Here is a 72,089-nt window from a genome sequence, read left to right as displayed (position 1 = left end):
GTCATGCTGGGGGTAGTGTTTTAGGGTTTAGGGTAGTGTTGTAGTGTTTGCGTAGTGTAGGGTCATGCTGGGGTGTAGTGTTTTAGGGTTTTGGGTAGTGTTGTAGTGTTTGCGTAGTGTAGGGTCATGCTGGGGGTAGTGTTTTAGGGTTTAGGGTAGTGTTGTAGTGTTTGCGTAGTGTAGGGTCATGCTGGGGTGTAGTGTTTTAGGGTTTTGGGTAGTGTTGTAGTGTTTGCGTAGTGTAGGGTCATGCTGGGGGTAGTGTTTTAGGGTTTAGGGTAGTGTTGTAGTGTTTGCGTAGTGTAGGGTCATGCTAGGGGTAGTGTTTTAGGGTTTAGGGTTGTGTTGTAGTGTTTGTGTAGTGTAGGGTCATGCTGGGGGTAGTGTTTGAGGGTTTAGGGTAGTGTTGTAGTGTTTGCGTAGTGTAGGGTCATGCTGGGGTGTAGTGTTTTAGTGTTTTGGGTAGTGTTGTAGTGTTTGCGTAGTGTAGGGTCATGCTGGGGGTAGTGTTTTAGGGTTTAGGGTAGTGTTGTAGTGTTTGTGTAGTGTAGGGTCATGCTGGGGGTAGTGTTTTAGGGTTTAGGGTAGTGTTGTACTGTTTGTGTAGTGTAGGGTCATGCTGGGGGTAGTGTTTTAGGGTTTAGGGTAGTTTAGTTGTTTAGTGTATGCTAAAGGCATATTCGTTCTAAAAGTTTTCGTTATTTTAATTTGCGGCCTAATAGTACATGCGGGATTTTTTTTGCGGACTGATGGTATGCGGGATTTCGTCATATATTCGCTAATCATACTTTCTATGGCAAAATGAACCCCCTCATTTTGTTCCTTTTTAAATTAAATGTTTTAAGAGTTACCACTTTATTCCAATCAAGATGGCTTCAGGTGTGCCATACCTTTGTAATAAGCAGGACTGTTAGCACTTTAGATGTTCTTTAAAACACTCTGGGACATTCTGTCATTGGGCTATAGTTGGGCTACATCTGGCTGATATTTGGGCTACATTTGTTTTTTTTTGTCTCTGGTGGCCATCTTTGGGCTACATTGGGCTACATTGGGCTACATTTGGGCTCCAACATATATATAGCCCAATGTAGCCCAATATATATTTTTCAAAGTTAATTTTCGTAAAAACCACTGGAGCCTATATCTTGAGACATAGCAAAGGCACATCGGGCTACCAGTCCCTACAATTTTGCCAAGTTTGGTGTAAATCCATTCAGCCGTTCAGGCTAAAAGTGAGGCCAACCGCCCTATAGAAAATTGCATGGGAAAAACGTTTTGGGACCCCCCTTTTTTCTCGGCCCCCCCTTGACGAAACCCCCCCAAATTTTCAGGGGCTGCTCAGAAACAAAATGTTCCATTTTCCTGAAAATTTCAGCCAATTCTGTCCTCAAACGCCAAAGTTATTCGACATAGAATTTTCAAAAATCCCATAGGAAAAAAATCCTAACTATATATACCTACTGGCTATCGCCAGTAGGTAATATATATATATATATATATATACATATATATATATATTTCGCACAACGTCTCCTTCCAAGAAAGAGTAAGGCCACAACTGAGGAACGTTCAGGAAGCGCTTTAATAGGCTGCACAAACAAAGAGGAGTTCAATCTCCTTCTATGGCGGATGCATTTCGGCGTTCTCTGCCTCTTCAGCGCCAAGTGCGTGTGCTTGTGTGAAACGGATGTGAGTAAGGTTTATATGTCCTGCCTTCTCATTGACAGACCGCGACTCCTCCCACATCGTTGGTATCACGGTGCATACACCTCTTGTAGTCCGCTTGATGGTCAGCGCCTACAAGATCCAGCATGCAACAGCAGGGCTCTGGGGGTATCGCAGGAGTGAAATGGGGAGGGAGAAATGTACTGCACAGTCTGAAAATCGCTCCAATGTTCAAAAGCATACTTGCGCAGCGGCCCTTCCTCCGGTCCCCATACCGCTTAAACCTCCACAGCTCAGGAATCCTTTTTGGCGGGGGCAAGTCGTGAAAATCCAGCCTGCCCGACGTGGTGCTCTGTGGCATCATCACCGTCATACTTCTTCCTTTGCTGGGCGGTGGACTCTGTAGGTTCCGGTACCCCGGAGAAGAGAAAAACTGCAAGCAGTGTTCCAGCGTAAACAGAGTCTCTTGCAAAAGCGGGAGCCTTAGAAACGCGACACTGGAAATTGCGCTGGAATATATCGCACAACGTCTCCTTCCAAGAAAGAGTAAGGCCACAACTGAGGAACGTTCAGGAAGTGCTTTAATAGGCTGCACAAACAAAGAGGAGTTCAATCTCCTTCTATGGCGGATGCATTTCGGCGTTCTCTGCCTCTTCAGAGCCAAGTGCGTGTGCTTGTGTGAAACGGATGTGAGTAAGGTTTATATGTCCTGCCTTCTCATTGACAGACCGCGACTCCTCCCACATCGTTGGTATCACGGTGCATACACCTCTTGTAGTCCGCTTGATGGTCAGCGCCTACAAGATCCAGCATGCAACAGCAGGGCTCTGGGGGTATCGCAGGAGTGAAATGGGGAGGGAGAAATGTACTGCACAGTCTGAAAATCGCTCCAATGTTCAAAAGCATACTTGCGCAGCGGCGCTTCCTCCGGTCCCCATACCGCTTAAACCTCCACAGCTCAGGAATCCTTTTTGGCGGGGGCAAGTCGTGGAAATCCAGCCTGCCCGACGTGGTGCTCTGTGGCATCATCACCGTCATACTTCTTCCTTTGCTGGGCGGTGGACTCTGTAGGTTCCGGTACCCCGGAGAAGAGAAAAACTGCAAGCAGTGTTCCAGCGTAAACAGAGTCTCTTGCAAAAGCGGGAGCCTTAGAAACGCGACACTGGAAATCGCGCTGGAATATATCGCAAAATGTCTCCTTCAAAGAAAGAGTAAGGCCACAACTGAGGAACGTTCAGGAAGCGCTTTAATAGGCTGCACAAACAAAGAGGAGTTCAATCTCCTTCTATGGCGGATGCATTTCGGCGTTCTCTGCCTCTTCAGCGCCAAGTGCGTGTGCTTGTGTGAAACGGATGTGAGTAAGGTTTATATGTCCTGCCTTCTCATTGAAAGACCGCAGTACGGGGAGCGGAGGAGATGACAGCCACGAACTTCACAGGTGAAAATGGCCCGCTTAATTTCATCCACCCCCATCTGATTGTGAGACCAGCCCACAGCATTCTGGACATTGTAGTATTGACGCACTAAGGCGTCCTACAGGGAGAACTAACCAGCAATTAACAGCACATGCTGCTTGGGGGGCGGAGCTACCTTTTCACCAGTCAGGAGGGGGAGAGGTATTTAAACCGATCAGATTGCCTGCCTCCTGAAAAACCATCTGGCGCTGACGAAGGCAAACCCATGCCGAAATGCATTCGGCCTGATATTTGGTTTTAACTTTGGCATTAAAAGAACTCCCTCCGCAGACTCCCCTGTGTGGTCTCTCCCTTTTTGCTTCAGAAAGGACTTTGTTTACATATTTGGCGCGAGCTCCAGTAACGCGCTTGAGGGACCCCTGCATTACAAGTGGACCGGACCGAGCTGGCTTTCCGCTTCTGTGGAAACATTTTCGTTCCCAGGCTACTGGGATGGTCTGGCCCCACCCATGGATCCGGCAATGAAAACGGCAGTGCTGAGAGCCACTGTGCCCCACGTTGGGTGAGCTGGATTGCCAGTCTTACCCCTGCCTAAGAAACTGCCGGGACTTTGTGGTTTGTGCAGTACGGGGAGCGGAGGAGATGACAGCCACGAACTTCACAGGTGAAAATGGCCCGCTTAATTTCATCCACCCCCATCTGATTGTGAGACCAGCCCACAGCATTCTGGACATTGTAGTATTGACGCACTAAGGCGTCCTACAGGGAGAACTAACCAGCAATTAACAGCACATGCTGCTTGGGGGGCAGAGCTACCTTTTCACCAGTCAGGAGGGGGAGAGGTATTTAAACCGATCAGATTGCCTGCCTCCTGAAAAACCATCTGGCGCTGACGAAGGCAAACCCATGCCGAAATGCATTCGCCCTGATATTTGGTTTTAACTTTGGCATTAAAAGAACTCCCTCCGCAGACTCCCCTGTGTGGTCTCTCCCTTTTTGCTTCAGAAAGGACTTTGTTCATATATATATATGTATATATATATATATATATATATATATATATATATATATATATATATATATATATATATATATATATATATATATATATATATATATATTTATATATATATATATATATATATATTCATTCCAACACCCCCTCCAACGGTGAGAGTGCAGAGACCAACAACGGAGAACCTGTGGAAACAGCATTTATTCCACAACAACAGATAGGAGGCTTCCTTATCACCCGCTTACAAGCGAATGCATTTCGGCTTAAAAATCAGCCTTCTTCAGCGCCGCGAATGAATTGTTACAGGTGGTGGCACATTTCCCTGATTCAAATACCACGCCCCACCTCATTTGTCCTGCATTGCTCCGCCCCTTCGGTCCAAATACCAATCGCAAATGTCCATTGGTAGGTCGCATCATGTACCGCGACTACCAGTCCCAGAATGCATTGCATATGTCCATTTCTGGTAATGGTTGCGTGGGGATAGGAAAAATTGCTGTGATGGTATGGAGTGGACTCCCCTCTCTGCCGCCACAGAACAGACTGCTCCCTCCTGTCTCCTACCGTCTCAACCTCCGCGTCTGGTGTCATCTGAAAACGGGGACAGGATGAAATGCTATCCTGCCCTGTGCGAAGCCATTTCTTCCTCGACTCCTTACTCCGCTACAGTATCATCCAGACGAGGTGGTGGGCTCTGATATATCCCGGTACCCCAGGCAAATCCAAGCACCGCCACGGCGGCAACCAGCGAGTCAGAGCCAACTTTAAAAGACGGGGGTCTCTTTGCACGGCGCTGGAGCCCGCGCTTAAATTCATTCCAACACCCCCTCCAACGGTGAGAGTGCAGAGACCAACAACGGAGAACCTGTGGAAACAGCATTTATTCCACAACAACAGATAGGAGGCTTCCTTATCACCCGCTTACAAGCGAATGCATTTCGGCTTAAAAATTAGCCTTCTTCAGCGCCGCGAGTGAATTGTTAAAGGTGGTGGCACATTTCCCTGATTCAAATACCACGCCCCACCTCATTTGTCCTGCATTGCTCCGCCCCTTCGGTCCAAATACCAATCGCAAATGTCCATTGGTAGGTCGCATCATGTACCGCGACTACCAGTCCCAGAATGCATTGCATATGTCCATTTCTGGTAATGGTTGCGTGGGGATAGAAAAAATTGCTGTGATGGTATGGAGTGGACTCCCCTCTCTGCCGCCACAGAACAGACTGCTCCCTCCTGTCTCCTACCGTCTCAACCTCCGCGTCTGGTGTCATCTGAAAACGGGGACAGGATGAAATGCTATCCTGCCCTGCGCGAAGCCATTTCTTCCTCGACTCCTTACTCCGCTACAGTATCATCCAGACGAGGTGGTGGGCTCTGATATATCCCGGTACTCCAGGCAAATCCAAGCACCGCCACGGCGGCAACCAGCGAGTCAGAGCCAACTTTAAAAGACGGGGGTCTCTTTGCACGGCGCTGGAGCCCGTGCTTAAATTCATTCCAACACCCCCTCCAACGGTGAGAGTGCAGAGACCAACAACGGAGAACCTGTGGAATCAGCATTTATTCCACAACAACAGATAGGAGGCTTCCTTATCACCCGCTTACAAGCGAATGCATTTCGGCTTAAAAATCAGCCTTCTTCTTTGAGATGTCATCAGTGATGTCATCAGTGATGTCACTGACCATGTCATGAATGATGTAATATGTGACATCATCAGCAGTGGATTGCGGGTGCGCGATATATAGTTAGTGCAACTAACTATATATGGAATTTCAATGGTTTTGTGTGAGTAAAATAAGGTTTTCTAAATGCTAATTCCTAACTATATATGGTCTATAACCTATGGTTTTTTCAGTGAATTTTCAAGGTTTTGTAAATGCTAATTCCTAACTATATATGGTCTATAACCTATGGTTTTTTCTGTGAATTTCATTGATTTTTTAACAGCTAATATCTGTAGCTGTAAAATGTATTCTTCTTTAAATCCAAAAATATATTTAATATGTTTATGAATAAATTTTTTTTTTAATATTTTTTTTTCTACGTTCCCGCTTCGCGAATCGGGAAGCTTCCCGTTAGCTGACCTTGATGCCGCGAAATAGACCGCGAGCCGGTAAACGTTTCTTTACCGCAAGTGCCGCGTTAGAAAACAACATCGTGACGCCTCCCGTCCGCATGACGTTCCACGTTGTCGCGTGATACGTCATATGACGTGCTACGTTAGCGAACTGGTACGCGAAGCGAGTCGCAAAGCGCAGGTTTCTGGAAGCAAACCGTGAGGCCCTGCAAAGCGCTTAACGTAAACACAGCAAGTCATGTGACTTGGTAATAACACTTTTCATTGGTTCATTTCACTTTTGGTTTCCTAATGATGTAAGACTAGGTCATATAATCTAAAATGAACACTTTTGATTGGTTGAGAACTCTTGTTTTTCCCAAATGATGAAAATCCCTCCTTCTTTCCTCACTCTGACTTTCATCATTGTGAGAGAAAGACCCTTTGTGATCACTGAGCAATGGCTTCTTTAGTAGCTTCAGCTGGTGCTTCCCCACCACCTCCACCACATCCAAGGAAGAGTAAACCACCTGCTCAAGTTATAATTCAACAAGAAGAGGAAGAAGAGGAACAGGACGACGAGCACGAAGAGAGGCAGTTTTTGCCTGAGCAGCCCAAGACGTCTCACCGGAAAGAAAACTTCATTTGGCAATTTTTTTAAATTCCCAAAGGTCAGACAAAAGTAAATGCAAGATAAGTAACTTGCCTTATATGTCAAGATAGACTGTCCAGAGGAACCGAGAAAAAATACAGTTTCGGAAACTACACAATGCATCGCCATATGACTAGGTGACATCCTAACAACTACAGTGCTGCACAGTTTCGGAACGACCTAGATAATCTCCCTATTATGGCCAGAAGATCTGTTGTACCGGAAGTAACGGGACCAGAGGGCAGGGAGATGGTGCCAAATATACAAATGAAATTTGGTGAAGTAAAACACACCTGCGTATTTTGCGATGGATTCATTTCCTACGGAGAAAAAAGCATCACTCTGATCAACAGAGCTATTGACTATCATATGCAAGTTTGTACGAAACGCCCAAAATAATAAATACTTCTTTTTTTGTTTTGTTGCTCCTGTTGAGCCCTTTACAATGAATCGTTTTCATTGCCCCCTCCAAGAAAAACCCCAAAAAATATAAAACCTCAGAAAAATTCAAAAAAAGTAAAAAAATGTTCCGAAAAATAATAAAAAAAATATAAAACAACAAAAACAATAAAAAAAAAGTTCTTTTCAGAACTACCTCCCCGTTATTAAAAAATTGGTACAATATTTGGAACTGTGCCAACCTCTATTTCTCTTAGTTCGCTTCCCAGTTCGCTCGCCGGTACGCGAACTAGAAGCGAACCAAAAACAGTAAGTATAAGGGAAGGAAACAGACACTTATGTTAAAAGAAAGACAGCTATAGGGGAGTAAACTAGAGATACTATTACCCGTAATCCACTGCTGATGATGTCACATATTACATCATTCATGACATGCTCAGTGACATCATCAGCAGAGGATTGCGGGTTTTTTGGCAACGTGCCTTATCCACGGTTTAATAACGCTGCCTTTTGCTTTATATAAGTTTTCAAATTGTATGAAATATATACCAATAGGTCGTTATGAACCTTTAGGTAGTGCTTTTCTTCATGAGGTCTGGTCGCTTCCATACACATACAGATGTTTCAAAGATGATCAAGAAGTTTATCTGAATGGAGAGGAATGCACTGAGACGCCAGATCATTCACTAATGTGTAGGCACATACAGTTACACGGTTCATGCAACAAACACCGACCAAATATGGCTTGCGTGTTGCAAGGCACGCCAGTTCCTGCTATCATCCCCACGTTCAAGTTGTTGGAAAATGGTAGTTATTTGATGCTCAATAATGAAGATTGTTCTGAGTTAATTGAAAAGGGTCTGCACCTCTGTACGGGTGTTCGCTATGTGAAGCACGAAAGTTTCACGGGCCGAACTCAAGGCCACCTCTCTCTGAGACAAAAGAGCTCTTATTCTTGCCATGCCGTTGAAATCTGTCCCAAGGTTGGTATTTGTGGCCAGATTGAAAACTCCCTATGTTCATGTGTGGGAGGAAATAGAACATTTCTGCAGCAAATAACCCGTTCACTTACTGTTACGATAAAAGGAATACTTTTAATTCAGATTTGCCTTTCAATTTCAGCAAGATGGTTCCGACTATCTTTAACGCATCCTCCACAAAGACCCTGGCGCACTTTTTTAAAGTTGTTACCAGTGGTCTCGTGACTTCATTTGAGAAAATCTTTGGAGTCATCCCTGCTTCCTTTCATTCTATTTTCTCCACTCTGGTTCGTGGATTGGCATTTTTACTTGCATTACCAGCGGACGCTCTTGTGCTTTTTTACATTTTTAAATATGGATGTCCCTCCTATGCAACCTCCCACCCTGCAGCTGCTGACACTGTTCCGCAATCGCATGCTAGAATATTATGGCACAATGCCGTTGGCGATATTAAGCACGGCATATGGATTATCTTTTCGATTCTCCTACTTCACCTGTGTCCAGCCTGTATTTCACTGCCTGACCTGTGATTTCGATTGGGCCATTGATTTGTGTCTCTGCGGACCGGTTTCTCCTGACGTCGACTTTAATCAGCTGATGACTCCTATCATTACTCACGAGTTGGTTTGTCCTGGCGAAAGGATTATGGCTGTGGCATTGATGCATGGACTACTTGGTCCCTGGAATTTACTGGCGGCAGCACAGTCTTTCTTGGAACAGAGCTTTCTTGAAAACCCACCGAGCTGTCCTCTGATGGTGATAGAGGATCCGGTGCTGGGAGAGCACGTATGTTCTTTTCCGCTTTTAAATTGGATGGCTGAACTGTTTTCGGATGAAGACGGTGACTTCCTATTGGAGGCTGTTGCAGCTTATTTTGCATACACAGTTATGTCATAGACCTTTTTCATGTTTGATATGCTGAGTACTAGCATTTCATTGACAATTCATTGACTTATTTGTCAAGTTTTTATTATTTACCTTGCCTATTGGCTTAAGACTCGATAAAGTACTTGGCTGTTTTATTTTTCTTTAGCATTAAATTTTCCTAGTTTTTAATGCTTTACCTTGCGGACCGTCCACATTAAGCATGGGCGTAAAATCCGCTCCGCTCGCGGATTTTTCGGATTTTCGGCAAATTCGCAATCCGCGAACGCTCGCGAATTTGTCGAAAATCCGTGAATCCGCTCGCGGCGGATTTTTTGCTTGGTTGCGGCGCGCGGCGTGGTGCACGGCGTTCACTTTCCGTCATTTTAGCGTTTGCCGAGTTGTTTTTCTTTGCGAGTGACGCGCCATTTTAGATCTTGCTGCGTGTTCCCGCGGGAGTTTGTCGCCCGCGAATACGTACTCGCGGCTTGCCACCTTGCACAGCACACCTCGCGAGAGTTCGCAATTGCGAACACGTAGTTGCGGCGGAAAGGAACAATCTCGCACTTGCGAAATAGAGATTTTGCAATTTCGCACAAGAAAATCACCAGCAAACAGGATAAACCTTCAGAAAATTATGATTTTTATCAGAATCACTCCTCAGGTTGACATTTGCATGGCCTTTTTTTTGCAAGGAGTCCATTTTGGGGGGGGGGAGGAAGGAAGTGCCCCACAGTCTCCAACTTCCTGTTCCTGTCCAGCAGGCTCCTCCCAGTGCTTTGTCCATCTCCTGGTCACTTTCATTTGGATCTGGAGCTGGAAGGATTACTTTTTGTGGGTGCTGCTGGATATTTGGATTTGAGGCCTTTTTGACTGTCTTTGGATCACTTTTGGATTAGAAATCAACTTTCACAAGTAAGTTTGTTTGGGGCATTACAGTTGCTGCAAGTACAATTTTTGAACTTTTTCAGAAAATTAAATAAATTATATTGTGGGTAGCCACAGTATCCAGTAGGACCAGGGTTGGTTATGGGTGCATGATACAACTGTTTTGTTGAATTTAAACACCATTGAGGCCATGGATGGGCTGGGATTGTGCAGATTTTATTGTTTTTTGTCGTTTTTTTGGGCCTGCTGGTGTGGCCCTTTGCCCAGGGGTGGTGAGTGTTGCATGGGCCTAGTCTTTCTGTGGGGTGTCTTCTTGAATTTAAACATAATTGAGGCCATGGATGGGCTGGGATTGTGCTTATTTTATTGTTTTTTGTCGTTTTTGGGGGGCTGCTGGTGTGGCCTTTTGCTTGCCATGGGGTGGTGGTGGTGCATGGACTGAGTGTGCCTGTGGTGTGGTCTCACTCTCTTTGATGTAAACATCATGGATGGCATTGGATTGTGGTGATTTCTGGCTGTTTTTCTGTTTTTTGTGGGTGTACTGTTGATGTGGACTGGCCATGTGGGTGGTGGTGGTGGCCATCTTGAGTGCTGGCTGGTACAGGAAACATGTGCTTGGGGTGTAAGGGGGCCATTTTGAGGAGAGGCAGTGTCTGAGGCCTGCACTTATTTTGCCTACTTTTCATCCCTTATGCCCAGGGGTAGTGAGTGTTGCATGGGCCTAGTGTTTCTGAGGGGTGTCTTCTTGAATTTAAACACCATTGAGGCCATGGATGGGCTGGGATTGTGCAGATTTTATTGTTTTTTTGTCGTTTTTTTGGGCCTGCTGGTGTGGCCCTTTGCCCAGGGGTGGTGAGTGTTGCATGGGCCTAGTCTTTCTGTGGGGTGTCTTCTTGAATTTAAACATAATTGAGGCCATGGATGGGCTGGGATTGTGCTTATTTTATTGTTTTTTGTCGTTTTTGGGGGGCTGCTGGTGTGGCCTTTTGCTTGCCCAGGGGTGGTGGTGGTGCATGGACTGAGTGTGCCTGTGGTGTGGTCTCACTCTCTTTGATGTAAATATCATGGATGGCATTGGATTGTGGTGATTTCTGGCTGTTTTTCTGTTTTTTGGGGGTGTACTGTTGATGTGGACTGGCCACGTGGGTGGTGGTGGTGGCCATCTTGAGTGCTGGCTGGTACAGGCAACATGTGCTTGGGGTGTAAGGGGGCCATTTTGAGGAGAGGCAGTGTCTGAGGCCTGCACTTATTTTGCCTACTTTTCATCCCTTATGCCCAGGGGTAGTGAGTGTTGCATGGGCCTAGTGTTTCTGAGGGGTGTCTTCTTGAATTTAAACACCATTGAGGCCATGGATGGGCTGGGATTGTGCAGATTTTATTGTTTTTTGTCGTTTTTTTGGGCCTGCTGGTGTGGCCCTTTGCCCAGGGGTGGTGAGTGTTGCACGGGCCTAGTCTTTCTGTGGGGTGTCTTCTTGAATTTAAACATAATTGAGGCCATGGATGGGCTGGGATTGTGCTTATTTTATTGTTTTTGTCGTTTTTGGGGGGCTGCTGGTGTGGCCTTTTGCTTGCCCAGGGGTGGTGGTGGTGCATGGACTGAGTGTGCCTGTGGTGTGGTCTCACTCTCTTTAATGTAAACATCATGGATGGCATTGGATTGTGGTGATTTCTGGCTGTTTTTCTGTTTTTTGTGGGTGTACTGTTGATGTGGACTGGCCATGTGGGTGGTGGTGGTGGCCATCTTGAGTGCTGGCTGGTACAGGCAACATGTGCTTGGGGTGTAAGGGGGCCATTTTGAGGAGAGGCAGTGTCTGAGGCCTGCACTTATTTTGCCTACTTTTCATCCATTATGCCCAGGGGTAGTGAGTGTTGCATGGGCCTAGTGTTTCTGAGGGGTGTCTTCTTGAATTTAAACACCATTGAGGCCATGGATGGCCTGGGATTGTGCTGATTTTATTGTTTTTTGTCGTTTTTTTGGGCCTGCTGGTGGGGCCCTTTGCCCAGGGGTGGTGAGTGTTGCATGGGCCTAGTCTTTCTGTGGGGTGTCTTCTTGAATTTAAACATAATTGAGGCCATGGATGGGCTGGGATTGTGCTTATTGTATTGTTTTTTGTCGTTTTTGGGGGGCTGCTGGTGTGGCCTTTTGCCCAGGGGTGGTGGTGCATGGACTGAGTGTGCCTGTGGTGTGGTCTCACTCTCTTTAATGTAAACATCATGGATGGCATTGGATTGTGGTGATTTCTGGCTGTTTTTCTGTTTTTTGGGGGTGTACTGTTGATGTGGACTGGCCATGTGGGTGGTGGTGGTGGCCATCTTGAGTGCTGGCTGGTACAGGCAACATGTGCTTGGGGTGTAAGTGGGCCATTTTGAGGAGAGGCAGTGTCTGAGGCCTGCACTTATTTTGCCTACTTTTCATCCATTATGCCCAGGGGTAGTGAGTGTTGCATACTTGCATGTCCGTAGTCTTTCTGTGGGGTGTCTTCAATGTAAACATCAAGGAGGGCATGGGATTGTGCTCATTTTTCTGTGTTTTGTCGATTTTTTGGGGTGTATAACTGAACTGATGTTCCTCTGTCTTCCATTGCTTTTAGGTGCACAAGAAGACTCAAGAGAACCACCAGTGCCAGGAAGAAGTCCTGCAGCGGTGTGTGCACCATAACGTCACGCGACGTCACGTCTGGACACAGAACCCTCTGCAACTCGTGCAACTGCTGCCTGCTGACCTGCTCTGAAGAGGATGGCCCCAAAAAAAGTAACCCGTAGCTCCTCTAGCAAGAAAGGTGCCAGTAAGGAGCAGAAGAAGCAAGTTACCAAGGAGACTGGTGTGCCGCCCGCCCCTTTTTTTGGGAGTAAAAAAAAAAGTATGCCTGCAGCAGCAGCAGCGGGATCTGCTGGGGACCAAGCTGGCAGCAGCACCCCCGCTCCATTGGGCTCAGTGCCACCACCACCACCACGCCAACTTAAGTCCAAGCCCTTGAGTGCTGCAGAGGCAGCCAGTATAGTTGTTCAATCACCATCGACCAGTGATGTTGGCTCATCGCAAGAAAGCAGCAGCAATGTCCCTCAATCAACACAGGTTGTTGTAGCTCATCTGACGAGTGTTGAACAACCACAGCCGCAACAACAATCACATGTGCAAGTACAAGCCCAAGTACATGTGGAAGGAGAGGCAGCGCAAGGAGATGCGCAAGCAGAGGTGCATGGAGGGTCACAAGTGCCCACAATAGTTGTTCCTCCCGAAGTAGGGGCACATCAGGAAATCGACAATCAAGGCGAGGTATCATTTGAGGAAGCCACTCCTCCTGCTGATCCTTCATTGTCTTCCACAACCCGAGCAAGGAAGAGATCAAGGGTGGTGTCTACATCCTCTTCAAGCACACCTCCTTCTGATGATACGGATCAAACTTGGGAACCAGCACCACAGCCGTCTGAGAGTGAGGCACACCATGATCCAACAAAGGTACTTAAGCGTAAAAGGAAGCTCGTCCAAAGTCTCAGACTTATGGAGTGTGATGAGGCTCAACAAGAAGTGGCGGATACTGCTGCTGATGAAGACTCTGCCAACGACGACCCAGTCATCATAAAGGTCACTGCAGCCCCAGCGGGCATGCAGCAAACAGACATTTTGACCCTAGCCCGAAGAGCTGCTGCGCGTGATGATGATGATGATGATGTTGTCGATGAGGAGGCAGTGGAAACACCACAATCATTGGAGTTAAGTAGTACACCAACTCGTCCCGCTTCCATATTTCTTTCTGGCAAGAAGAGACCTGCGTCAACCTCGACCTTAATTAGTGGCGGTGAAAGTGGAAAACGTACAAAAGTTGGGCAATCCAGATCCTCCACTTCATCTGGCATTAGCTTCATGACCACCACCACCAGTATCGCCGCCTCCTCCAGGTCCCACAGACACTTCAAGTCCCCAGTTTGGGACTTCTTTACTGTTTGTCCCAAAAATCCAAAGTTTGCCATTTGTACCCTTTGTAAGCTTGCAGTTAGTCGTGGTAAGTCAGGTACCAACTATGGTACCGGCGGCCAGAGTGGTCATCTTGAGAGAAAGCACGCTGTCCAATGGTTTGCGCACCTAGCTGCGATCAAGAAAGGCCAAAATCAAGGAAACGTTGATGTTTCATCTGATGTTGACGAGCAGGAAGAAGACGTGTCAAACACTTCCCTTACACCCAGTACCCCTGTCAGCAGCACACCCAATGTGAGGCACACTAAGAGTGTTGGAGCGAGTGAGACACCAACGCACAAAAGTTCACCAGCGAGCAAAATTGGGTCAACGAAGTCATTATCAGCCCGTAAATGCTTGGTCCAGGCCAACATTAGAACAATGCTTACTTCAGACGTGCCATATGAACGCAACCACCCACTGACGCGTCTGTATAACACTAAGCTGGCTAAAATGCTAGCTGTGGACCTTCTACCTTTTTCTTTTGTAGAAGCGGTAGGTTTTCTTGAATTAGTTGCAACGCTCTGCCCTAAATGGAAGGTTCCGAGCCGGTTCTATTTTGCCAGAGTTGCGGTTCCAGCACTACATGAAGATGTGCTGCAGGCGATTGGGGCAGCTTTGCAGAAGAGTGCTGTTCACACAATACATCTGACAACAGACATGTGGACCAGTGGCCCAGGCGATGATTACATGTGCATCACTGCACACTGGGTCTCTTTTTCAGGTGTTATAGCAAAGCTAAACGCAGGTGTTGACCCGGACCAAGTTTTCAAAGCTGCTCGGAAACATGCAACACTAGCCATGTTTGCCTTGGAGAAAAGTCACACAGCAGAAAACCTTTTGGAAGAGTTTAACAAAAAGGTCTTGACAATGCTATCCCCCCTAAAACGCAAGATTGGTTATGTTTCCACGGATAATGGCGCCAATGTAGTTAAGGCCATGTTCATGGGTGACCATGTTAGAGTGCCGTGTTTGGCGCACTGTATCAACCTGGTAGTTCAAAAATTCTTGAGTGATAAAGAGAGTCCAGCGTTCGAGGTAATGGCCACCTGCCGCAAAATGTGCAACCATTTCAGCCATTCTTTTAAGGCCCGGAAGCATCTGCGGAGACTGCTACTTCAACGTGGAATGCCAGTGAAAGCACTCATCCAGGAGGTGGCAACACGTTGGAACTCAACCTTCTACATGCTTGAGCGTCTGCATGAGCAGTATACGGTACTCGATCACTATTTCTTGACAGAGGCTACATCTCAGAAGGAGGACCTGCGGATGAGTAAGGCGCAATGGGCCATAGTTAAAAGCCTGACAGACATGCTTCGTCCTTTTGAGTTCTTCACGCGTGCAGTCAGCCAGGAGGACTGTAATTTGGGAAAAGCTATCCCATTGTTGTGCATACTGGAGCACCAACTGATGGCGGTTTCTTCTGAGTTTGAAAAAGATGAAAAAAAAAAAAACCATTTCATTTTGTCTGAGAAATTATTACATCGCCTACGTGGTGATGAACGTCTTAAAAACATCAACTCAGATCAGCATTACATTTGTGCTACTATTCTGGATCCACGCTACAAAAAGGCGCTGGCAGACAACGCATTCTTTCCTTTCGCTGATGCAGATGTTCAAAAGTACAAACATTGGTTAGCCTGGTCAGCCAAGAGGTTTGAAAAAGAACGGCAGGTTATTGAAGGAGAAGCCAGTACATCAGCATCAGCATCAGCAGGCCATCCGCAGTCACAAGAATCCACTTCTGCACCTGTGGCTGGGGCACAAGTGACCTCTCAGCCGTTAAAGACACCGGCAACTGGATCATCTGCACCACACACAATGACAACACTAACAGTGGCTGGGGAGGAGGATTGGCTAAGTTTGATGGGGTATGGTTCTCGAAAAAATGTCACAGGCACAGCTAAAAGTAAGCAAAGTGGAGGAACAGTTGATGACCTTGAGTCGATGGTGCAGGACTATCTGAATGACTCAACAGTGGTCTTTCTTAATGAGGAGCCATTGCAGTATTGGCATGGCAAAAAACAATTGTGGCCACAGCTCTACAACCTGGCTATAAACTATTTGTCTTGCCCACTCGCAAGTGTGTCTTCTGAACGTGTTTTCAGTGCTGCTGGTGGCATTGTAACTGCCAAACGGAGCCACCTATCGCCCAAAAATGTGGAGCGGCTGACAATGATCAAGATGAATCAGCACCTCATACCACCAGATTACAAAGTGCGAGAAAGCACGCCACATGAAGACGATGAGGACAGCAACGTAGATGAGGGGATTTTTTCTCTGTTCGGTGCCACTGACCTCATCCAGCCTGAATTCGCAGAGTATGATGACGAAATCTTGTTCTTATTCCCTGACACCGAGCCCTGAAAATGAGACAATCAATCAAGAACTTTCTTTTTCGTCCTTATTCACTTTTATTCCTGTGTGCTTTGTGTCTCTCTTTCTTTGTTTTGCACAGTTAATTTAATTCAAACTTTAATCACCTAATCCCAAAAACAAGACCATCATCAGAACTGTCTTCACTTGTTTGCTTATTGATTTGAAGGTGCCGCAGTCTACATTCCTCAGGTTCACAAGTTCTGAAGAACATGCTCCTCTATCCTCCTCCTCCAGACTGCGATTTCCCTCCAAGCAGAGTGCTGGATTACGCACAATGAAGAAAGACTCAGCACTTGTGGGGGTGTTGTACTTCTTTGCGGGTGAGTTGACGGTTTTGGGCCCATTGCTGTGAAGCTCTAATAATGGACAAAAGTGTTTTGGACCAAATATGAGGTGGAAATTTCTTGCCGTTTTTGCTGACTTGCTTGCCTTTGAGGTGCTCTTTGGCGGGGTTCCGGGGGTTTGTGTGTAATTTTTGGTGTCTGTCGAAGCACTGCTGCGACAGTCTAATCTTGATTGCATTTGCTTTTCAGGAAATCCGTGGTGGAAAACAGGAGTTATGATGATTGATGATGATGACCTAGCTGAACAGCGCGGCATTTGGAACGAAGGCCGAGAGATATTGTAAGTATGAGATTTAGCTTTTTCGCTGTTTGGGGGTGTTGTCGGGTGTTTTTTTGCGGGTGGGTTGGCGCCGGCGGGTCTTGCCTGGGGCATTCCTGGGAAGGTCTAATACCGGATACAAGTGTTTTGGACAAAATCCATAAGGAACAGCCTTTTTTTTGCCATTTCTTCAGACATCTTGCTCAATGTAGCGTTTTGGGGGGCTTCCTGCTGTTCGTGGGTGGGTTGCGGCCGGGGTCTCTGTCGAAGCACTGCTGCGACAGTCTAATCTTGATTGCATTTGCTTTTCAGGAAATCCGTGGTGGAAAACAGGAGTTATGATGATTGATGATGACCTAGCTGCACAGCGCGTTACTTTGGACCGAAGGCCGAGAGATATTGTAAGTATGAGATTTAGCTTTTTCGCTGTTTGGGGGTGTTGTCGCGTGTTTTTTTGCGGGTGGGTTGGCGGGTCTTGGCTGGGGCATTCCTGGGAAGGTCTAATGCCGGATAGAAGTGTTTTGGACAAAATCCTTAAGGAAAAGCCTTTTTTTTGCCATTTCTTCAGACATCTTGCTCAATGTAGCGTTTTGGGGGGCTTCCTGCTGTTCGTGGGTGGGTTGCGGCCGGGGTCTCTGTCGAAGCACTGCTGCGACAGTCTAATCTTGATTGCATTTGCTTTTCAGGAAATCCGTGGTGGAAAACAGGAGTTATGATGATTGATGATGACCTAGCTGCACAGCGCGTTACTTTGGACCGAAGGCCGAGAGATAAGTATGAGATTTAGCTTTTTCGCTGTTTGGGGGTGTTGTCGCGTGTTTTTTTGCGGGTGGGTTGGCGGGTCTTGGCTGGGGCATTCCTGGGAAGGTCTAATGCCGGATAGAAGTGTTTTGGACAAAATCCTTAAGGAAAAGCCTTTTTTTTGCCATTTCTTCAGACATCTTGCTCAATGTAGCGTTTTGGGGGGCTTCCTGCTGTTCGTGGGTGGGTTGCGGCCGGGGTCTCTGTCGAAGCACTGCTGCGACAGTCTAATCTTGATTGCATTTGCTTTTCAGGAAATCCGTGGTGGAAAACAGGAGTTATGATGATTGATGATGATGACGACCTAGCTGCACAGCGCCGCGTTTGGACCGAAGGCCGAGAGACATTGTAAGTATGAGATTTAGCTTTTTCGCTGTTTGGTGGTGTTGTGTCGCGTGTTTTTTTGCGGGTGGGTTGGCGGGTCTTGCCTGGGGCATTCCTGGGAAGGTCTAATACCGGCTAGAAGTTTGTTGGACAAAATCCATAAGGAAACACCAGTTTTTGCACTTTTTGTAAGTTAGGGTTCGTTAGGGTTAGCCCTAGCAGCAGGATTGCATGTGTTTAGGGGGGTTCTATTGCAACGCGGTTCTGTTGTTGTAGAGCACTGTTGGAGCGATGCTGGCTATGGATACTTTTGCTTGCAGGCAAGTGGTTTGAATACAATCCACGGTCTGTATTTGGGTCTACTGTTACTTTCAAAGTACGTTTTGTAACCATTTTTCTGCTAGGCATCGTTTTTGGAGATATGATTGGGTTCTTCTACATTTTTGCGACTGGCTTTAGTAAGGGTCTTGGTGGGAGCATTGCTGGGAAGGTCAAATTTTGTTCTAAAACACAGTAGTACACCCACCTTGAGGGGAAAGATCCGCTATAATATTTTGGCTATACTTATTGATCCTTAAAAAGGTGACTCAGACAGAGCACGCAATTTCAAAAATATTGTACTGTCTATTAGGGAAATCAAAGTGTCACTTTTTGAACCACACAGCGTACATACCTTTTATTTATTTATCAGTGGTATTGTAATAGCACTTCCTGTTTTCCGTTCAATAATTACAGGCCGGGTTTCAGTCAACATCCGCCAGGCAGGCAGTGGACAGGGTGTCTCTTCTGTCAGTGGTCACCACCACATTGATGGACGAAGCGTCAGCTGGAATGGAGGAGTGCCGCCAATAAGAGGAATTGTTTGCTGCATGCAACTTACTTACCAATTTCAACAGGACAACTCCAACAACATACGCAATACAGATACAGTATCCATTGTTGTCTTTTATTCTATGAGTGTGACTGCATGTGCTTATCTTTACTTTGTAACCAAAGATTGTCTGTAAACTCTGTATCTTCAATTATTGTTTGTCCATGCTCTGCTTTTTTTTTCTTCTCTCAACAAAACCTACCCAAAAAGAAACCCCCATTCCCATCCATTTTACAAACCCTAACCCTCTTCCCCCGGGCTGTGTTGTTTTGCTTGATGTCTGACTAAAATGACATCAATAATTCCACACACTTGCTGGGGAGGATAAGGTGATAGCAGCAACAGGCTGGTGAAGGAATACGAGGATATCTTCTAGACTTACTCAGCTTCAGTACTATATCTTCTAGTAGTAGTAGCCAATGTCAAATAAATTCAACGCAAGTACTAGTTATACTTGCAATACTTTACCATTTGTTAGGCTACATTATGGCACTGTTCTAGTGTACTGTCACCTGCTATTTTCTCGATCGTACCGTAACCGTTGTAATGCTACAGTAAGGAGTACAAACAAGGTTTCGTTTTCTTTTTTTCCATAGGCATGCAACTGCCACTGTGTCACACCACTAGTAACACCGCAATGAGGAAATGTCACCCGCCCAGGAATGACAACGTTAATCCCCATTTCACCTGGAGCCAGCCCTGGGCCTAGCCCTAATTTCTAACACAAATTACAGGTAAGATAAGCGTTTGGTGGGAGGTAGTATAATGGAGTATTATTTCGGAGTAGACAAGAGATTGACGGTTGTACTACTAAAGTCCTACGACTGTTCAGGAAAACAAAGTTACTGTTACACTCCCGCCCCCCACCCACCAGACTGAAAAGCAGTAAAAAACAGGTATGGTCAGATAAAGTTGAAAAATATATTTATTTATCCCTAACAAAATAATCTCCCTCACCCACCCTAACCCCAACGATTGTCTCTGAAACGTCCCAAAACGATCCCAACTCCCAAATCCCACCCCCCAAAAGTCTATAAAAAAAGGGCAAGGGACACTCCACTACTGGAGGGTGCTGGTGCTGGTGCATGATGCGGCATGGGCATCATACTCCTTGCGGAGGGTGGCAAGCTCGGAGCGGAGGCCCTTAACCAAGGTCTTATACCTCAGGACCTCCTGCTCCAGGTTGGACATGCGGACTCGTAGGCGGCGTTGGCGTTCCTTGCAGCTCCTGTGGGGGGCAGCTGGTATTTCGGGTGCTTGGCGGTGGCGGTCGGCTTTCTTAGCCCGGCTCGGTCCCGCTGGTTTAGTCACGGAGGAGGATGCAGTGGTCACAGTCGAAGATGTTGCCCCGCTCGACTGCGTGTCCTCCTCCTCCTCCAGGGCCACCAGCCGCCGATACTCGGCGACTGTGGCCTCCAGCCTCCGTTGCCGGGCCAATCTAGCCTGCTCCCTCCTTGTTGTTGATTTGGAAGGAGCAACTATATGAAGAAAGAAAGACATAGTCTGTAACCAATGCTCCTTATTAATAACACAAAGTGATTGAGCCGAAAGTTGGGTCACAGAGTACAAGTAGCAAATTGAAAGCACAGTACATAACTATTGAGGACAGTATCTATGTAACCTCCCACTTCTGCATCCTTGCTCTAACAGTAGTGGTAGTTTAATGAACTAATTCTACGACCACTATGGACTTCCATTACAGTCGACTATGACAGTACACCAGTCTTATTCTTCTTCTTCTCTCTTGTTTAGGGAAATGGGTACGTTATCTTATGCAAGCCGGCAGAATGACATGGACACAGCACAGTGAAGTTGCACCCGAGAAAAAAAGTTGCACACCATGATGATGGAGACAGACTTGCGTTACTGTACCGGTCCAGTACATGCAGGTGGTGAAGCTATTACTTTTCTATTACGGGTGGCACTGAGAATACTCTGTTACAAGGGCTACTGCTTAATTAATTTACCTTTCACCCTACAGTGCAAATGAGTACTAGAAAAGGAAACTGAAGAAGCTAACTAATTTGATTATCTATCACTTCACATGGGACGTATTTAATGACAGATGAGATGACTTTAGGTGCTTTGCTTAATATTGAGTGAACACAGTGATACACCCACACATGAATGACGTACTACAAGTAAACTAAAGTTATTAAGAGAGGTACGGAGTGTCCACCGTAATAACCAGATATATGCTGTGAATGCAAACGCAATACAAAGTACTGCTACTATTCATGGTAGTATTGGACACATTTACAATTTCTTTTCCTTGCCTTCCCTGCACTGGGACGGACGTGCGGGTGCGGTGGTACATGCTCTTCAAGGTAACACTTACTTCACCTGGCGACCATCTACTCTCTCTAGATACACATTTGCTATGTAAGAGTCAGAGAATACCATGCTCCAGGCATCCATTCATTCAAAGTATACGCACACATAGAGTTTCTGTTTCACCCACCCAGGCTGCTGTCCTTCCACCCATCCTTGCTTCATCATTGACCCAGCCATGCACCATACCATATTCTTTCCTTCCCAGCCACCTCTGGGTCCAAGCAAACACATATCGTTCTTCTTTGCCAGCCATCATACAAGTTCGCGTCCCACTTACTTACACCCTTCTTTCGCTTTTCGTTCATCCCACCATCACGTTCGTCTAAGAACTTATTGGGATTCTTCTCACCAAAAACTTCACAGCTAAGTCGAAGTACATTTCGAGGAGGCTACTACCTGGTTGATTTGTAATTGTAATACACCCGTGCAGAAAGCACACTATGCAGTCTTCAATCTCAATAAGTAAGGAATATATAGCTTACCTGTTTCCGCCACCACCGTTTGATCCCCCACAGGAACGGCCACCAGCTCTTCTAACGCCGCATCCTCCCCAGAGGCCTCCGAGTCCAAGTCCAACACAGCCACCTCCGCGCTGGCCCCGTCACCAGATGTTACACCTACAAAGTACATTTAAGAAAGTTAGAATACACCACTCACTACTATATAATATTTGGTCTAGGAGAAATGTTAAAAAAACAGAATACAATGTAATAATTTGTGACTGTCTACTCCATAGTAAAAATGTCCCATTTTCCAGGGAAGGCTGTTGTCTTGCTGCACTTTTATGCACAACTGATGAATGCTTGCTTTTGATTTTTAACACGCACCACTTTTTCTCCTAACAGACAGAAGCTTGACTCCTGAGTCCTAAGAACACGACCAGGATCAAGTTCAAAGTAGGTGAGAGTTCGGCTCGACCACAAGAAATGTGTCCAATTAATCGTCAGCACTAACCACTTTTCCGTTTACAGTTAAATAGTTTTATGACAAAGTAGATTTTAATAAATGTGTTTACTTTTAATAAAGCTTTTACACTTAAATAGACTCTGTGGTTTTTGTTCCTCTAGACTAGAGTGGATGAGCTAAAGGTTTTGGAATTTTTGCAAGCATGAGTGCCTCTGACACTTCTTGACTGTGCTGTGACTCCGTACTACTCTCTTGTCCTGCGTACGATAATCTAGAGATCATTGGGGATCTATAATCGGTGACTTCGGGAGCTGAATGACTCTGCCACACTATCTAGTCAGTAAGGAGACAGTGCATAGAGGTATTGCTGAATATAATGGGAGTCCAATGGAATTGCCAAATGTCCAATCTTAGTTAGCTACACAGACAGACTAATAAGAATAGTCTAGTAATACCACAGGGAGTCATATTCGAGGCAGGATAAGAATTTATATCCAGTCTACAAGAAGATCAAAGACGATTTAGAAAAAATCGAATGAGGAACGCTAGGAAAAAATAGGTACTGTTTAGTAAAATGTAAACTTACTGGGGCCAGCAAAGGAGCCCTCGCCTGCCCGATCCTGGCCTGCATCCTCAGCACCCTCCTCCTGTGTCCTCTTGCCCTTGGGGGGAGCTGATGTACAACATGAAAGAAAGAAAAACCATAAAACATGGATGAGATTTTTCAACCAAATCAAACATTTCAAAAGAACAATAACAACATATTTTGGAAAAATAGCAAATAGATAGACAACTATTCCACGGGATCTATCTCATGTGGTATATACTACGTTATTCGTATTGCCTGATTTGCGGAACGTTGACTTAGAAAGTTCCTATGTAACTCAATAAACAGACTACTAAAGAGGTTTGCCTAGGCCTGGCACTGCAGGCAGTAGTGCGCAACACGTGACAGACAAAGTCCATCCTGCTTGCAGATCAGTGAATACTCAAACTATCAATCCACCCGCCACCACCGCCACTATTTCTTCTGATAGCCATGTGACTGTCTAAAGGAAGGACACTGGACTTCAGTCTGTTGGGGCTGATTTATAAGTCCCTTGCGGAAGTTGCGGCTGATTTTCCTCCATTGTTGCGTGCCTTTTCTGACGCAGCGGCAGAACAAAAGACTCGCCATGGTGTTGGTGCGGCGTATATATTAAAAAAAAAAAACACATATGGGCATATGGGCGATGCATCACGTTGTAAAGCCCTGCGCCATCAGGGGGCGTTCCGGCGCAAGGGAGGGCGTACCTGCGCAGGAACGAATCCTAAAAGTGGCTGAGGGAAATCTACAAGATGTCAATCAGTCATTTTTAGGACAATGATGCATGACTCAAACCCTGCGCGCTTGAAGCCGACGTACGGCTTGATGCAGCATTGGGGAGATAGGGTACCCCAGAGCATTGCTGGAGCTGCGCCATCGTTGGCACGCAACTCCAGCAATGCGCTGCCTTTACGGCACAGATGCGTAAGGCTTCTGTGACGTTTTGGGCCAATGGGTGGTGGTGGCATGGCACACAATTACTGCCGCATCCCTGCTACTTTGCAGGAAATCTGCGCCGGTAATTGAAAATATGACCCTTACTGTCTAGCATTACGCAGTTCTTTTCTTTACAGTACACTGATACATAATTTCTCAGGCCAATGAAATGCTTCTGAACACAACATACAAAACAAAGAAGCATAGTAGCAAGCAAGGCTACTGAGAAGGAGAGCAGTGCACCTGAAAATGAAATGCATAGAAGATTTTGAAATATAATTTACCTCAATGTAATCGGCAGCATTATTGCTCTTGGTAAAGAACAAAGATTTGCAAATAACAGAGCAGGATAAAACAGAGTAGTAAATGTACTACTACAACTACTCACCAAGCCCGGGGACCTCTACGCCGAGCGCGTCCAGCAAGTCCCGCTCCCGGTCCATGACATCGGTCCAGCGGTGGGTGGCCTGGTTATATGTGCGCCGGACCCCAGAGATCTTGTACATGGCCCGGCACACCTTCTCCCACCGCTGGCGGCGCTCCCGGATGCCATAGCCGGTCGCGATCTTGCCGCCTCCCAGGATCGTCTTGGGGAGGCGGCGCTGGACATGGAAGATCAGTGCCGCCACTTCCTCCGCGCTGAAGATCTCCCTCGGGACCACTTGCTCCCCCCTTAAACGCCCGCACGGGAGCCGGGCACGGGGTGCGGGACCCTTCCCCTTCTCAGGGTGCTTCCCGGCTCCCTTTACCATGGTCTGGGCAGAAATAAACTTAAATGATAAAGAAGAAATAGAATAGTGAAGAAGAAAAGAAAAGAGTTTAAAAAAGTAGTTTAAAAGTAAATAAAAGCTGCAGAAAACACAAAAATATAGAGCTAGAAAAATAGAGGGTTAGATAATAAGTAAAATTAGATCAAAAAAACTTCAAACAAGCAAAGGATGGCAGAGATTGAGAGAGGATACAGAAAGCATGCCCAGAACCATAGCAATGAATGAGAAACAAGATGGCCGCGCCAGTTCACGACCGCGTGGGTAAGTTCGCGCGAGATTTTCCTTGCGAGTACGCGCGAAATTGTACTCGCGAGCAGCACACTTTGCGAGATTACACATAGCGGGCGGAAACGGAATTACGTCACGCCAACAAGATGGCCGCGCCCGTGTACGACCGATAGGGTAACTTGGCAAACGAATAGCTAGAAGCGCCTCGCGAACACGCGCAAGATCACGCGAACATACACGTCGCAACAAAAACAATTTTGTATTCGCACGTATTCGCGGCTTCCGAAATCGATCTCGCACGGATTCGCGCCCCAAATAACGCGCGAAATTGCAAAAAAAACGATTTTAGCTAAAATGAAAGCAATGAGCAGGTGCAAAAGTTCAAACTTAACATTAGTAACATTCAAGGTAGTGCTTCCTGATGGGCCCCTCCAGAGTTTGCAACAATTCTATGACCCTGCTATGACCCAAACAGCAGGCTCATAGAATAGCACCATAAAGGTCCTGTAAAAAAAAAAATTCACTGCAACAAAAAGCAAATTACAGATAAGGAAGGAAGCAGGTGCCAGCCAGACTGGAACTTTCAAAATTACTGACACATTAATGAAACACAAATTAACTGATGGCAGTTGAAGAAGGGCAGGTGTGCTAGCTTTTTTCAACCACCATAATCTACAGTAATAAATAAACCTAATAGGTGCCTGTGAGGATGTACTAGAGGGTGGCATGGGTGTCCCAGAGGGTGGCAGTGGTGAAACAGAGGGTGCTGTGAACCTGTGATGATAAACCAGACGTAGAAACAACATAGTCGCGGCCGTTGCAAGCCGAAAAGTAAGTTCGCAATTGCGAACTTGTCCCAAAATCGGCGCGAACACGCGCCAACACAAAAAACGGAAAAATCCGCAAGTCCGCTAGAGTTCGCGGATCTTCGCGGATTGCGAATCCGTAAATACGCAAGTTCGCGGATTGCCAATCCGCAAAATCCGCCCATGCTTAGTCCACATATAAACTTGCAATCTACTCTCATGAGATGGCACTTCTATTATCTTATTCAGTTCGTTTCCTGATCATGGGGAGGTGTCATCTAGGTCCTGGATATCTTTACACCGTGTTAAGTTAGCATGGGCTCATTACCGGTTTAAACGCCATTTTTCCTTTTTTGCAACTTCTGCACACGACACTTAGTTGTTGCTTTAGCTTTCCACCTAGTAGTTCATCGTGGTTTACATGAGAATAATATGTTATTGCTCTACTATCTGCTTTGCTTGTTAAACTATATCTGTACAGCGAGTGCTAAAGTTTCAAGAACAACACGATACAGAATTGTTATGAGGTCTGATCTCCACGACTTCATACTCATAACATAAGTGCAACTTCTGCCAATTCTGGGCATGAGGCGGGTTTTATATTGCTTTGCCGAACACACATACACAACAGTTGATGCGGTTCACATGAAGAGAGAGCTGGTGTATGCTGATGTGATTCCTTCAAATCTAAGACACTAAAGTATGGGCACGCCCTAAACCAACACAAAGAGACCTTCTTAGCAAATAATATAATATGTGTATTAGGGAGGGTGAGATATAAGCAGCCGCGGGCCGTGGAGGGAGTTACGGTGAGGCAGGGAGGCGGGGAGGGGGAGAAGCAGGGTGGAGCCCTCTCTACCTTGCCCCTCCCCCTCCCCGCCTCCCTGCCCCACCGTAACTCCCTCCACGGCCCGCGGCTGCTTATAAGTGTTGCTAACTCTTATTCATTTACAGCATGTTAACATACTGTCACCATTCGCTTTTTATGTACTAGTAACTATGCTGGTAATTTTGCTACTGATAATATGTGTACTTGTATTCTCCACCCTGCTTCTCCCCCTCCCCGCCTCCCTGCCTCACCGTAACTCCCTCCACGGCCCGCGGCTGCTTATAAGTGTTGCTAACTCTTATTCATTTACAGCATGTTAACATACTGTCACCATTCGCTTTTTATGTACTACTGACTATGCTGGTAATTTTGCTACTGATAATATGTGTACTTGTATAATCTAAGATACTACGCCTCAGAAGACGGCATTAGTAAATAAACATTTCAAATACACATGTGTTCTTCTTAACTCCATGTTCTGGTTTCTAAGAAATATATAACGACCGACTGTTCATGAGTTCCACGTATCCTGAGGTACTATAAGTTCATATTCTGGATTGTCTAAACATTGAGAGTTTGTTATATCCAATGTGACACTGTACCTAGCTTGCTAAGGAGTTTTTGATTACTAACGTGAGTTTTGGGACACCCTAATTCGCCGAGGTTCCAATCCTCTGTCCACAGTTCTGTGTGAGAACAGAAACCCTGCGACAGGGGCACCCCCGACCCTTGCTGGAGCTTCATCACACTTGCGATACAACTCCAGCAATGCGCCACCTTTACGGCACAGATACATCACGCATCTGTGCTGTTTTTGCCCCATGATGCGCCACATTGTAAATGCAGCACACCATAGGTGACGGAACAGCGGCACAGAATGACTAACACATCCCTGGTGATGCGCCAGTCATCATAAATGTATCCCTATGCTTCTTATCTTGTTAGAGATGAACCGCCATATGTATCATCAAAGTTTTTTGCATTTCCTAAATAGCGAACTTTAAGGAATAAATAGCGATTCTTTACCATTCCTAGTTTGCGATTAGCTATTTGCTAATTACAAATTACCCATTCATTTCCTTCATTTCCATAGGGCGGTTGGACTCACTTTTAGCTCGAACGGCTGAATGGATTTGCACGAAACTTGGCAAAATTGTAGGGACTGGTAGCCCGATGTGCCTTTGCTATGTCTCAAGATATATGCTCCAGTGGTTTTTACGAAAATTAACTTTGAAAAATATATATTGGGCTACATTGGCCTATATATATGTTGGAGCCCAAATGTAGCCCAATGTAGCCCAATGAAGCCCAATGTAGCCCAATGTAGCCCAAAGATGGCCGCCAGACACACAAAAAAACAAATGTAGCCCAAATATCAGCCAGATGTAGCCCAACTATAGCCCAGTGACAGAATGACCAATCCGCTTCGCAAACCTCCGTTACGCGAGGCGGAGCGCTGTTACAGATATATATCTTTTTTTGAACGTTAATTTCTCAAAATCCACTGGAGCACATATATTGAGACCTAGCAAAGGCACATCGGGCTACCAGTCCCTACAATTTTGCCAAGTTTCGTGCAAATCCATTCAGCCGTTCGATTATTATTATTATTTTTTTTTTTTGCCCCGCGGGGCCCTTTTAAAACCTCCACATCAAACCTAGGGGGTCAGCGAGGATCTACTATTCCCCCTTATGGTCATTTGCCCCTTCGCTTTGGCCTCCTCTTGTCTCTCGATCCTACCGAGAGACAAGATGGCGGCCGCTACGGACTGTTTGGAATGTTGACAGACGCCAGAGAACCAATCAGCTTCGCTTCACAAAGCTCCGTTGCGCGAAAAGTACGCGTCCTGGGCCGCTGCCCGGTCCGCTGTTACAGATATATATCTTTTTTTAAACGTTAATTTCTCAAAATCCACTGGAGCACATATATTGAGACCTACAAAAGGCACATCGGGCTACCAGTCCCTACAATTTTGCCAAGTTTCGTGCAAATCCATTCAGCCGTTCGGGCTAAAAGTGAGGCCAACCGCCCTATGGAAAACTCAATGTTAAAAACACGTTTTGGGACCCCCCTTTTTTCTCGGCCCCCACTGGACGAACCCCCCCCAAATTTTTAAGGGCTGCTCAGAAACAAAATGTGCCATTTTCCTGAAAATTTCAGCCAATTCCGTCCACAAACGCCAAAGTTATTAGACATAGAATTTTCAAAAAACCCATAGAGAAAAAATCCTAACTATATATACCTACTGGCGACCGCCAGTAGGTAATATATATATATATATATATATACATACATATATATATGTGTGTGTGTGTAAAAAATAATAATAGATATATTTATGGTTTAAATCTTTTATTGAGATTTTATCAAACAGTAACATTACTGGTCCCCAAAGCATTTAGAGCAGCTTGGGCAGTTAAACCCAAAGTGAGTAGAGAACACATGTTGGGGATACCAAGTAGATCCGCAATATAGAAAAACATAAAAATGAACCTTACACTATCCCTCCCCTCATCCTGATGCCGAAGATTCTGGAGACCGTCTCAGAACCGATAAGTACTTGTGAAATTAAGTTGCAGGCTGCTGGTGATCCAAAAGTCGTAAAAGTCTCAGATACCTGGGGCATGTTACTTCCCAAAATTCTGAGGTAAAGGAGGGACAGAAATGGTTGCCAAAGGTCTATTAATGCGGTGCCTTTCCCTGTTAAGGTGAGAGTAATTTTCTCCATTCCTAGAACCTACCATAAACACTGTAGCCAACCTGTAAATGAAGGGATCTGGGGTGTACACCAGTGGGTCGGGATGTGGGTATTGCAGAGCATAGCGCAATTGCGATTAGGTGGCCTCTTCGGGATTTGAGAAGGTATGTCAGGGGATTTGGGAGACCTATTAAAACGTAAGTGGGAAACCTTGGTATTTGTGTCTCCAGGTGTTTATTCACCTCCTCGAGAACCAGGGCCCAGTAAGGCTGTAGACGTTCACATTCCCAGAGGACATGCACCAGGGTGCCGGTTTTCCCACAGCCCCGCCAGCAGTCTGCACTATGTCATGGATCCACCAAGTGGAGGAGTTCAGGGGTGTAATACGAGTAAGTAGTTATTTTCATCATTGAGACAAGGAGAGATCGAGCACCACGGATTTGTCTAAGTTAACTTTAAACCTGTGGGCCTGTGCAAAGCGTTCCAGCTATAAAAAACAACCTCCCAGTGTTGGGTTTTAGAGGGAAAGCAGGACGTCATCCGCGTATATTAGATATATTTAAATATTATTAGGGCAAGTATTGGAGTTTGGTAATATTATATATTATTCACACTCCAGTTTATGCAACAGCAGGAAAAGAGTACATTTTCAGAGGGTTTAATAAATGCACTATTCCCACTCCAAACTGGTTAACAGTAGGGAAAGTATTGGACTTAGGATGGGTAAGATTTATTATTTCACCTCCTGTCTTTGCAACAGTAGGGCAAGCGCTGGACTTCGGAGAGGTCAGATTTGCTTTTTCTACTCCAGTTTTTGCAACAGTAGACAAACGTTGGCCTTCTGGGGGGGGCGTACATTGACTCCATTCCAGTCTAAGCAGCAGTAGAGAATGTACTTCACTTCAAAAACATTACCTATTTGACTAACCCGATTTAATATATATAAAATTCTTAATATGAAACTAACATATATTTGAAAACAAGGAAACTATTTACAGCCTTATTAAACAATTTAACAAATAATTATTAACTAAACAAAATGTTATTTATTTCTTATTTGATTAACTTCCCACACTATACCCCTACAAACCTAGCAAACTTCACTTAAAATATAACCAAAATTATTAAGTATAACACAATTTACATAATTGATAAACAATTCACTAATTAATGAACAATTATTTGTTAATTAATTTTTACTTAATTAACATCCCACCCTTTACCCCTACAAACCTAGCAACCAGCAACTAAAATATAACTGAAGCAAATCAGCATTACATAATGTACATATGTATTATCAATTATCTATCTAATAATATACAAATAATGAATTGTTAATGATTTATTACTTAACGTCATACCTTATATCCCTAGAAACCAAACAGCCCACACCTAAAATTTAACTAAAATATAAAATTATTACTAAAATTAAATAATTATCAATCAATTACATTATTAATAATGAATTAATAATTATTTGTAAATGTATTACAATTTAATTAACTTCCCTCTCTATACCTCTAAAAAACCCACAGCCCATACCTAAAATGTAACGTAAAATATAATGGTTACACAATTTACATAATTAATGATCAATTACATTACTAACAATAACTTAATATTTGTTGGAACTGGCCCTTTTTGCAGGGTTATCTCCAAACTTTTTGCTTCTTCGTGCCTTATTTTTCCTGACCTGTGGCTGTCGGCAATAGGACTTTGAGCACTTTACCACTGCTGATCAGTGCTAAAGTGCATATGCTCTCTGTGTAAATTGTTATTGTAATTGGATATACATGATTGGCATATTTGTATCACCAAGAAGTCCCTAGTAAAGTGCACTGGGCGTGCCAGGGCTGGTGATGACAAATGCTACTAGTGGGCCTGCAGCACTGATTGTGCCACCCACATGAGTAGCCCTAAAATGGTGTCTCAGGCCTGCCACCGCAGTGCCTATGTGCAGTCTCTGAACTGCCATGTCCTCCTGGTCAGTATCCCCACTGACCAGGCCTAACCCTTCCCTTTCTGTGCACATTGGTCACCCCTATGGAAGGCCCAAGGTACCCCATTGGGCAGGGTGCCGTGTATGTGAAAGGTAGAGCATGTACTTGTGCAGGTGACATGCTCTTGTAGTGAATTACAGTCATTTTCGTTTTTTACTGCTGCAAGGCTATCTTGCTCCATAGGCTATCATGGGGGATGCTGGATACAGTGGCTACCAGCATATCTTCCCATAGGAACAAGATAGGACATAAAAGTCTGGTATCCCTGAACTCAGTAATTAATAACACATCTTTTAGAAAGTTCACTTGTCTGACCTTTCTGTGTGCCTTGGCCTGTTTGTAAATTGACTGTCTGGTTTGAGAGTGACAGGGGCTGGGGACTCCCCAGGAGGCTGGCTGAGTCATCCAGAGGCTGAATGACTGCATTTGCAACTTGAGTGGTGGGAGGAGATAGCACCTGGGCCTGAATAGGGCTATGCCTGCCTTCCACAATGCTGGCTCCACCTCCTGCTGGGCGGCTGACGACCTTGCCCCTCACTCTGAAAGGAAAGGAGAATCCAGGAAGACACCTGACAACAGAAAATTAGATCATTCTGCAATCAAGAAGGAACCTCTGCCAAGGTTAAAGCTGAAACTGAAGAAGGAAGACTGTCCTGCTGTTGCTCTGCTGGACTGACCTGCTGTTGCTTTGCTGCCAAGGAGAGGGGAAGGACTTTGCTTTGTGCTCTGTCCCCTTGCTTAAAGGAATCTCCAAGGGCCTGAGTAGAGCTTGCTCCCTGTTATGAAGTCCCCCAGCTTTCCTGAACTCTATTGAGAGAGTTATGTCCTTCCTGGAGTGTGTGGCCCATATGTGGTTCCTCTGGAAGTTGTACCTGTGTTGGGAAGCTGGAAACCAAGCTTTTGAAAACTTTCTGCAAGTTTTGTCGCATCGCTCGCATGCGGAGCACATCCCCGACAGTGCGAGGAAATTCCCGCTGCTACGGAGGCCGAGATCATCGCAGTGCCTGTTGCCGCTGCCAGAGCCGTCGCATCCTTCGTTTGCGGGACGCACCAGACCGGTGCGGGAAGATTACCATCGCTGCGAGTGTCATCGCAGAGCCTGTTGTCGCTGGGTGAGATAGCCGCACCGCTTGCTTGCGGACCGCATCACGTCGCTGCGAGCGTCGTCGCAGAAACCATCGCATAGAGGAGCTGCGAGAGAGAGATCACCGCTGGTCCGCGCATCGTTGCCCTGGAGATCGTCCCACCACCAAAGATCATCGCATCGTGCCTTTGCGAGAAAAAACTTCCTATGGAACCTACTCACCGGATTCCATACAAGTCCGCCTTCCTCCCCATACAGACCGGATTCGTCGCAACAAGCCCGCCGCTGCAACGGGGTTGTCGCATCGCCTCCCCAGGGTCTCAGGAGCAACGCATCGCTTGTTTTCCACCGCACCAGCTTCTGCTTTGGAACTTTGTCGCTTTTAAAAGGTACTGTTGGCAAAACGTGACGCAACTGTGAACTTTTCACACAACCGTGGATTATTTTATCGCAACCTTAAGAACTCTTTTGCAACCATATTCTTGAACTGTGTATGTTGGATTTTTGTTGTTTTGGTCTTGTGTAGTTAAATACCTTTAATTTTCTAAACTGTTGTGGAGTCAGTTTTTGGTTTTTTCACTGTGTTACTGTGAGTGTTGGTACAAATACTTCACAAATGGCTTTTGGCTAAGCCTGACTGCTTGTGCCAAGCTACCAAGGGGGTGAGCAGAGGTTATCTAAAGAGTGTTTGCTCCATATCCTAACTAGAATCAAGGATCCCTATTTGGACAGTGGTACCTACCTCTGCCAACTAGAGACCCCCAGTTCTAACAATATTGAATTGTTAATTACCAATTACTTAATTAACAAAGCTTCATTGCAGCATTGGAATTGGTCAGTGGGGCCTGGCTGTGCTTCCGTCCCAGAAGAGCAGGAGCAGGTGCAAAAGTAAGTTTATTTTTTTGTCATTTAACAAAAATATTAATATGGGCTACCCTGTGCGATCTGCAACTCGCGACTCACCTGCTCCGCCACCCGCGAGCCATGCCGGCCGCCTCTGCTTCTGGGTACTAACCGAAGGTCTACGAACACCTCATAAAGTTGGCTGCAACCTAGGATGACTGTCTTCCAGAATATAAGCTGGAATTGTAACACTCGATCTATAGTGCTTGTGAGTTCTTGAAAACCAGCTTGCAATGGTGTCAATAACTCATTCAAGATCAGCCATTCCTGAAGCCTGTCCAAAATAATCCTGCTTTACAACTTTTGGGAGTGATCTATGATGCTTATAGGCCTATATTTAATCTGAAGGGATCGTGAGCCCTTTTTCTAAATCAGTATAATTTCAAGCCCATGATGGGGAGTGGTTGCGCCTTTCAATTTGTCATTAACAATCACTGTAAAGTATGGGCTCCAGATATGAATATCATCTAGATAAAGATTACCCGGGATCTTACCTAACCCTGGTGATTTGTTGGGGACAATTTTCTTGTTAGCCGAGCTTACTTCCAGGTTTAAAATAGGGGAGATCTCTGTGCATTCACTCATCACGGTAGATCTGGTCCTCCTGATGGATTTGCCTGCCACTCTCTCTCCCTCTATATGGCAGCTAGACTGTTTGTGGACCTGCTGGGTCACTTTGGGAAACATTAAGTTCCCCCAGCATGAAGTACAAGCTAGAGAAATGTGCAACCAATGCTGTCGCAGCTATATGGCTTTCAATGGTGCAGAAGCCATCTCCGTTTCCCATAGACACAGTCTTCTAAAAGGAACGATTATCCTCTCCTCTAGCAGAGACTGACATCCCTCTCTTTGAAATGCTCTCTTTGCTTCCATGACAATGCTTTTGTACACTTTCCTTTTTCGCTTGGATCAACATTCTATTTTGTTGCTTTATAGCATCATTACACACTGCTCTAGCTCTTCTATAATGCTTATTGGGGGATTTTCCTTCCTACTACCTGCATGGTCTCTATGTAAAAAAATAGTTTTCAATCTCAGGCATGTCTGCTACTAATCTTAACCAGGGCCTCCCCTTAAATAGGTGGCAGATCCAATAGGTGCAATCCCCAATACCTTCAGCTACCTGTTTACAGAGCACCTCAACTAGCTCCTTGGACTGGGTCATGACACTCCATTTGACTCTGAGTCGATTATTAGTCAAGTTCAACCTTCTGTGGAAGGGCTTGGCACAGTTAATTTGGCTAGTACAAGCTGGTATCCCCAGATTAAGAGTAACAGTATTACGGTCATAATCATATTGGGGTATTACATCTTGATTAGCTGGGGCCACATTTTTATAGAGTTTTATATAGCACGAACTTGACCTGAATCGGGTATCAGAGCGCTTTATATGGCGCCAGTTGCATTACATGAGGACAAATTCATTCTTGTTAGGGGAGATTAAGGGGAGATTAAGGGATTTGCCCAGAATCACAGGATGTTCAGCGTCATTACCGAGACTCGAACCCAGGTCCCAGATTCAAGCTCGACCGCCCCCGTCGTTAGGGCAACTCCTCTCCCCATTCAGCAGTACATAGTCAATGGGGCTAGTACTTTGCATGTGATTAAATGTGTGATTCCCAACCTATCTGAAGTGGTTCTGCCATTCATGGCTTGTAAACTCTGGCTTAATCAAAGAAAGAGCCAAGGAAGATCATCTCTTGATGGTGGAATTACTAGGTCTTGAATCATCCATACAAATTCTTTCTCAAGAATGAGGCTTCATTGTTGGCATCAAGTGGTTCAAACTAGCAATTAAAGTCCCCAACCATGATGGGTAATTTTGCTAGATTGGGTATCAAAATCTCTATAACTGAAGTCTCGCTTTTATTCCCCACAGTTCTACAATACACATTATAGATATTATAGGCTATGTTCTGTGACAATGTAAGGCTGATACCCAATATTTTTTTCATTGCGTCTTCATTTCGATTAAAATAGTCATAAAAGAAAGTACATACAATGTCGGGTAAAAAGTGCTTAGAATAAAAACACAGTACCGTATATAACATCAAAACAGTGTGGCTGATATCAGTAATTAGTGCAAAATATGTATCATATAAAATGGCTCACCAGCCAAAGACCACAATAAAAACATAAAAATACAATGATGCAGTATAAAACCAAATAGTCATCACTACTGTAGGTTAATTAACAGTGCCCCACTGAAATAACATAGCATCTATATAGCTATAACTAGACTAGGGTTTCTCTTAGTTTTTTGCAACGTATAAACCAGGCCCAACTCAAAAATGTTGCCATAGATACAACTGTAGGAGCATCAGTGGATGACCGCAAACTCCTTTAACGCCTCCATAGCAGATCTAGTAACCAGGTTCGTTCAGATGGGTTTCAACCATTTGCTCCTTGGAAGCTTGTAAGCCGGGCACGCCAACAAAAAGTGGGATATAGATTCCATCGGGGCTGGACAAGCAGGGCAATGCTCTGACCCATGCAAACGCCATTTACGTGTAAAGGCGTTGATTCGGAGAGAGCCAACCCTGAACTGGTGGTATAATTTCCTATCCATCGATACCCAATATATTAGGGGAGCTCATCTTGATCTCTTTAGACACTCAGGAGAAAGCGGTACCAGCCCAAATCGTGAGTCCCTCAGATGACCTACGCATTCCAACTGTTACAGCTTCCGGTTAAAGTTGGCACAGCCTGTACGAAACACAGGCTTCAGGGACCAGGTCTCTTGAAAGAGGCAAAGAATGTGCATGTCAATAAATTTACACCATTCTGGACAGTATAATTTGGATGATAACCCAGCTATATTTCATGATAGTAGCTTAGTATGGGAAATTATGTGGCTTGTAACAGTATTCCCTTCGTTACCAAGGCAGAAGGAAATACCTCATCTCTCCATTGTTTTAGTCAATAACGAAGCGGAAGCTCTATCCCTGGTAGATTTCACCAGTGTGCTATTTGAAAAATCATATTGAGGCAGTCGTATTTGTCATTGACTGGATTGTTCACATTGTAATTGCTGTCTCACCCCTTAAAGAGCTTTTCTTGGATTGTCCCCAGCATGATGGGGACGGGGTTACTAGCTGGTGTCCCTGTTTGTCCTAGCCATTGAAATGTGACAACTTCATACACCATCTGGCACACCTTGTTAGGATCTTGCATTGGTCTGTAGTTGCTGTAGTCAGTAATAATCTGTGGGCTTTAAACATGACACCTCCAGTTCCACTCACTATTGTATTGACATTGGATGGAGCGGGCTGGATGATATTAGCCAGTCAGTCCACACCTGCTAGGATATTAGAACGGTTGGAAATGGGAACATTGTAGGCATCAGAGCTGCACATAGTGGAAGGAAATTTCCAATCAGTTGCTGATGGTGTACAACTTCCTTGTTTTTGCAGGATGAGTGGTCGGCCGGAAGAGATGACTCGGCTTATAAAAATGACCGTGTGGCACTAGTGCAATGTTGGTCCCGGCTATCTGTTTGCTCAAGTGACCAAAGAGCAAGGTGTACATTTCAATACAGTGATCTCCACGCTGATTTTACTCAGAATAGTGTTTCCTTGTCTCCTTACACTGCTCTACCATTGCATTGTTTTGCTTGTACAACACATCAGTTTGTTACCTTCTGCTACATTTGTTAATACATGTTAAATGAAATCTACTCTCTTTATCATTGATGAGGAGGCTAATGCAACTAACACCACTAAATGGTGCCAGATGCGGGATTTGTTGTGTTTTCTCTTTCTCTACTGGACATATTTTGTATGAGGACACCACTTCAAATTGATGAGTAAGGCCTCACAAAAACGTCTGTTGTGTCTGGTAATGGTTGATTATTTGCAGGCCAGCTAGTATTCCCTATTGAGTTACCAAAGTAGATTCTTTAGTCAGTCTGCCAGATGAATATGTTTATACACACATCAGGGAGAAGGTGCATAATCAAGATTACCAATCAGAAGTGGCTTGAGAAGTTGAGGTTGCTAGTGAAGAGTAAACATGCTCTTTTATCTTAATGTTCATGACATATGTTTGTGTGGTTCCTCAACTGGAAAATAAGAATTTGGTTACTATTTTAGAACGCAAGGTAGTATCTTCGGCACTTGTCTTGTTTCTATTTTCCACTGGAACATATTCAACAAATAAACAAGCATTAGAAATGCAATCGGGCTCGGATTTATTTGAGTTTGAGCTAATGGCATTGTAAATGCCAATGTATTGTTGCTATGTGTTATGGAGTGTGTTCATGTGGTGTGTACTGCCAGTGATCTCCTTGTGAGTGTGCAAATATTGCACCACTTGCCTGTGATGTCCTTCTTGTGAGTGTGAGAAGCTTGCACCTCTGCTGCCTGTGGTCTCCTTGTGAGTGTAAGAAGCTTGCACTGCTGCTGCCTGTGATGTCGTTCTTGTGAGTGGGAGAAGATTGCACCTCAGCTGGCTGTGGTCTCCTTGTGAGTGTATGCACTGTCATCGCTAGCCTGTAGATATGCACTGTCATCGCTAGCCTGTAGATATGCATTGGCTTCACTAGCCTGTAGATATGCACCATCATCGCTAGCCTGTAGATATGCACTGTCATCGCTAGCCTGTAGATATGCGCTGTCATTGCTATCCTGTAGATATGCGCTGTCGTCGCTAGCCTGTAGATATGCATTATCATCGCTAGCCTGTAGATATGCACTGTCATTGCTAGCCTGTAGATATGCTCTGTCATCGCTAGCCTGTAGATATGCACTGTCATCGCTAGCCTGTAGATATGCATTGGCTTCACTAGCCTGTAGATATGCACTGTCATCGCTAGCCTGAAGATATGCATTGGCTTCACTAGCCTGTAGATATGCGCTGTCATTGCTATCCTGTAGATATGCGCTGTCATCGCTAGCCTGTAGATATGCATTATCATCGCTAGCCTGTAGATATGCACTGTCATCGCTAGCCTGTAGATATGCACTGTCATCGCTAGCCTGTAGATATGCTCTGTCATCGCTAGCCTGTAGATATGCACTGTCATTGCTAGCCTGTAGATATGCATTGGCTTCACTAGCCTGTAGATATGCACTGTCATCGCTGTCATCGCTAGCCTGTAGATATGCATTGGCTTCACTAGCCTGTAGATATGCACCGTCATCGCTAGCCTGTAGATATGCACTGTCATCGCTAGCCTGTAGATATGCACTGTCATCGCAAGCCTGTAGATATGCATTGGCTTCACTAGCCTGTAGATATGCACTGTCATCGCTAGCCTGTAGATATGCATTGGCTTCACTAGCCTGTAGATATGCGCTGTCATTGCTATCCTGTAGATATGCGCTGTCATCGCTAGCCTGTAGATATGCATTATCATCGCTAGCCTGTAGATATGCACTGCCATCGCTAGCCTGTAGATATGCACTGTCATCGCTAGCCTGTAGATATGCACTGTCATCGCTAGCCTGTAGATATGCATTGGCTTCACTAGCCTGTAGATATGCACTGTCATCGCTAGCCTGTAGATATGCTCTGTCATCGCTAGCCTGTAGATATGCACTGTCATCGCTAGCCTGTAGATATGCATTGGCTTCACTAGCCTGTAGATATGCGCTGTCATTGCTATCCTGTAGATATGCGCTGTCATCGCTAGCCTGTAGATATGCATTATCATCGCTAGCCTGTAGATATGCACTGTCATCGCTAGCCTGTAGATATGCACTGTCAACGCTAGCCTGTAGATATGCTCTGTCATCGCTAGCCTGTAGATATGCACTGTCATCGCTAGCCTGTAGATATGCATTGGCTTCACTAGCCTGTAGATATGCGCTGTCATTGCTATCCTGTAGATATGCGCTGTCATCGCTAGCCTGTAGATATGCATTATCATCGCTAGCCTGTAGATATGCACTGTCATCGCTAGCCTGTAGATATGCACTGTCATCGCTAGCCTGTAGATATGCGCTGGCTTCACAAGCCTGTAGATATGCACTGTCATCGCTAGCCTGTAGATATGCTCTGTCATCGCTAGCCTGTAGATATGCACTGTCATCGCAAGCCTGTAGATATGCATTGGCTTCACTAGCCTGTAGATATGCACTGTCATCGCTAGCCTGTAGATATGCATTGGCTTCACTAGCCTGTAGATATGCGCTGTCATTGCTATCCTGTAGATATGCGCTGTCATCGCTAGCCTGTAGATATGCATTATCATCGCTAGCCTGTAGATATGCACTGTCATCGCTAGCCTGTAGATATGCACTGTCATCGCTAGCCTGTAGATATGCTCTGTCATCGCTAGCCTGTAGATATGCACTGTCATCGCTAGCCTGTAGATATGCATTGGCTTCACTAGCCTGTAGATATGCACTGTCATCGCTAGCCTGTAGAGATGCACTGTCATCTCTAGCCTGTAGATATACACTGTCATCGCTAGCCTGTAGATATGCATTGGCTTCACTAGCCTGTAGATATGCACTGTCATCGCTAGCCTGTAGATATGCTCTGTCATCGCTAGCCTGTAGATATGCACTGTCATCGCTAGCCTGTAGATATGCATTGGCTTCACTAGCCTGTAGACATGCGCTGTCATCGCTGTCATCGCTAGCCTGTAGATATGCATTGGCTTCACTAGCCTGTAGATATGCACCGTCATCGCTAGCCTGTAGATATGCACTGTCATCGCTAGCCTGTAGATATGCACTGTCATCGCAAGCCTGTAGATATGCATTGGCTTCACTAGCCTGTAGATATGCACTGTCATCGCTAGCCTGTAGATATGCATTGGCTTCACTAGCCTGTAGATATCCGCTGTCATTGCTATCCTGTAGATATGCGCTGTCATCGCTAGCCTGTAGATATGCATTATCATCGCTAGCCTGTAGATATGCACTGTCATCGCTAGCCTGTAGATATGCACTGTCAACGCAAGCCTGTAGATATGCGCTGGCTTCATAAGCCTGTAGATATGCACTGTCATCGCTAGCCTGTAGATATGCTCTGTCATCACTAGCCTGTAGATATGCACTGTCATCGCAAGCCTGTAGATATGCATTGGCTTCACTAGCCTGTAGATATGCACTGTCATTGCTAGCCTGTAGATATGCATTGGCTTCACTAGCCTGTAGATATGCGCTGTCATTGCTATCCTGTAGATATGCGCTGTCATCGCTTGCCTGTAGATATGCATTATCATCGCTAGCCTGTAGATATGCACTGTCATCGCTAGCCTGTAGATATGCACTGTCATCGCTAGCCTGTAGATATGCTCTGTCATCGCTAGCCTGTAGATATGCACTGTCATCGCTAGCCTGTAGATATGCATTGGCTTCACTAGCCTGTAGATATGCACTGTCATTGCTGTCATCGCTAGCCTGTAGATATGCATTGGCTTCACAAGCCTGTAGATATGCACTGTCACCGCTAGCCTGTAGATATGCTCTGTCATCGCTAGCCTGTAGATATGCACTGTCATCACTAGCCTGTAGATATGCTCTGTCATCGCTAGCCTGTAGATATGCACTGTCATCGCTAGCCTGTAGATATGCATTGGCTTCACTAGCCTGTAGATATGCACTGTCATCGCTAGCCTGTAGATATGCTCTGTCATCGCTAGCCTGTAGATATGCGCTGTCATTGCTATCCTGTAGATATGCGCTGTTGTCGCTAGCCTGTAGATATGCATTATCATCGCTAGCCTGTAGATATGCACTGTCATCGCTAGCCTGTAGATATGCACTGTCATCGCTAGCCTGTAGATATGCACTGTCATCACTAGCCTGTAGATATGCATTGGCTTCACTAGCCTGTAGATATGCACTGTCATCGCTAGCCTGTAGATATGCATTGTCATCGCAAGGCTGTAGATATGCACTGTCATCGCTAGCCTGTAGATATGCACTGTCATCGCTAGCCTGTAGATATGCTCTGTCATCACTAGCCTGTAGATATGCACTGTCATCGCTAGCCTGTAGATATGCATTGGCTTCACTAGCCTGTAGATATGCACTGTCATCGCTAGCCTGTAGATATGCTCTGTCATCGCTAGCCTGTAGATATGCGCTGTCATTGCTATCCTGTAGATATGCGCTGTCGTCGCTAGCCTGTAGATATGCTCTGTCATCGCTAGCCTGTAGATATGCACTGTCATCGCTAGCCTGTAGATATGCATTGGCTTCACTAGCCTGTAGATATGCATTGGCTTCACTAGCCTGTAGATATGCACCGTCATCGCTAGCCTGTAGATATGCACTGTCATCGCTAGCCTGTAGATATGCACTGTCATTGATATCCTGTAGATATGCGCTGTCATCGCTAGCCTGTAGATATGCATTATCATCGCTAGCCTGTAGATATGCACTGTCATCGCTAGCCTGTAGATATGCTCTGTCATCGCTAGCCTGTAGATATGCACTGTCATCGCTAGCCTGTAGATATGCATTGGCTTCACTAGCCTGTAGATATGCACTGTCATTGCTAGCCTGTAGATATGCATTGGCTTCACTAGCCTGTAGATATGCACTGTCATCGCTAGCCTGTAGATATGCATTGGCTTCACTAGCCTGTAGATATGTGCTGTCATTGCTATCCTGTAGATATGTACTGTCATCGCTAGCCTGTAGATATGCTCTGTCATCGCTAGCCTGTAGATATGCACTGTCATCGCTAGCCTGTAGATATGCATTGGCTTCACTAGCCTGAAGATATGAAGTGTCATCACTGGCCTGTAATTATGCACTGTCATTGCTAGCCTAGATGCACTGTCATCGCTAGCCTGTAGATATGCACCGTCATTGCTAGCCTGTAGATATGCACTGTCATCTCTAGCCTGTAGATATGCATTGGCTTCACTAGCCTGTAGATATGCACCGTCATCGCTAGCCTGTAGATATGCACTGTCATCGCAAGCCTGTAGATATGCATTGGCTTCACTAGCCTGTAGATATGCACTGTCATCGCTAGCTTGTAGATATGCATTGGCTTCACTAGCCTGTAGATATGCGCTGTCATTGCTATCCTGTAGATATGCGCTGTCATCGCTAGCCTGTAGATATGCATTATCATCGCTAGCCTGTAGATATGCACTGCCATCGCTAGCCTGTAGATATGCACTGTCATTGCTAGCCTGTAGATATGCACTGTCATTGCTAGCCTGTAGATATGCATTGGCTTCACTAGCCTGTAGATATGCACTGTCATCGCTAGCCTGTAGATATGCTCTGTCATCGCTAGCCTGTAGATATGCACTGTCATCGCTAGCCTGTAGATATGCATTGGCTTCACTAGCCTGTAGATATGCGCTGTCATTGCTATCCTGTAGATATGCGCTGTCATCGCTAGCCTGTAGATATGCATTATCATCGCTAGCCTGTAGATATGCACTGTCATCGCTAGCCTGTAGATATGCACTGTCATCGCTAGCCTGTAGATATGCTCTGTCATCGCTAGCCTGTAGATATGCACTGTCATCGCTAGCCTGTAGATATGCATTGGCTTCACTAGCCTGTAGATATGCGCTGTCATTGCTATCCTGTAGATATGCGCTGTCATCGCTAGCCTGTAGATATGCATTATCATCGCTAGCCTGTAGATATGCACTGTCATCGCTAGCCTGTAGATATGCACTGTCATCGCTAGCCTGTAGATATGCGCTGGCTTCACAAGCCTGTAGATATGCACTGTCATTGCTAGCCTGTAGATATGCTCTGTCATCGCTAGCCTGTAGATATGCACTGTCATCGCAAGCCTGTAGATATGCATTGGCTTCACTAGCCTGTAGATATGCACTGTTATCGCTAGCCTGTAGATATGCATTGGCTTCACTAGCCTGTAGATATGCGCTGTCATTGCTATCCTGTAGATATGCGCTGTCATCGCTAGCCTGTAGATATGCATTATCATCGCTAGCCTGTAGATATGCACTGTCATCGCTAGCCTGTGGATATGCACTGTCATCGCTAGCCTGTAGATATGCTCTGTCATCGCTAGCCTGTAGATATGCACTGTCATCGCTAGCCTGTAGATATGCATTGGCTTCACTAGCCTGTAGATATGCACTGTCATCGCTAGCCTGTAGATATGCATTATCATCGCTAGCCTGTAGATATGCACTGTCATCGCTAGCCTGTAGATATGCACTGTCATCGCTATCCTGTAGATATGCGCTGGCTTCACAAGCCTGTAGATATGCACTGTCATCGCTAGCCTGTAGATATGCTCTGTCATCACTAGCCTGTAGATATGCACTGTCATCGCAAGCCTGTAGATATGCATTGGCTTCACTAGCCTGTAGATATGCACTGTCATCGCTAGCCTGTAGATATGCATTGGCTTCACTAGCCTGTAGATATGCGCTGTCATTGCTATCCTGTAGATATGCGCTGTCATTGCTAGCCTGTAGATATGCATTATCATCGCTAGCCTGTAGATATGCACTGTCATCGCTAGCCTGTAGATATGCACTGTCATCGCTAGCCTGTAGATATGCTCTGTCATCGCTAGCCTGTAGATATGCACTGTCATCGCTAGCCTGTAGATATGCATTGGCTTCACTAGCCTGTAGATATGCACTGTCATTGCTGTCATCGCTAGCCTGTAGATATGCATTGGCTTCACAAGCCTGTAGATATGCACTGTCACCGCTAGCCTGTAGATATGCTCTGTCATCGCTAGCCTGTAGGTATGCACTGTCATCGCTAGCCTGTAGATATGCTCTGTCATCGCTAGCCTGTAGATATGCACTGTCATCGCTAGCCTGTAGATATGCATTGGCTTCACTAGCCTGTAGATATGCACTGTCATCGCTAGCCTGTAGATATGCTCTGTCATCGCTAGCCTGTAGATATGCGCTGTCATTGCTATCCTGTAGATATGCGCTGTCGTCGCTAGCCTGTAGATATGCATTATCATCGCTAGCCTGTAGATATGCACTGTCATCGCTAGCCTGTAGATATGCTCTGTCATCGCTAGCCTGTAGATATGCACTGTCATCACTAGCCTGTAGATATGCATTGGCTTCACTAGCCTGTAGATATGCACTGTCATCGCTAGCCTGTAGATATGCATTGTCATCGCAAGGCTGTAGATATGCACTGTCATCGCTAGCCTGTAGATATGCACTGTCATCGCTAGCCTGTAGATATGCTCTGTCATCGCTAGCCTGTAGATATGCACTGTCATCGCTAGCCTGTAGATATGCATTGGCTTCACTAGCCTGTAGATATGCACTGTCATCGCTAGCCTTTAGATATGCTCTGTCATCGCTAGCCTGTAGATATGCACTGTCATTGCTATCCTGTAGATATGCGCTGTCGTCGCTAGCCTATAGATATGCATTATCATCGCTAGCCTGTAGATATGCACTGTCATCGCTAGCCTGTAGATATGCACTGTTATCGCTAGCCTGTAGATATGCATTGGCTTCACTAGCCTGTAGATATGCATTGGCTTCACTAGCCTGTAGATATGCACCGTCATCGCTAGCCTGTAGATATGCACTGTCATCGCTAGCCTGTAGATATGCACTGTCATTGATATCCTGTAGATATGCGCTGTCATCGCTAGCCTGTAGATATGCATTATCATCGCTAGCCTGTAGATATGCACTGTCATCGCTAGCCTGTAGATATGCTCTGTCATCGCTAGCCTGTAGATATTCACTGTCATCGCTAGCCTGTAGATATGCATTGGCTTCACTAGCCTGTAGATATGTGCTGTCATTGCTATCCTGTAGATATGCGCTGTCATTGCTATCCTGTAGATATGTACTGTCATCGCTAGCCTGTAGATATGCTCTGTCATTGCTAGCCTGTAGTTATGCACTGTCATCGCTAGCCTGTAGATATGCATTGGCTTCACTAGCCTGAAGATATGAAGTGTCATCACTGGCCTGTAATTATGCACTGTCATTGCTAGCCTAGATGCACTGTCATCGCTAGCCTGTAGATATGCACCGTCATCGCTAGCCTGTAGATATGCACTGTCATCTCTAGCCTGTAGATATGCGCTGTCATTGCTATCCTGTAGATATGCGCTGTCGTCGCTAGCCTGTAGATATGCATTATCATCGCTAGCCTGTAGATATGCACTGTCATCGCTAGCCTGTAGATATGCGCTGTCATTGCTATCCTGTAGATATGCGCTGTCGTCGCTAGCCTGTAGATATGCATTATCATCGCTAGCCTGTAGATATGCTCTGTCATCGCTAGCCTGTAGATATGCGCTGTCATTGCTATCCTGTAGATATGCGCTGTCGTCGCTAGCCTATAGATATGCATTATCATCGCTAGCCTGTAGATATGCACTGTCATCGCTAGCCTGTAGATATGCACTGTCATCGCTAGCCTGTAGATATGCATTGGCTTCACTAGCCTGTAGATATGCATTGGCTTCACTAGCCTGTAGATATGCACCGTCATCGCTAGCCTGTAGATATGCACTGTCATCGCTAGCCTGTAGATATGCACTGTCATTGATATCCTGTAGATATGCGCTGTCATCGCTAGCCTGTAGATATGCATTATCATCTCTAGCCTGTAGATATGCACTGTCATCGCTAGCCTGTAGATATGCTCTGTCATCGCTAGCCTGTAGATATGCACTGTCATCGCTAGCCTGTAGATATGCATTGGCTTCACTAGCCTGTAGATATTCACTGTCATCGCTAGCCTGTAGATATGCATTGGCTTCACTAGCCTGTAGATATGCACTGTCATCGCTAGCCTGTAGATATGCATTGGCTTCACTAGCCTGTAGATATGTGCTGTCATTGCTATCCTGTAGATATGCGCTGTCATTGCTATCCTGTAGATATGTACTGTCATCGCTAGCCTGTAGATATGCTCTGTCATCGCTAGCCTGTAGATATGCACTGTCATCGCTAGCCTGTAGATATGCATTGGCTTCACTAGCCTGAAGATATGAAGTGTCATCACTGGCCTGTAATTATGCACTGTCATTGCTAGCCTAGATGCACTGTCATCGCTAGCCTGTAGATATGCACCGTCATCGCTAGCCTGTAGATATGCACTGTCATCGCTAGCCTGTAGATATGCTCTGTCATTGCTATCCTGTAGATATGCGCTGTCGTCGCTAGCCTGTAGATATGCATTATCATCGCTAGCCTGTAGATATGCACTGTCATCGTTAGCCTGTAGATATGCTCTGTCATCGCTAGCCTGTAGATATGCACTGTCATCGCTAGCCTGTAGATATACATTGGCTTCACTAGCCTGTAGATATGCACTGTCATCACTAGCCTGTAGATATGCATTGGCTTCACTAGCCTGTAGATATGCGCTGTCATTGCTATCCTGTAGATATGCGCTGTCATCGCTAGCCTGTAGATATGCATTATCATCGCTAGCCTGTAGATATGCACTGTCATCGCTAGCCTGTAGATATGCACTGTCATCGCTAGCCTGTAGATATGCTCTGTCATCGCTAGCCTGTAGATATGCACTGTCATCGCTAGCCTGTAGATATGCATTGGCTTCACTAGCCTGTAGATATGCACTGTCATCGCTGTCATCGCTAGCCTGTAGATATGCATTGGCTTCACTAGCCTGTAGATATGCACCTTCATCGCTAGCCTGTAGATATGCACTGTCATCGCTAGCCTGTAGATATGCACTGTCATCGCAAGCCTGTAGATATGCATTGGCTTCACTAGCCTGTAGATATGCACTGTCATCCCTAGCCTGTAGATATGCATTGGCTTCACTAGCCTGTAGATATGCGCTGTCATTGCTATCCTGTAGATATGCGCTGTCATCGCTAGCCTGTAGATATGCATTATCATCGCTAGCCTGTAGATATGCACTGCCATCGCTAGCCTGTAGATATGCACTGTCATCGCTAGCCTGTAGATATGCACTGTCATCGCTAGCCTGTAGATATGCATTGGCTTCACTAGCCTGTAGATATGCACTGTCATCGCTAGCCTGTAGATATGCTCTGTTATCGCTAGCCTGTAGATATGCACTGTCATCGCTAGCCTGTAGATATGCATTGGGTTCACTAGCCTGTAGATATGTGCTGTCATTGCTATCCTGTAGATATGCGCTGTCATCGCTAGCCTGTAGATATGCATTATCATCGCTACCCTGTAGATATGCACTGTCATCGCTAGCCTGTAGATATGCACTGTTATCGCTAGCCTGTAGATATGCTCTGTCATCGCTAGCCTGTAGATATGCACTGTCATCGCTAGCCTGTAGATATGCATTGGCTTCACTAGCCTGTAGATATGCACTGTCATCGCTAGCCTGTAGATATGCATTGGCTTCACTAGCCTGTAGATATGCGCTGTCATTGCTATCCTGTAGATATGCGCTGTCATCGCTAGCCTGTAGATATGCATTATCATCGCTAGCCTGTAGATATGCACTGTCATCGCTAACCTGTAGATATGCACTGTCATCGCTAGCCTGTAGATATGCTCTGCCATCGCTAGCCTGTAGATATGCACTGTCATTGCTTGCCTGTAGATATGCATTGGCTTCACTAGCCTGTAGATGTGAACTGTCATCGCTGTCATCGCTAGCCTGTAGATATGCATTGGCTTCACTAGCCTGTAGATATGCACCGTCATCGCTAGCCTGTAGATATGCACTGTCATCGCTAGCCTGTAGATATGCACTGTCATCGCAAGCCTGTAGATATGCATTGGCTTCACTAGCCTGTAGATATGCACTGTCATCGCTAGCCTGTAGATATGCATTGGCTTCACTAGCCTGTAGATATGCGCTGTCATTGCTATCCTGTAGATATGCGCTGTCATCGCTAGCCTGTAGATATGCATTATCATCGCTAGCCTGTAGATATGCACTGTCATCGCTAGCCTGTAGATATGCACTGTCATCGCTAGCCTGTAGATATGCGCTGGCTTCACAAGCCTGTAGATATGCACTGTCATCGCTAGCCTGTAGATATGCTCTGTCATCTCTAGCCTGTAGATATGCACTGTCATCGCAAGCCTGTAGATATGCATTGGCTTCACTAGCCTGTAGATATGCACTGTCATTGCTAGCCTGTAGATATGCATTGGCTTCACTAGCCTGTAGATATGCGCTGTCATTGCTATCCTGTAGATATGCGCAGTCATCGCTAGCCTGTAGATATGCATTATCATCGCTAGCCTGTAGATATGCACTGTCATCGCTAGCCTGTAGATATGCTCTGTCATCGCTAGCCTGTAGATATGCACTGTCATCGCTAGCCTGTAGATATGCATTGGCTTCACTAGCCTGTAGATATGCACTGTCATCGCTAGCCTGTAGATATGCACTGTCATCGCTAGCCTGTAGATATGCACTGTCATCGCTAGCCTGTAGATATGCATTGGCTTCACTAGCCTGTAGATATGCACTGTCATCGCTAGCCTGTAGATATGCTCTGTCATCGCTAGCCTGTAGATATGCACTGTCATCGCTAGCCTGTAGATATGCATTGGCTTCACTAGCCTGTAGATATGCGCTGTCATCGCTGTCATCGCTAGCCTGTAGATATGCACCGTCATCGCTAGCCTGTAGATATGCACTGTCATCGCTAGCCTGTAGATATGCACTGTCATCGCAAGCCTGTAGATATGCATTGGCTTCACTAGCCTGTAGATATGCACTGTCATCGCTAGCCTGTAGATATGCATTGGCTTCACTAGCCTGTAGATATGCGCTGTCATTGCTATCCTGTAGATATGCGCTGTCATCGCAAGCCTGTAGATATGCATTATCATCGCTAGCCTGTAGATATGCACTGTCATCGCTAGCCTTTAGATATGCACTGTCATCGCTAGCCTGTAGATATGCGCTGGCTTCACAAGCCTGTAGATATGCACTGTCATCGCTAGCCTGTAGATATGCTCTGTCATCGCTAGCCTGTAGATATGCACTGTCATCGCAAGCCTGTAGATATGCATTGGCTTCACTAGCCTGTAGATATGCACTGTCATCGCTAGCCTGTAGATATGCATTGGCTTCACTAGCCTGTAGATATGCGCTGTCATTGCTATCCTGTAGATATGCGCTGTCATCGCTAGCCTGTAGATATGCATTATCATCGCTAGCCTGTAGATATGCACTGTCATCGCTAGCCTGTAGATATGCACTGTCATCGCTAGCCTGTAGATATGCTCTGTCATCTCTAGCCTGTAGATATGCACTGTCATCGCTAGCCTGTAGATATGCATTTTCTTCACTAGCCTGTAGATATGCACTGTCATCGCTGTCATCGCTAGCCTGCAGATATGCATTGGCTTCAAAAGCCTGTAGATATGCACTGTCACCGCTAGCCTGTAGATATGCTCTGTCATCGCTAGCCTGTAGATATGCACTGTCATCGCTAGCCTGTAGATATTCTCTGTCATCGCTAGCCTGTAGATATGCACTGTCATCGCTATCCTGTAGATATGCATTGGCTTCACTAGCCTGCAGATATGCACTGTCATCGCTAGCCTGTAGATATGCTCTGTCATCGCTAGCCTGTAGATATGCGCTGTCATTGCTATACTGTAGATATGCGCTGTCGTCGCTAGCCTGTAGATATGCATTATCATCGCTAGCCTGTAGATATGCACTGTCATCGCTAGCCTGTAGATATGCTCTGTCATCGCTAGCCTGTAGATATGCACTGTCATCACTAGCCTGTAAATATGCATTGGCTTCACTAGCCTGTAGATATGCACTGTCATCGCAAGGCTGTAGATATGCACTGTCATCGCTAGCCTGTAGATATGCACTGTCATCGCTAGCCTGTAGATATGCTCTGTCATCGCTAGCCTGTAGATATGCACTGTCATCGCTAGCCTGTAGATATGCATTGGCTTCACTAGCCTGTAGATATGCACTGTCATCGCTAGCCTGTAGATATGCTCTGTCATCGCTAGCCTGTAGATATGCGCTGTCATTGCTATCCTGTAGATATGCGCTGTCGTCGCTAGCCTGTAGATATGCATTATCATCGCTAGCGTGTAGATATGCACTGTCATCGCTAGCCTATAGATATGCACTGTCATCGCTAGCCTGTAGATATGCTCTGTCATCGCTAGCCTGTAGATATGCACTGTCATCGCTAGCCTGTAGATATGCATTGGCTTCACTAGCCTGTAGATATGCACCGTCATCGCTAGCCTGTAGATATGCACTGTCATCGCTAGCCTGTAGATATGCACTGTCATTGCTATCCTGTAGATATGCGCTTTCATCGCTAGCCTGTAGATATGCATTATCATCGCTAGCCTGTAGATATGCACTGTCATCGCTAGCCTGTAGATATGCTCTGTCATCGCTAGCCTGTAGATATGCACTGTTATCGCTAGCCTGTAGATATGCATTGGCTTCACTAGCCTGTAGATATGCACTGTCATCGCTAGCCTGTAGATATGCATTGGCTTCACTAGCCTGTAGATATGCACTGTCATCGCTAGCCTGTAGATATGCATTGGCTTCACTAGCCTGTAGATATGCGCTGTCATTGCTATCCTGTAGATATGCGCTGTCATTGCTATCCTGTAGATATGTACTGTCATCGCTAGCCTGTAGATATGCTCTGTCATCGCTAGCCTGTAGATATGCACTGTCATCGCTAGCCTGTAGATATGCATTGGCTTCACTAGCCTGAAGATATGAAGTGTCATCACTGGCCTGTAATTATGCACTGTCATTACTAGCCTAGATGCACTGTCATCGCTAGCCTGTAGATATGCATTGTCATCCTCACTACTGTGTGTGTGTGAAAAACGTACGTAAAAATCAACTCAAGGTGATGGCAAATAAAACATGCCGCAATCTACATAGCTGTTTTTGTTTATTGCGAAAATCTCTGTTAAACTCTACCATATTGTTTTATTTTAAAAGACACGCGGATTGCTGAGGCAAGGGTGCTTGTATGCGAGGTATCTTAAAAAAAATCAACTGTGACTGCCCTTTAAGCTACAGGAAAATTATTTTCATTATCTCCGCCGCGAACGCGGCACTCTGACAGCTCCTAATTAAAATGAATGGACTGCCGTGCGCAAAAGGTAAATGTTAAACGCGCGCATGATACATGCAATGCAATGGTGAACGCGCTCGCCCCATCTGGATTGCATTACACGGGCACTCTGACAGCTCCTAATTAAGATTAATCACTCTGCCGTGCTCGTTCTCGCACAGAATATGCCACATCGGGCACGCGTAAATTACTTATAGCCTATCACGTCAACGCTACTAAATACACAGCACAGCGAAGACGAATCACTAGGCAGATGCCATTAAAAACTACGGAATGTGCCAGCCGGACCCCTTTCTGCATTTTTTTTTAACACATAAGAGCTCGGAAGCTCCGCCTCCACTTCGTGGTGGCTTAGGCCCGAGCCCTAAAAACTGAATAACTTGGCGAACGCCAGGGATTCAGAGTTTTACTTAACTAGTGTTAATTTAAAGGAATGAATTGCATAGTTTAGAAAACATTACAATAATAAATAAATAGTTGCAAAACTCAATAATACATTCATACAAACAGTAAATACAGCCATCAGCTATACACACTGTTAGAACTGCGGGTCTCTAGTTGGCAGAGGTAGGTACCACTGTCCAAATAGGGACCCTTGCTTCTAGTCAGGGTAAGGAGGAAACAGTCTTAGATAACCTCTACTCACCCCCTGGGTAGCTTGGCACGAGCAGTCAAGGCTTATCGAAGGCAATGTGTAAAGTATTTGTACCAACACTCACAGTAACACAGTGAAAACACCACAAACTGACTCCACAACAGTTTAGAAAAATAAAGGTATTTAATCTAAACTTCACAAGACCAAAACGACAACAATCCAACATACACAGTTCAAGAATATGGTTGCAAAAGTGTTCTTAAAGTTGCGATAAGATAATCCACAGTTGCGTGAAAACGTCACAGTTGCGTTACGTTTAGCCAACAGTACCTTTAAATGCGACAAAGTTCCAAAACAGAAACTGGTGCGGTGGAAAACAAGCGATGCATCACTCCTGAGACCTTGGGGAGGTGATGCGACAGCCCCGCTGGATGTAGCGGGCGTGATGCGGTGACTTCGGTCTGTATGGGGAGGGATGCGACCTTGTATGGATTCCGATGCGGAGGTTCCGTAGTGAAAGAAGCTTGCAAAGGCATGATGCGATGATCTTTGGAGTTGCGATGATCTCCTGGACGAAGAAGTGCGGACCAGCGGCAATCTTCCTCTCGCAGCTCCTTTATGCGATGGCTTTGCGACAACACTTGCAGTGACGTGATGCGGTCCGTAAGCAAGCGGTGCAACGATCTCACCCAGCGACGGCAGGCTCTGCGACAACACTGGTAATCTTCGCGCACCGATCTGGTGCGTCCCGCAAACGAAGAATGCGATGACTCTGGCACGGCAACAGGCGCTGCGACGATCTCAGCCTTCGTAGCGGCAGGAATTTCCTCGCACTGTCGGGGATGCACTCCGCAAGCGAGCGATGCGACAAAACTTGCAGAAAGTTTTTAAAAGCTTGGCTTCCAGCTTCCCAACACAGGTACAACTTCCAGAGGCACCACAACTGGCCCATGCTCTCTATGAAGGACATAACTCTCTCAACAGAGTTCAGGGAAGTTGGGGGTGAAGTCCTTTTGTTCCTGAGACTTCTTAACAGGGAGCCAGCTCTTCTCAGTCCCTTGGAGATTCCTTCAAGCAAGGGGACACAGCACCAAAAGCAAAGTCCTTCCCCTCACCTTGGCAGCAAAGCAACAGTAGGTCAGTCTAGCAGACTGTCGGGATTGCAATAGCCAAGGAATATATAAATGCCACTAACCTTGTCCTTGTGACCAACGGAGACGATGTCTGAAGATAGGCCCCCCAATTCCTCCTAGACACGACCCCCAACAAAGGAGTCTATAAACCCTCTGCGTAGACTCGTGCCCCGGGGAAAAGGGAAGTGGATAAAATAACAAACTAGCTCTGGGTTCTGTGGTTCCCTCAAGGTCTGGTCAAAAGAACTGCTAGGTACCAGGAAGGACGTCCACACAGTAAGTCATACAGCTAGACAAGGTATTTCCTGTCCCTTGTGTCCCAAAAACAAAAATGTTAATAAACAAGTAGTAGTCCAACTCAAATAGTTCTTTAGCTGGTTCGGTGTATACCAAAAATTGCGCAGTCTGTACTTGCTGCTGGAAAACGTGAAGAATCTCAATGTCACCACAAGATTAAATACACCCAGGAAGAGTTCTTTTCCAAGAGTGATAGCGCTGTTAAAAGGGCACATCCCTAGTTCTAACGGACTGTTCTTTTGGTGATTGTGCACAAAGAATCAATATCAGGAATAACTGGAGCAACAGCGTTCAAGAAAGAGTGACCGGTATAAACAGGAACTGCGGCCAGAGGTCACCAACAGAATGAAAGTAAACAAGGCAACTCCCCCTGAAATACTGCTGAAAGGAAATTACACAGAGCGCGTCTTAGTCATCAGACGCGTTCAAAAGCAATAACCCTTCTCAGCCGCCGAATGCGATGTAAACGCGGAATAACGCGTTTAAACTACACCGCGGCTTTTCCTTTCTAAGACTATGCACAGGTATGAGGCGAACACGGAGGAGGCGAGCCCGCACTCCTTCCGCTGAAATACCTGATTCGATTCCAAAAATCGGTAATAAATAAGTGTCCAGAACAGCAACGCTGCAATCTTCAAGCTGAAATCCGGCGGGGAACACCATCCGCCATTCCCACAGAAACAGGTTGATTGACAAGCACCTTCCCATCGTGAAGGAGGTGCTTTAGTAAGTTCTGCCCTGAGCCTCCAGGTGTCTTGTCCCTAGGCATGCTGGTAGCTGTAGTTTTTCAGAATTTTACTCTCATCTCATGTCGGACAGGTAAACAGCGGAGACTACGAGAATGGTATGGTTGTAGTCCCCTTGACATCGATATCGCTACACAGACCAACAGCAGGACAGTCTTCCTTCTTCAGTTTCAGCTTTCTCCTTGGCAGAGGTTCCTTCTTGATTCCAGGATGATCTAATTTTTTGTAGTCAGTGGTCCTGTACTAATTCCCCTAAAAGTCTTTGATCCCCTTGTGCAGGAAGGCTTTGAGCCCGGTCTGAACCAGTTCTAGGTGTTCCTTGACACTTTGTTTTCCTGGCCTCTCCTTTCCTTTCAGAGAGAGGGGCAGGGTCGTTAGCCACCCAGCAGGAGGTGGAGCCAGCATTGTGGACGGCAGGCACAGCCCTATTGAGGCCCAGGTGCTACCCCTTCCCACCACTCTAGATGCAGTAGGAGATGGAGCTATTCAGCCCAGGGATGGCCCACTCAGACTCTGGGAGCCACCCAGCCCCTGTCACTCACAAACCAGACCGTCAATTCACAAACAGGTCAAGGCACACAGAAAGGTCAGACAAGAGAACAGCAACTTTCTAACAGTGCTGTTCTCAAACACAGGATTTAAAAACAACCTTTCCTAAAAGATGTGTTATTAAATTCTGAGTTCAGGGATACCAGACTTTTATGTCATATCTTGCTCCTATGGGAAGATATGTTGGTAGCCACTGTAGCCAGCATCCCTCATGATAGCCTATGGGGCAAGATAGCCTTACAATAGTGAACAACAAAAATGGCTGTAATTCACTACCAGAGCATGTCACCTGTACAAGTACATGCTCTACCTTTCACATATACTGCACCCTGCCCAAGGGGGTACCTTTGGCCTTCCATAGGGGTGACCAATGTGTACAGAAAGGGAAGGGTTGGGCCTGGCAAGTGGGTACACTGACCAGGAGGACATGGCAGTTCACAGACTGCACACAGGCACTGCAGTGGCAGGCCTGAGACACCATTTTTAGGGATACTCATGTGGGTGGCACAATCAGTGCTGCAGGCCCACTAGTAGCATTTGTTATCACCAGCCCTGGCACACTCAGTGCACTTTACTAGGGACTTCTTGGTGACACAAATATGTCAATCATGGGTAACCAATCATAATAACAATTTACACAGGGAGCACTTGCACTTTGCCACTGAACAGCAGTGGCAAAGTGCACAAGGCATCTAAACCAGCAAAAACGAAATCCAGCACAGCATCAAAAATACAGGAGGTAGAGGCAAAAATACAACCACGCCAAAGATGCCAGGTCTAACACGCACATATTCAATTACTTCATTATAGTGCTTACAACATTGCAACTTTTAAAAAGCATCACTTTTGTATGTTCTACTAAAGAAAAGGTCTTTCATCTAAATGTTTCATACTATGTACTACAAAAAATAATTGTGGCATTTAGGACAGGATGTAATTGGGTATTGTCAGCTTTCAGTGTACCTCCAGGTCTTTAACAGACACATGAGAGTAATCATAGAAGACTTAACTTCTGTTAGGTATATGTTGGGTTTTTGAATAACCAATTGAAGAGCTATGTTTGAATTACCTTCTGGGCAATGGCCCCTACCGCGGCCTGTGTAGGTAAGATCGGTGGGGCAGTGGGAACGGGTTGGGGGAGTGGGATTTCGACGGACGATGTTGAGTAAAATTTATTATTTATTTAATTTTCTCTCGTCATTGCCCGTCCAAACCTCCCCACACCACCTGGCACCACCGTTCTTACCTGCACGGGCCGCGGCTGAATATCCCTAAGTCTTTGGTGTGCACGCAAAAGTATTACACACATGCACACTAACATGCTAGCAGGTTTAGACTCTCTTTTGCAGAAGGTACGGCAAGGCTCAAAAGCAAACGCTTATCCGAAATATTCGAGGAGAGGAGCTAGAATAAGAAATCATCCTCTTCTAAAATATTTGGGGTATTTCTTTGATCTCCTCTGAGTTTCAGATGAAGCATTAAAATACAGGTATTTAAATAACCATCGAGAGATGGGGAGATTGGCCTGTTAGAACGCTCTACCTAAATGAGGGTCAGTGATGACGCAGTGTCACTATTTTTCATTTGCATTTTATGACATGGAAATAAACAACACATATAATCATGGCTTTGCTGCATAGACCATAATGTGTGACTTTTACATTAGCAGTTAACCATAGTATGTATTCACTTTAAGTTAACCACAGCCACTGTAGACCCCAATTTGAGAAGCTTCATATTAAATGAAATGTTTTTCTGCTTGCTGTGCATAATCTAATTTCAGGAGCCTGATTTCAACCATGTACTCTATATTAAATTTTAAGGGGCAGGCCCGTAATTCTCAGCACCTGTGTGTGAGAGTGGTCAGTGAAGAAGAAATCCTCCCCTGGACAATATCTGTGAAGGCCGTGGAACTGAAATCTGCTATTGTATGAGTCATTAATTATCTATTACTGCTTTTGATCAGTAAGACTTGGTCCTGCCCGCCTTCGGAGGCGGACATCCTGCTCCCACTCTTGAGATGATGCTTCTTTCATTTCTGCTCAGAGTTAATTTCTACAGCAAAACATTTTGTTTTCCTTGATTGGAAACGTTATCCTGTTCTGCCACAGAAGCTATATTTGCAGACAACTGCTACTTAGGAATTTTCACCGACTTTTCTGCAAACTTTAGTTTAGCATGAGGGAACTTCCCTTCAGGGGAACCAAATCTTTTTACTGTTTGCCTAACCAGTCTTTAAATAACTTGGCTTTGCTTTTACAAGTTGGCATGTTTGGATTTCATCCATATATGCTGTATTCAGGTGATCACTGATTTATGAATAAACTGATTGATTTAATTTGCAACTTTACTAAATTGCTAATAAAACTTTCCTGGTTTGCAAATCTACAACTCTATGTCGTTACTGTGGAGAAAAATGGGCTTCACTGTGCTGACAAGTTATTGAATTATTGATGTCAAGCCTCATTTTGAGACAAAGATCCATCCCTGGGGTGCAGCTGAATGCTGAAGATTTGCACCATGATTGTGCGTGGTAATAACACCGTCCTTTGACCTCTGTCATCTGTCAAGTATTGTTATAAAGTGCAATGTTCCTGTGTCAGTAAATACACAAATAGAGGTGGATGTGGAGCTGTGGTGACAACTTTATTCAGATGATCTCAGGCATACAAAGGAGAGCAGACTTCCAATTGTCTGGCAAGAACTTGGATTAAAGACGGTGCAGCAAAATGTTATGGCCAAAGTTGGCTTTTATTCGGAGTTGCGACTGTCTTCTCATGAATCCGTAGGAGAGATATACGTTGGGAGATGAAGTGGGAATGAACAAGTTAGTATCACGACATTTTTCCAAACTTTCAGCCAGATTTATCAAGCGAAATGCGCTTGCAAAAGGGCCAGATTCTGAGAATCTGGCCCTTTGCGAGTGCAATTTTTGCATTTGGGATTCATCACCTCAAATGCAAAAATCGCTAATAAAGAATTCGCAAATTTGCGAGGATTAGCATTTAAGGAATCTCTATTAGAGATTCCTTAAATGCTATTCATGAAACATTTAAAAAATGCTAATTCGCAATTTAGGACCGCTATTTACCACGAAGTCAAACCTCGTGGTAAATAGCGAAAACTTAGAAAAATGCATTTAAATGCATTTTTCTAAGTTGCATGTTACACACACACATGTCCTTTGGACATGTGTGTGCACAACATCAGTGTAAATTCACATTTCAGGGGTGCCTGTAGGCCCATATGAATGCATGGGGAGTTATTCCTTATTTGCGATTAGCAATTTGCTAATCGCAAATAAAGAACATGTAGGAATCGCAATATTTTTTGCAATTCCTACATGAATCCCGTTTTGCAAGTCCTTAATAGCGATTCCTTATGAATCGCTATTAAAGACTCGCAAAACAGGTCTTTGATGAATTTGGCAGTTTATGATTATCGAAAATTGGGGTCAGGTGGACTCGAATTGAGATTTTCGCAGTTTTCAAAAGTCTAGAGCCCTGATTATGAGTGGCTCACAATTCCAATTTGTATGGAATTTAATGCACCCAGGGGGAGATGCATGAAAAAGTCACGCAACGTAGCACAGCCCCTGCGAGGCTGCGCTGCGTTGCAGGACAGGGAGGGAGCAGGAGAGCGCCATATTTGCAAAGATATGGCTATGTCCTCCTCTTTCCCTTGCGCCGGCGCTGATTACAGCTGCCGTGCGCCATGCACACACCTTAGCACCGCAGCGCTAGGGTGTGTGCATGAGTCCAGCATAGGTTTTGCACAGGGGGACCCTTCCTGTAAAAAATACTATGCTCGACTCAAGGGAAAGCTTTTCCCACTTTGTATGCATGCTGCACATTGCAGCACTTATGCAAAGTCGGAAAAGGAAGAGAAATTAAAGCGTTTCTCCTTCCTTGCTCCTAATTGAAAATAGCGCAGTTTTCTCACGCTAAACCCAATCTACAGTTTTTAGTAAATTGGGTTTAGAGTGAGAAACTAAGGGTGGTTTCATGTAAACGGCCATGCACCAACCTTGGTACGCCCCTATGGCCAAGGTAACGCAAAGGAGCGCAATGCGCTGCTTTGCATTACTTTTACGTTATTTCCAGCGCTAAACTTGAAAGTAAAATTTAAAAAAGATTTTGCGGTCTTTTGTATCACTTTTGTGATGCAAACATATCGCAAAAGCTTAGAAATATCCCCCCAAGTGCATTAAATACATCACACTTTTTAAAATTTGGACAGACCTCGTTATCGAAATTTACCAGGGGAGAAGTGTACAATATATACTGTATCATGCATTGTTTTGATGTATTAAGCACCAACATCCCTAGGTTCTTCCCCAACAACGCAGACTAGGAATTATTTTTCGCACCTGATAAATAAGGTACACTGGGGTATTGTTATTTATGAGGTGTGATAAACAGCATCTTGATTCCAATACACACAGAATCAGGGCCTATGTCTCCTGAATTATTTGCTTTTTTATTTTATTCTAGAGGGTCTTCCACATAGAATGGTGATGACAGGTATACTTGTTAATACGCTTCTGGTGTTCAACTGTTGGATATTCCAACAAAAATGGAATCAGTACAATTGACACTGATTTCCAAATATTTCACACATTAACATGATAACAATGTAACAATAATGTGTATCACAAAGGCAGAAAGATCTTTAATTATAACCACTCCAAAAGCAATTACCAAGCTGGCTCCACCCATTGATTCTTTTAGACCCGGTTGGTAACAAAAGGCTCCTATTAAGGGTTGTAACTCCACAGCCATACCAGTCAGAAAAAATCGAATTAAACGCAAGAAATCCCTGGGCAGTCTACTTTGAGAGTCCTGCAACATATTGTGTTTTTACTTCCTGGAGCACATTTAAACAAAAGAAACAATCTAAACATGAAAAATGCTGCATGCAGTGTGTAATGACCCAATTGATTAAATATATCATTTATCCCCACACACTGGGCAGACTCACTAATAGATCCTCTATTGAAAGTCATGTCAAAGGAGCATGCATTATAATGCAATACAAATGACTTAAAAGCTTTCAGTCACATCCCACCCATGGTCAGTCCCCAGAGAGCAGGACTTTCTGTTGAGAGTGTGGAGGGGTGTCACCTGGTATTGTGTTTTTTAATTGCCAAGTCTCAGTGGCTGCTATGGCCATTCCTCATCTTGTCACCCTGTCGTTAGGTACAACAACATCAGCCACCCATGCCCTGTTCACTTCCGGATGCAGTATTCTTTTCGAGTTTATTGACTAGTGCATTTCGCCTGCTTTACCGATGGCATTCCATTACTGCAACTGCATTTTAAGCAGTGGAAAGCTAAATAGAATTGCCAGTTATAATTGCGTGTGGAGCTTTGTCAAGGTTAATAACTGCAGAGCTACAACCTTATTCTAAAGTGCCACAATGATGCATGGCTATGATTGTTTACTATTGATTTTATTGCATGTGTTATTTCTTCCACTTCTATGCTACTGTTAACAACACCTACAATTTTACCCAGTTTTATGTTATTTGATTTTACTTCTCCATCTGTATTTCTCCACATTTTGGCTCACTTTATCTAAATGTACATATATATGTATTTTGTGTTCTAATGTCCACCTAAAACAGTAGCAGTATAAGGCAAACATCTCTGCATCTGCAACAATATAAGCTTCATTAGGAAATCTTGTATCCGTTTTCATAGACACCTTTTCCTATTTTTATTTTTGACAAAGCTAGTATATCAATAATACTTCAGCATGCACTTTGAGTGGGCTTTTGGTCAGCCCAATTCGACCATTGGCTTATTGTGTTCTTTCTATTTCAGCCATTGGACTGAGAAATTTTAATCACATTTAGACCAGCCCACAGTTGATTGGCTAGCACACCTCTTTCTTCCTACGTCCTTCTGCCTCGTATCACGTGCTTGCACTACAGTGCAAGAGGGATTATTCTTTCTCGCTTTCCCTATTTCACCCTTTGCTAGCACCTTACCAATGCTTTACAGCACCTCTCATTGCTATGACCACTTTCTCTTTTCACACGCCATGCCCCTAGCGCTCAGTTAGTGTGAGGGCTTCCTGATGATGCCACTTCTTCTTCCTGCTCATTGCTCTGAGTCCCTCATTTCTACCTCACTATTCATTGCTCTGAGGATCCCACTTTTGCCCCCCAACTCAGGATTTGTTGCTTTCCACCACATATCGTATAGCAAGCACTCTCTGGCACTGCATGGGTATTTCAATGACAAATAGTGGTGGGTTGCCATTATTAAAATGTTGTATTTTGAATTGCTTTAGACCAACCTATGAGAGCATTTACATTGCATGATGTCTTGCACCATCTTTTTTATACTTGTAACATAGCAAAATAGTTGTGAAGTTCCATTTTAACATGTTATGTTTATACAACATGACAGCCATCTTTGGATGGTCCAATTATTAAATAATACCTTTTCAAAACAGCTGCCTGTCACACCATTATCTTTGTCAATGAGTGCACCACAATCGCACAACCATTGGAGTAGCCAATACTGGTTCATGGTGGCCAGACAAATTACAATAAAGAAAACAAATGACAAAGTTAGTTCAACAAGAGAGACTTATAGCCTTTGCCAATGCTTGTTTAGGCCTGACAACTCAAACAAGCTTTACCTATCTGCCTGAGTTGTTCTGAGCTCTTCTAATAGGGGCTTTAGTGATGTATTTCTCTCTGACCACATTGGCTCTTAGTTATATCACTTTTTCTCAAAGGGAGTGCTCTCAATTCAATGCATGAGGGGTATTTTCATCTCAAACTACTTTGCATCACACTTTTTGTTACAGTTAAACCTTTATTCCACACATGGATACTAAATACAAAGCATTCCATTTGTTCTTACAGCACATTAGATTTGTGCATTTTCTAAGTATTTGTCAGAGCTTGATTCTAAAAGGACACACTTTGTTAGATTTTCTATCACCAAATGACATAGCCTGACCACAAAATGCCTGCATGAAGTCTTGCAAGACCAGCTATATGAGCCATAGCCTTAGGAGACTCTGGGCGATCAGTAAAGATCAATCTTTATCCATAGTTATGTGTTGAGGTAAAGTCTCTTCATTTTCAGTAAATAGTGAACTTCTTTTTTCTTCTCATGAGCATTATAATGTGTTCTTCTAGCCATATGATGGTACCTTTTTAGGGAAGGAACCCAAGTTGGTTGGCACGTATCTTTGCAAGAGTAGAAGAGCACCAAATTCTCAAAGAATTTTCCATGTTGGGGTTTAGGCTATCCCCATCTCAGGGGCGGCTCCTCCATTGAAGCGGAGGAGCGCCGCCCCACTTAAGTGCCCCCCAAAGCCCTTGAGATGAAAAAGAAAATGATAATTCATTAACACTTTATTTTTCATCACCCTGTCCTGAACTGAACATCAGGACAGGGCGGGGCCAGCTGAGTAACAGCAGGGAGGAGTGGTGGGCAGAGCGCTGCCCTTGCACTGTTTAAAGAGCGCATGTCTCTGTGGCCGGCCGTCTTGCAATGGCCAGCCAAACATGCACACTTTAAACCTCCCTATCCAGCTATCTTAAAAGAGCTAGTTTGAGAGCAAGTGCAGGTCTCCAGTACCCCTAGGAGCACAGAGAGAGGCATCTCCCACCAATCAGGACACTGCTCACATGCTTGTTAACAGCACGCAAGCAGGCAAGGATTAGTTGAGGGGGTTTGCTGGGGCCTGCACTGAAGTCCCAGCTAAAGAGGTCAGAGTGAGGAGGATGTCGTCCACCATGACCTGGTAAGTGTTTTTCTTTATTTTAATTTCCCCTCACACACACACCCATTTGCCCTCCAAATTGGGAACACTGAATGTTTTTCTGCCTCAGCTTAGCTGAACTTGGGAGAATATGTGCCCTTACGGCAACTTGGAACTGTGGGATTAAGTTTAAGTCATCCAGGTAAATCACTTAATCTCCCTTTGCCTAATAAAATAATATAGGCTTGTGTAATGTACCTGGTGATTATGTAAAGTTATTCATTACCGTTGGGTGGAGTTTGTGCTATATAAAACTGAAGGGAAAAAAATATGATATGAGAAAAATTGAGAGGATTGCAATTGGTCTTTGCTCTAAATGTCTCAATAAAATACTTTAAACCTAAGTATATGCTACGACAGTGCCATTTTCATACTCCTTCAACTAGACAACATAATTTTCACAGCTTAGAAATGTGATCACTATTATATGGTTGGCAACACTTGAGACTAGAGCTTGTTTTGAAAGTCTAGGGTTTAAGCACCGACCCTTTTTCATTTGATGTGTAAGTATCCACTTATACACCCCATTGAGGATAAATTGATAAAATTAAGTAAAATCCATATCTAAAGTTGCTTTTAATCTTTTTCCTACATTTATCTTTGCAGGGTGGTGCATAATATAGCATACAGATTCATAAATGCGATCCATAGTGTGTTGTCCACTTTGGTGGCCCTTATGAGCACAATAACTAATTGGAACCCGTGTTCCTCACTGAACTTGTGAAATGGTCTTTGTTATGTTACTATAGGGAACTTGTCCTAAAGAAGTATGATCTCCAATCCTGGGATGTTTGGGTTTGGAGCTTTCTAAAAAACTTTGTAGTGAAAGGGAAATGTATACCACAATTCCCTATTTGTGGGGCTGCTGTGGATTGCTGTGAGCCAAGACTTTTTACTTTAGTGAATTATGATACATTTATGATATATACTTACTTGGAGAGGCTTTCAGCAAGCCCTCTTCATCCACTGGTTTGTCTTCGTGTATTTCACATTTTCCACCCCCCTGCTACAGTATAGAACATGGGGCAATGGGTGAGCCCACTATAGCCATTGGCTAGGCTCACTTTGAATTATCGCATTCTGCCCTTTTATATCCAGGTCAACAGACAAAAGGGTCCTTCTTAGATGGTGTCACCTACCTGATATCCCCAGCGCTCCAGAGACAGGAACTGACCCAATCCTCCTCATTCGCCCCGGAATTCTGGCGGAAGGGAGAAGTCAAGGAACCCTATGTGAGGCCGTAAAACCAGAAGAGGACGTGCTAACAACGACGATTGGGTAGAACGGAGAAAAAAAGGAAGATGGGGAAGTCGCAGCGGGAGAGGTGAAGAGGAACGAAGCTGCTGACCCATCCAGTGAGGAGGAAGCAAAGCTACCCAAGAGAGGGACTGGCGCAGTGGTGATGTTGGAGACAGCGGCTTGAGATCCCAGAAGAAGAGAGGAGCCTCCTGTCCGCTTGGAGCCACACCGACCCCGCCATGATGCTGGAGGGTCACGACTGCAACAGGTGCATGAAAATCTCATGATTAAAGGCCAAAGTACAGTTCTGGGTGAAGGAGAAGGAAAGGAATAACAAAGAGGGGAACCAAAATTGGTAAATAGAAAAATTACAAAGTAAACCTACTAAGATGTTTTTTAAATTCACCAAGACAAAGTATATGAGAAATTTCATAAACCTGAATCCTTGTTTTGGGAAAATCCCCCTTTACTTTACCCTCACATAAAGAAACCCCTTCCCTCCCCTTTTCACTCCCTACCGCTAACCAGCAGTGGCCATATCCTATAGCAGAGGAATCTACTCTACTCCACCCAGAATCCTTTACTAATCCACTAGAAGTAATTAAGTATCCCCAAGAATGAATTCTTACCTGCATTTTTATTTCTGTTGAGGGTATTGGCAGACAGGAACTCCGGAAACCATGCAAAGAAAGAAGACAACTGTAACTCATGTTGTGGACTTCCTCCTATTGACAACACTGTCTATTCCTAAAAGATAGAGTTTATTTCTTTATTTTGTTGGTGAAATAAAGAGACAAAGGTCTAAAACAGCTCTTCTAGTGTTTTCTTGTGCGTCTCACCATCTCAACAGCTGACAGATGGTTTGTGTATTTAATTTTTCTTGCTCTGCAGCTGAGATCACCATTTTCAATTCTGTGGAAAATGAATTTAAAAATAAAATGTTGACTTGCAAACTATATTAGAATTGCATTTTAGACTTTATTCTAACTATGGCAGAAATGTTTTTGCATAGAAAATGACATGTAGGAAAAAGTGTTTGCTGTATTATGTGAAAGAATCATTTTCAAATACATTATTAATGATGCAAATAATTAATAAATTAATCACACATCCGGAAAATGTGCTTGCTTAAATGTATATGAAATAATGAAATAATGTAAAGAAATGTTGTTTTACTGGGCTATCATTCCTAAATATACCCCTTTAGTAGGCTCATAAGCTTTTACTTTTGACTATTGCTCAGAGCTTAATAGACCTTCATTTAGAACTTTTTTTTTCTAGCACCAGCATCTTGCTTTCGAATGTGCTGACTTCAAGCTTATGTTTCCTTAGCCTCAGCATGCCATCATGCCACATTAGATCATTTAAACTAAACAAAGAACCTGGCTGTGACTGTTAGAATGAATAATGATTTAGATATATTTTATGTATGTCTCACTAGAATATTATTGCTAGTTTCGTCTCATCATATTCAACTCACTTTTATATTCAGAATGGACATAAAGAGCATCTTTTAGCTTAGGAAAGAAGGTTCTCATAAGAACATTCCTCTATGTTACAAATATATGCACCATTGTTTTACCACATATCGGCCTGGATGTTTACTGTGGGAATTGGGAGACGAAGCATTGGAAGTTGACGACACCATTGGATGAGCAGTTTCCATTGGAGGAGAGCTTACTAAGTATGATACATTTTTGTGTGATTCTATATTAATGAGTATTTCTAGCTAGTTAGAGGAGACTTCTTCATTGATACTCACATGAGACTCGAGATTTCCTTCCTCTTCGTCTGAGGCTCCCTTCGTGGAGGCCCATTATGAATCTGAAAAGAGTCACTTCTTATTCCGGCCCTACGCCATGAAAGCTTTTGCAAAAGGTGACTTTATTCTTTACCCTTTCCAAACCTTTTCTGATCAATGCTACTGCAATGATCATTCCTTTCTTACTAATATTTTGATGGTTGCTACTGCAACTGTAGGAAACTCTGTTGAGTTTTCAGAACAACTCTTTATGGGAAGTTCTACTTTGCACTTTTCTAAAAAGGAACTCTTCGTGGGCTCTGTTTAGGGTAGCTTAGGCTCTTAGCTACTTTAGTGACAATTTTCTTTTATGGAAAACTTTGTATTGATGTATGCTGTCACTAATCAATCTTTTATTTGGCATTTCCGTAAAATGAACTTATCTAATGAAGACAACTAAAACGATGCAATTCATTTACAATAAAGTTTGAAAACTCTATCAAACTCCCATCATTGATTGAACTTTAAGAATCTGACAGCTGATGATTTATGCATGATTTGCATTCTCTTTCCAGCTCCATTCAAAAACAGTGGCAAAGGTCCATTTACCTGAAGAGAAGCCATCAGGATTTCCAGAGGACAAAATCTGCAAGTTTGCGTGTAAGTTCTTAGAGCCCCTTGGAAACCCTCCTAGGAAAATGTCTCACAGAACACTTTTGCTGATAATGATTGATGTGAGCTCTGATCTATGCGAGGAGTTCTTACAGTCACTGTAGGCTCAGATTCTGTCTAGAGAGCTAGGAACATTGACCGCCATGCTAATGTCTGGCTCTGCTTCTCATAAGTGCAATTCCTGAATAAATGGAGACATTTAATAAATAAACCATATCTGCACCAATCACAATTTAGACTGATCTACTTATGTGTACCAACAGCAGATTTTCTTGGTGCCAGTGGTTCCTAACAAGATGCCTATCTAAACCCTCCCCAGTAGAGATGACCTGCCCTTATAGTTGTAATGGTAGCCAGTGGAGACTAAAATGTCTGCAGGTTGTCCCTTGAGAAATTGATTGAGTTTCTGAAGGATGAGATCCAGCTTTCCTTGAATTTAAAAGTGAATCGGTCTACTCTGAGACAATATTATTGGAGACACTGAAGGTTGTGATATGAGATGTGATAATCTTCTACATGGCTAGTAGGAAGCAAGAGAGGGTAGGAGAGATTACTTCACCAAAGCAGCAAATTACCTTGCTTGAGCTGTAACTTGTGTGTTCCCCTGCTGAGATAACCCTCCTCCAAATACCGACAGCAAGAGAAACACTCAGGACTAAGCTATTCGACGCAGCAAAACTGGCTTAAGGGACATCACAGCAAAGGTTATATGAGCATGCCAATAAGTCTAACAAATATCTATTGGGTCACAAATAAGAATTCAGAAACCAGACCCACCTCCAGAATTCAAGACTCAGAGTTTGGACTGATATTTATTTTGAACCTTAACTATCTCATTTGCTAAAAAAAGTCTTTCTACCGGGTTTATTATATTTTTCACTAATTTAATAATTCCATTAAAATGTGGGTTTTGGAATCTTGATAAGCTACATAAAACAATCAAGTTGAATTAATAATTTAGCCTTCTACGTCAAAATATGTATATTATGGGTTCTTCAATAATTTGGTTTTGTATAATGTAGCATAAGTAATTGCATTTAATGATTTTTTTTACTATTTGATGCTACTCATTTTCTCAACCTTCGAAGGCTGCACAGATGGGCTAGCTTGGCCATGATTTGAACTCATGTTCTGCAGATCACACCAAATGTCAGCAGTGAGCGCTGACCCATCATGCCGCCTGTGTTACCCAATAAATAGCAGCATGTGAAAAAAACAAATTAGTAACGGCCAAGTACAACAAGCTATTGGTAAAGCCAATAGGTCTGACTTCGACACGGTAAAACGGCACAAATGCTGCTTGCAAACATTGGCATAATAGCTTGTCCGATCGACTTTGCCAATGCTTGTTTTGGAACTTGACAGGTGTTTGCTTAGGTGTGGTCATTGAGCCACAGATTACAGTTGTCTTGATTATGATGGAAGCTTTAGCCATGGGTTCTTCAGACTCCTGAGCTAGTCCATCGGTAATAATAACGAAGTCCTCCAGATAGGAGACCTTACAACCATATAGAATATCAGAAATTCAAGAAGACAAATATGCTTTGACTGTATGTGTTTTTTTTGCTTTGGCCAACCTGTGTGCCACGATACCAGAAAGGGCACATGAATCACGGGCAAGCAACACAAATGGCTGGTAGGCTAACAAGTGACAATGCTAGCAGGGGTGTACTGACTTCCCTGAGATGTAAGCCTCATTTACATCTTTCCACTACGTATCAAACCAGGCACCTTTGTGTATTAAGGAACATAGGGGCATATTAGCCAGGTCCTGCGATATTTATCGCTCAGAGCTTTTAGCGCGAGGACAATTATCGCAGGCTAACGCTGGATTCCATCACGGAGATAGTGTGCTATCAGCAACGCTTATCTCCCAAGCAATGAGAATCCACGCGTTAGCTGGTAAACAGTGTGATTATCACTGGAAATCCAGCGATAATCACACTGCAATGAGCGAAACCTTGCTGATAGGGCAGGGTGATCTTAGCCATGTAATCCACCTCCCATTGGATTACATGGCTAACCCCCAGATGCATCAAGCATCCATTTTGCGATTCTTTATTAGAGAAAAATAAGGATTCTCTAATAAGGAATAGCAAAATGCTATGCATGAAGAAATCGCTAAAAAAATTGCAATTTCTTAATGTTCCTAAATTGCGACTCGCAAATTGAGAGTCGCAATTAAGGAATACCTCCCCATTCATTCCTATGGGCCTAGAGACCCATAGGAATGAATGGGAAGACATTCTCAACTTGCCATTAGCAATTAGCGAATCACAAATTGAGAATGCGATTTCAAGGGTGCAGGGCTGTCCAAAGGACACCCTGTTGCATCCCTGAAATGTATCTGTGCACATATATTGAGCACACACATGCCTTAAGGGCATGTGTGTACGCAACATGAAACTTTGAAAAATGCACAAAAGTGCATTTTTCAAAGTTTTTGCAAATTACCATGAAGTTCAACTTCATGGTAATTTGCTCCCCCTATTAGCGAAATCGCTAATTTTTTTACTTTGTTGCATTGCATTTAAGGAATCTCAATTTGGGATTCCTTAAATGCAATCGCAATTTAAGGAATCTCAATTTAGAGATTCCTTAAATTGCGATTTTTGCATTTGGGATGATGCATCTCAAATGCAAAAATACCTGTCGCAAAGGAGCAGATTCTGAGAATCTGCCCCTTTGCGACCAGATTTTCCTTTCATGCAACTGGACCTAAATGTGAAAGTTAGCAGACGTAAAAAAGCAGTGTTAACCGTGGTTAGCGCTGCTTTTTTTGTCTCTAACAGTGTTAGCGTGAAGCTTGATAATAGGAGAAATGTCGCTTAGCGACATTTCTCCTAATATTTTGCTCTGAAAAGCCCACTTTGAATCTCATTAGAAATGCAAAGGGAAGCGTAGCGGAAAGGGGTGCTAACATGCGATTTTGCATGTTAGCACCCTTTTGTTGATAGGGCGATATTTTTATCTCTGCTTCTTTGGCTTTTAAAGCCAAAAAAGCGGAGATAAAGCCCTTGATAATATGCTCCATAATGTATTGAAACGTTTTGCAAGTAAGGCAGGTGGAAGCAAAATGGCACCACAGTCAAAATGGTATACTATAAAGGCAAAATCTACTAGGCCGAGATTGCTTCCAAAATAATATTTAGGTCAGAATCCACAATCTTGCAACCTTGAAAAAACACCTCTGCTTATATTTAAAAACACGATAATGAAATTACCTCACTCCTCAGACAGCAGGCACTTATAAACAAAATGCCATGATGACAAATTATACACCGCATGCTACTTAGATTTGATGATGGTAGAAACAAGCCATATACAAGCCTTAAGCCGTATAGCACAGAGCATATGAGTAAACTGTTAAAGAAAGACAAGCCTACTGATCTCTACCGACGAATCTACTTATGTATGGCTTCTACTTAAGGGTGTGAAAAAGTACATAATTTTCCTCAAATAATGTGAGATGTCAGGAAAATTATGTGAAAGAATGCATAAATTACATGAAATGTACTTTTGAAGTGAAAATTGAACGAGGTGGCTTGCCTTCCATTAAATAGTCATTCGAGATACTGACAAGGGGACAAGGTCGTGGTGAAACTGTCTCTTGCAACGAATTTTCTGCTTGACACTGTCTTCTGCTAGAAATGTACAGGTTGAAGCAGTCCTCTGCAGCGAAAACGTTTGCAAAATGTCATGCCGACATACTTTTTCACATGTTGCATAATTTATACCTCGAGAAATGGCTTAAATTGCACAAATTAAGGAAGTGTATCAGAACATTGTGCACAAATTAAAGTTTTAGCCAAGCTCCCCTCAGTAAAGGCCAACTTAATTAATTCCTCCCTTTAACAAGTCTACAAAAATCAGATTTCTAATCTTTTTTTAATGAATACTACCAATCCTTGTGATTATAAATACATTGGTGATCTCCTTACTTTGAGTGAAAGCATAGAGTTAGGTAGCATATCAGTTCAATCAATCAATAATAGCATTTGTAAAGCGCACTACATACCCATGAGGGTCTCAAGGCGCTAGGGGGGAAACGCTGCTACTGTTCGAAAAACCAGGTCTTGAGGAGTCTCCTGAAGGTTAGGAGGTCTTCGGTCTGCCGTAGGCTGATGGGTAGGGTTTTCACGTCTTAGCGGCGAGGTGGGAGAATGATCTGCCGCTGGTGGTAATTCTTCGGATGCGGGGATGGTGGTGAGGGCGTGGTCTGCGGAGCGGAGCTGGCGGGCAGGGGTGTAGAGGCTGAGTCGGCTTTTGAGGTACGCTCGTCCAGTGTCGTGGAGTGCCTTGTGTGCCTGAGTGTGGAGCTTGAAGGTTATCCTCTTGTTGATGGGAGCCAGTGCAGGTCTCTCAGGTGGGGTGTGATGTGGCTGCGGCGGGGGATGTCAAGGATCAGGCATGCAGAGGCGTTCTGTATGTGTTGGAGCCGTTTCAGGAGTTTGTCCGGGGCTCCTGCGTAGAGGGCGTTGCCGTAGTCCAGTCTACTGCTGATGAGGGCCTGGGTGACCTTCCTTCTTGTTTTGGTGGGGATCCACTTGAAGATCCTGCGAAGCATGCGGGGGGGTGTTGAAGCAGGAGGAGGAGACGGCGTTGACCTGCTTCATCATGGAAAGTGTGGAGTCGAGGATGACCCCTAGGTTTTGTGTGTGGTCAGTGGGTGTAGGGGGTGTTCCTAGTGCCGTCAGCCACCAGGAGTCATCCCAGGCCGAGGGGGTGGAACTGAGGATGAGGACCTCCGTCTTGTCCGAGTTCAGCTTCAAACAGCTGTTCCTCATCCAGTCGGCTACGGCCTTCATTCCTTCGTGGAGGTTGGTTTTGGCATTGTGGGGGTCCTTGGTGAGCGAGAGGATCAGCTGGGTGTCGTCGGCGTAGGAGATGATGTTTAGGTCGTGTGGTCGGGCGACGTGGGCCATTGGTGCCATGTAGACGTTGCACAGTGTTGGGCTGAGGGATGAGCCTTGGGTTACGCCGCAGATGATCTCGGTGGCTTCGGAGCAGAAGGGGTAGGCGGACGCTTTGGGTTCTCCCAGAGAGGAAGGAGGTGGTCCAGTCCAGGGCCTTCTCCTGGATTCCAGCGTCATGGAGGCGTGCTCTCAGTGGGCGGTGGCAGACTGTGTCGAAAGCGGCTGACAGGTCCAGGAGGATGAGGGCAGCGGTTTGTCCGTTGTCAAGCAGGAACCTTATGTCATCGGTGGCGGCGATGAGGGCAGTTTCCGTGCTGTGGTTGCTGCAGAATCCAGACTGGGATGGGTCCAGGATGTTGTTCTCTTCGAGGAAGCTGGTCAGTTGTTTGTTGACAGCCTTTTCGATTACCTTTGCCGGGAACGGGAGCAGGGAGATGGGTCGGAAGTTCTTGAGGTCCTTAGTTTCCGCCTTGGGATTCTTAACTAAGGCGTTGGTCTCTGCGTGCTTCCAGCTCTCCGGGAATGTCGCTGTCTCGAAGGAGATGTTGATTTTTTTCCGGAGGTGGGGTGCGATGGTGCTGCTGGCTTTGTTGAAGATGTGATGTGGGCAGGGGTCTTCCGGGGATCCAGAGTGGACGGTGTTCATGATCTTGATGATGTCGTCATTGTTGATGTTGGTCCAGGAGCGCAGGCAGTTTGTATGGGTGGTGGTGTGGGAGCAGGGGTGTCGGCGGTTGCCGGGCTGGTGACAGTGTCGAAGCTGTTGTGGATGTCTGCGATCTTGCGATGGAAGAAGGTGGCCAGCGAGTCGCACAGGTCTTGTGATGGTGGGATGTTGTTGGTGTTGGAGCTGGGGTTGAAGACTTCCTTCACAATGCTGAAGAGCTCTTTGCTGTTGTGTGGCTTGTTGTCTATGCGGTCTCTGAAGGCGGTCCTTTTGGCGGATCTGATGAGTTGGTGGTATTGGCGGGTGGCGTTCCTGTGGGCTGTGTGGCTTTCCGGTGTTCTTTTGTGAGTCCAGTTTTTTTCTAGTTTTCGGCAGGTTCGCTTGGAGGCATGGCGGTCTTCGGTAAACCAGCTGACTCTCTTGCTGGAGTGGGTGTTGGGGGGCTTCTTAAGTGGGGCGAGGGTGTTGGCGCAGTTGTTGATCCATTGTCTGAGGCTGCGGGCTGCGGCGTCGGGGTCAGTTGGGTCTGCGGGTGGGCTCTGGGCGAGGGCGGTGGATAGCTAGTGCGGCGAGGCATCTGCTGGGTGCGGTGGAAGAAGACGTGGGTGCTTGCTGAGAAGATGGGGTCAAGCGTGTGGCTGGCGGAATGCGTGGGTGTTGTGACGAGTTGTCTGAGTTCGTGGCTGCTGAGGGTGGAGGAGTTGGTGTCATAGTTGTTCTCGAGGTGGAAGTTCAGGTCCCCGAGGAGGATGTAGTCTGTGGGGGCGAGGGTGTGTGTGCTGATGAAGTCGGCAATGGAGTTGCTGAACTTTGGTCGGGTCCGGGAGGTC

This window comes from Lissotriton helveticus, chromosome 11, assembly GCF_964261635.1.
Source record: "Lissotriton helveticus chromosome 11, aLisHel1.1, whole genome shotgun sequence".
Taxonomy (NCBI): Eukaryota; Metazoa; Chordata; class Amphibia; order Caudata; family Salamandridae; genus Lissotriton; species Lissotriton helveticus.
Note: the sequence above shows the minus strand (reverse complement) of the source record.